This window comes from Argentina anserina, chromosome 7, assembly GCF_933775445.1.
Source record: "Argentina anserina chromosome 7, drPotAnse1.1, whole genome shotgun sequence".
Classification (NCBI taxonomy): Eukaryota; Viridiplantae; Streptophyta; class Magnoliopsida; order Rosales; family Rosaceae; genus Argentina; species Argentina anserina.
This window is the reverse complement of record NC_065878.1, coordinates 4,338,323-4,404,210: the sequence shown is the minus strand read 5'-3', so window position 1 is coordinate 4,404,210 and position 65,888 is coordinate 4,338,323. Positions and strand designations below refer to the sequence as shown.

The 65,888-nt window shown below is 37.1% G+C and overlaps 6 protein-coding genes and 1 pseudogene across 6 annotated transcripts; 5 read left to right on the top strand and 2 right to left on the bottom strand.

Moving 5' to 3' along the window:
- Nucleotides 1–5,227: 5,227 nt before the first annotated feature.
- Nucleotides 5,228–8,027, top strand: LOC126802387 (histone-lysine N-methyltransferase ASHH3-like; annotated as a pseudogene).
- Nucleotides 7,962–9,338, top strand: LOC126803437 (DUF724 domain-containing protein 7-like). The gene is made up of 4 exons (XM_050531247.1): nucleotides 7,962–8,006; nucleotides 8,261–8,408; nucleotides 8,486–8,581; nucleotides 8,698–9,338. The coding sequence occupies exons 1-4, from the start codon at nucleotides 7,962–7,964 to the stop codon at nucleotides 9,336–9,338; spliced, it is 930 nt and encodes a 309-aa protein (XP_050387204.1).
- A 515-nt stretch (nucleotides 9,339–9,853) lies between these two features.
- LOC126802271 (diaminopimelate decarboxylase 1, chloroplastic-like) lies at nucleotides 9,854–13,543 on the top strand. Its single transcript, XM_050529877.1, has 8 exons — nucleotides 9,854–10,374; nucleotides 10,469–10,643; nucleotides 10,939–11,088; nucleotides 11,344–11,505; nucleotides 12,023–12,208; nucleotides 12,757–12,879; nucleotides 13,037–13,126; nucleotides 13,245–13,543. Exons 1-8 carry the CDS (start codon nucleotides 9,887–9,889, stop codon nucleotides 13,323–13,325), a joined length of 1,455 nt encoding a protein of 484 aa, XP_050385834.1. The 5' UTR covers nucleotides 9,854–9,886; the 3' UTR covers nucleotides 13,326–13,543.
- Nucleotides 13,544–14,535: 992 nt separating this feature from the next.
- On the bottom strand, nucleotides 14,536–18,622 carry LOC126803436 (methionine aminopeptidase 2B). The gene is made up of 11 exons (XM_050531246.1): nucleotides 18,583–18,622; nucleotides 18,468–18,504; nucleotides 18,175–18,363; nucleotides 17,947–18,046; nucleotides 17,711–17,856; nucleotides 17,529–17,620; nucleotides 17,325–17,419; nucleotides 16,618–16,714; nucleotides 16,033–16,176; nucleotides 15,703–15,920; nucleotides 14,536–14,770 (listed from the first exon to the last, which is right to left on the bottom strand). Exons 1-11 carry the CDS (start codon nucleotides 18,620–18,622, stop codon nucleotides 14,660–14,662), a joined length of 1,269 nt encoding a protein of 422 aa, XP_050387203.1. The 3' UTR covers nucleotides 14,536–14,659.
- A 111-nt stretch (nucleotides 18,623–18,733) lies between these two features.
- On the bottom strand, nucleotides 18,734–33,780 carry LOC126803435 (valine--tRNA ligase, chloroplastic/mitochondrial 2). The gene is made up of 25 exons (XM_050531245.1): nucleotides 33,615–33,780; nucleotides 33,435–33,525; nucleotides 33,225–33,351; nucleotides 31,301–31,384; nucleotides 30,652–30,746; nucleotides 29,366–29,457; nucleotides 28,702–28,755; nucleotides 28,462–28,514; nucleotides 28,303–28,370; nucleotides 27,697–27,772; nucleotides 26,818–26,901; nucleotides 26,300–26,448; nucleotides 26,065–26,182; nucleotides 25,825–25,941; nucleotides 25,192–25,412; nucleotides 24,438–24,527; nucleotides 22,896–23,007; nucleotides 21,978–22,088; nucleotides 21,709–21,846; nucleotides 20,942–20,992; nucleotides 20,745–20,857; nucleotides 19,978–20,125; nucleotides 19,438–19,542; nucleotides 19,195–19,296; nucleotides 18,734–18,808 (listed from the first exon to the last, which is right to left on the bottom strand). Exons 1-25 carry the CDS (start codon nucleotides 33,721–33,723, stop codon nucleotides 18,734–18,736), a joined length of 2,583 nt encoding a protein of 860 aa, XP_050387202.1. The 5' UTR covers nucleotides 33,724–33,780.
- Nucleotides 33,781–49,649: 15,869 nt separating this feature from the next.
- On the top strand, nucleotides 49,650–53,174 carry LOC126801650 (ATP-dependent Clp protease proteolytic subunit 3, chloroplastic). The gene is made up of 5 exons (XM_050529071.1): nucleotides 49,650–50,038; nucleotides 50,118–50,232; nucleotides 50,553–50,728; nucleotides 52,645–52,740; nucleotides 52,827–53,174. The coding sequence occupies exons 1-5, from the start codon at nucleotides 49,721–49,723 to the stop codon at nucleotides 53,070–53,072; spliced, it is 951 nt and encodes a 316-aa protein (XP_050385028.1). The 5' UTR covers nucleotides 49,650–49,720; the 3' UTR covers nucleotides 53,073–53,174.
- Nucleotides 53,175–53,716: 542 nt separating this feature from the next.
- LOC126803434 (18S rRNA (guanine-N(7))-methyltransferase RID2-like) lies at nucleotides 53,717–55,514 on the top strand. Its single transcript, XM_050531244.1, has 8 exons — nucleotides 53,717–53,731; nucleotides 53,884–53,974; nucleotides 54,067–54,150; nucleotides 54,267–54,322; nucleotides 54,480–54,536; nucleotides 54,732–54,781; nucleotides 54,944–55,033; nucleotides 55,397–55,514. Exons 1-8 carry the CDS (start codon nucleotides 53,717–53,719, stop codon nucleotides 55,404–55,406), a joined length of 453 nt encoding a protein of 150 aa, XP_050387201.1. The 3' UTR covers nucleotides 55,407–55,514.
- The last annotated feature ends 10,374 nt before the right edge of the window (nucleotides 55,515–65,888 follow it).

Below are 65,888 nucleotides of genomic sequence, written 5' to 3'. Positions count from 1 at the left end.
GATAAAAGATCTCAAAATTCTATGGGACACACTTAACAATGATTCAATAAACGTCTATGACGTTGTTTTACCAGAGTTGACCTTAATGCATGCTCCACATCCCAAGAAACACATGTCATTTTTGGCATCTGTACTTATATCTATTGAGGGAACTTTAAAGATGGAAACGTAACATTCTTCAATTCTCAAGTAAGCAAATTTTTTGAGCCTCAGGCTAAGGCGCCACCCGATCCGATATGCAAGATTTAGTTGCTACGGACTTTTGATTAGTCAATCTATTTGGACTATGTTTTCTGCTTACTATTTTTCAAGTATGACGTTGGCATTGCCATGTTTCTTACTCGAATTTAGCTTGTTTGTATTGTATTAAAAGTTGTCATATTCAATAAAATTTCTCGATTCCTTGTTTACAAGATGATCTCGCGAGAATTGTATTTGCCTTAAACCTAGTATGAATGGTCAACGTATGCAACTACACGTGGTTCTTAAACTGGCCGCTTTTGGGTTACATGAGACCCAAATAATACTACATTGTAAATATGACACTTAACATTTGGAAAACGAACCTTGGAATGTCAAAATTTGACATCGTTATGATCTTTGGCGTTTTCGATACGTTTCCAAAACGTTTTGTCGACGTTTCTGGCCATTTGGCCACCTTTCGGCCTTTTTCCGACGTTTCTGGTATTTTTTACCCTTTTCTCGTTGTTTTTCCGGCATATTTCCAACATTTTTTGTTGAAGCGTTTTCCAGCCAAAGTTTCATTCGGTTTTGAGTTATTTGGATATGGTTTTCCGGTTTTCTCCAAGTCGTTTCATAGCTCAAACGATTTTAAAATTATTGGTGACCACCCGCACCAATTAGATGGTTTTTACCACCCCAATTGTTTGGTATTCAACTGCTCCAATACCATGTTTTTCTAACTCTTAAGTTGAAGAATGTAGTCATATTTCCATGTGATACACTTGATGAGATTGTCATTTTATTTTGATCCTCGTTTTGCAATATCCTACTGCATATTGTTTAGAAACGTTATGACGTTGACTCTCTTAAATTTATTATGGGAGAGTCTCCTGGAAATGTCAAGTGTCTTGTGAATTGCGTAACCACCCACCTTGTCGTACGGCATATGTAGTTGTTTTATGGATCTCGTGGAGATTGTGTTTTATATCTTCGTGCCTTGCTAAGTTTTAAAAGGCCATACATGCCAATAATAAATTTTCATCTTAATGCTTGTGTTGAGAATGAAGAGGAATATCTTTGTGTTAACTCTGCAAAAAGCAGGCTAGCACCATATCTTAGAGAAGATGAAGAGTCTCGGGAATGGTTTGTATTTTACTTCCATTCGAATTTTTGAATCATATGCGGTTGAACGACACTTTTGTGATTTGGACTCTTATATGCGTTGGCATGCCTGTCTCGGACATCCTGGACGTGATATGATGATTAGAATTCTTAAGAATTGACATGGTTATCCATTTTTCAAGTCTCCGAAGCGATTGGAGGACCACCTCACCCGTGCTACACACGTTGAGGCCGTGCCTATCTGTACCCTTCACAGTGAGGCCAAACCTGCCCCTCTCGCAGCTCCATGACATTCAGGCCATCGGTGGTGGCATCCTCTCCTTTATAGGAGCTTGTGATGCCTCCCATGTTTTCTAATGCCTCCATGGCAATCTCTGATGCACATCGCTCATTTTGCAAAGCTTGTTCTCTTGCTAAATTTTAAAGAAGTCTTTCATTTGCTAAGGCTTCAACCGAAAACACTCCATTCTTACAATGTATTTAAGGTGACATTAATGGACCCTATCCAACTGAATGCGGACATTTTTCGATTTTTTATGATATAGGTTAAGAGCATAGACGCGTTGGTCACACGTCGCTTTGCTACCCACAAAGAATGTTGCATTACCTAAGTTTTTAGCTGTGATCATCATACTACGGGCTCACCACCCTTTTCATCTTCTCCAATCTTTTTCGATTAGATACTGTTGGAGACTTCACCTCCAAGACATTTGAAAATTTTGTTTTGCATGTCTACTGGGATCGTCATTGAACATATAATTCTTCATGTTCATTTACAGTACGATCCATCAAAGCTCGGACTTGGTTATGGGTACTAACCTGCCACTAACCTGCCGGTCTTTGCATGGAGATATGTAATGTTGCATGCATCGAGACTTATTCAGACCCACAACTAACCAAGCGTTTATGTGCCTCTATTTTCGTATCTCAATGGGTCTACATGAAACGATTAAGTATTTTGGTTGATTATGAATCACCAACACTTGTCCGATATTTCCAATCTACAACCGTGAATCTCTATCATGCGATATCCGCAGATGGTCACTTTGATGAGACATACTTCTCGTCGTTAAGGGGAGATATGGAATGCTCCTATTCCGGTTTTAATGCTAGGAATTAACGTGGTGTGGCACTATGTCTCATTAAGATCTCGCATTGCTCTGAGTAACCAAGAAGTCCAAGGCATTATCGACCTCTAGAAAGTCAAAGATTCGATGCTCAATCACTTTACCAATATTGCAAAAGTGACGAGATCACACATAAATGTTGTGATGTGTCGGTAAAATTGGGACTCTCAGAATATGGGAGAATTTCATATGACCTGGTCCTAACACCGTTGGCACCATTCCAAACAGTGGGAAGGAAGCCGGCAATGGCACCATCATACGCTGTGGTGTTGTCGGCGCCCGTGGTATTGCACTACAAAACAAGGGCGGCAAACGCAAAGATAGACTAGTAAGGGTCATAGCTTCGGTCTTGGCTCCTACCTAGATGAGAGGGAGACCATTACTCTCTGGAATCAAAACCAGAAAGAAGCGAGGTGCGTAGGCACAAGTATTTGACCTATCATCAAGAGATATTCTCTGAACATGTCTATCAACTAAGTTTATGTCGGACGCTACAGACTCCTTTTGTTGATATCAGTGAACAAAAAAATCTCTCAATTAATCATATAAGCGCGCGTATGTTTAAATGGATTGATCTCCATGATTGATGATGTATTCGCTTATGCTCTTATTCCATTGTAAAGTATCAACAATGAGCAACGTGACCGAAGTGGAAAAAATCAATACAGACAAAACTAGACTTGTTAAGTTAGTCTTTGTTCGTAAGTATAATGATGAAGTCATACAATATTTGCAGAACTTATGGCGCAAAGATTGTCTCATTATCCTAGTATTGGCTACGATAAGTTATATTATCTTGTTATGGACATAATTGCTTTCTGCTACTTGATCAGTAGTAGTGTCCATGAAAACTGATTTGCAGCATATGATAGTGGTCATAACATATTTGTAAAGGGATCTTGACGCAGATATGAAAGTGCCCGAGGGACCTTAAATGCCTCCAGACCACGGAGAGCTTATGTAATCAGATTGTGATGTTCGAGAGAACGTAATACAATCGGTTGCAAGAACTCATACACATACGTGTTCATATGAAAGCCCATTTTGGACTCTCTATTCCGTCTAAGTTAAGATGATGAAGATGTTCAATGAGTTATAGATTTATACATGTAAGTGTTGTTAGGACACTATTGCTTTCATTATGATGTGATCAACTATGCGCTTATGCATTTTCATTGGACTTGCATTGCTCCTTTGACATGAGTTTTAGTTCTACACTTAGTGAACCAACACAAATCATATCCACACCAACGCCGCCAGCAGTTCCAGCAACATCAACGTACGCCTTGATGTAGCAGTCGACACTGGAAGCATAGAGGATGCATACGGTTTCGTCTCGGACCAAAATCAGTCATTCATTGGTCCATTCCCACATTCCTTTGTGAAAGACACATTGAATGTGACAAATCAGAATATGTCCAGTTTCGTATGTCAACTTCAACGAGACCTACAAGACAGCTCACTCAATGAAAATGGTGAGTTTGGTACCGTTGGAAAGGTCTATGTGTCTACTTTCCAGGGACACCAACCATTTGTTCATAGCTATCGTATTGCGTGAGTTATGGCCGTTGTAGCAAAGTAGGACAGTTCTGTCTGAGAATTTGCAAGTCAGTCAACTTCGACAGAGTACTGTGAACTTCTCCGATCAAATTAGGTTGTGAATATGTCACTGGAAAGCCACAGGTGTCTACTTTCCAGAACATTTTATGGTTCACTGATACCTATTGTACGAAGAAGTTATGGCCGTTTAAGTGAGTGAAGGGTCATTCTACCCGAGAATCTGAATTTCATTGCAAACTCTTGTTTTAAGTTGTTATGCAATCATGTTTCCTAAGATCTAAGTTTGGCTAAGTAAAGCATATATGATCTAAGGATGTATAGGTAGATTAATGATTAATCATTAGTCCAAGACTACTTTTGAGAAACATGTAATGAACGTTGTATACGTTGTTCTTTGTACTCCATGATTATGACACTAATTAGAGGGAGTTGTTTCGTAGACTTAGGGGGAGTCTTCCTCACATGATGCTATCAAATGTAGACGGTGCGTTGTGCTCTTTTTCTCTTTCGATCAAACTTTTATTTTTCACTTAAGAAGTTTTTATTTTGCTTGACAAGGTTTTTACCGAGGCAACGTTATGTGCACCATGCAACCTACACATGTGACACAAGTGGAAGTGTTATGAGAGAATTATTATTATATCCTTGTGTGTCTTAGCCTATTTAAGTTTCCTTATTGGAGAAGATTATGCTTTATGTAATCGATATGAATCCATGATTCATCAGGATACTTCGTATGTAATATTTATACATAAGTTTCATTATCAATCAATAAAGAGTTACGTTTTGTTCTATTCTCGTTTCGTTCCTACTCGAACAATCTACTATTTTTCTGTAAAATAATGTCTTTCTAATATCATGAAGACAAGAAACAAAAACAAAAAATGGCACAGTAAAATCCATGTGAGGTACGCCGTCCACATGAAACATGTAAAACTACTTCCGCACAGTTTGTGTGAATGCTATGAGAATGTTGAAATCGTTTTGTCCTCTTAAAAAAATCACAAAGCCGGTAAGTAAAGATCTACTGGGGGTTGTAGGGGTCTATTGAGGGGCAATAGGGTCTATCCGGGGACAAGAAGGGGTTTTAGTAGTATCACTAGTTCAACGGTCAACAATTGCCGGAATCCGGTCACTGGCCGCCAACGGGTAAAGTCTTGCCTCGACAAAGGTTCACTGTGGGTTTATTAAATTAAATTGACTGAGGGTACAATAGTTTTTTCTCAGATTTTGAGAAAAAGGGTAAATAGTGAAAAACTGAAAATCAAGTTCCTCCGAAATAAGGGATTAACTGAACAGTGGCGGAGTGGGTTCTTGGCGCAATGCCGGCTATGAAGAGGAAGGTCCTATTTCAATTCTTTCTTGTTCTTGCTTTTCTTTTGAAACCACACTCGATAGATTTTCCAATTTTATCTTGATCTGTGAATCGAGCAGCTGCCTTAATTATGCCTTCTGGGTCTTTCCATGGCAGATTTCTTCTTTGTTCTTGTAATGATTTTCTTGTATGCATGCTTATGACATTAATTTTGTGTGTTTTTGTGCTTATCAGCGTACTGAGCCCAGTGGCGTTGGTCTTGTATTCAACAAGTTGCAGAAGCAGATTCCAAGTCCTGTTGATTTTGAACTCCCTGATCGGAGGAAATCCAAGGAGTACACTTTTATAAAGCGCAGTATCCTTTTTATGTTTGCAAGTTACAATCTTTACTCAACAGAACTCAACTCATAACTTCAATGTCTGTGAAACACTCCATCTGCATTTTCATTTAATACTAAAATCTCCACTTTTTATTTTCCTTGACATAATTAAGATATATATCTCACTAAGAAGAATAAAAGACGGCATGAGGATGATGGAATATTCTGCTCATGCAGCCCAGGGTCTCCTAGTGTTTGTGGTATAGATTGTCACTGTGGGTAAGGATAACATAATCCCTCTACCTTATGACAGGTTTATGAACTCTCATTTTGACATAAAGTTTGCTTACATGTAGTAACTTCTCCTTATCTTTAGTCTTGGTCCACTCTAATTAGTGGTGTTGTTGCCCACCAAGGTAGTATAGCTATTAGGCAACGTTGAGTGTTTTCTTATTGAGAAATGCACAAATATAGATTAATAGAACGATGCATCTTGTGTGTCTCTTATTCTTATTCATATGTTCATATTTGTGTGTGGAAGTAATTGATGAGGTCAGCATATGATACCTGTCTATTTTTTAGTCTTAGGCACATTGGTAGATCTAGCAAGGGTCCTCAGTTTTCAATGTGATACGATAGTTGACAACTTGTAATCCATGCTGAAATAAGTTGATCCTATATTTCCTGCAGGATGCTCAAGTCTAGTTGTTCCTCAGACTGTAAATGTGGAAGTTCATGTCTGAACAAACCCTTCCAACACCAGCCTGTGAAGAAGATGAGGCTAATGGAGGTATTTGTCTTACGTTGAAGTGGTTAAAATGTAATACATTTTCTGAAAAGGGAATAGTTCAAATGGAGAAAGATCTCGTAGAAGCTACTCCGGTTTTAAACATACAAACTAACAGTTATTGAAGGATAAAACGTCTTTGTCTAATCGGTTATTCCTCTCTTATATTAGTGGACCTTTATTAAAAGATTTAAAACCTTGGGAAACTATTTAGGTGCTATGTTACCACCTTTTGACTATTTGAACAATATTCACCGAGAATTTTCTGTGATAAACTTTTGTATATGAGGTAATCAATTATGGGGCAACCTGTTGCCACAAAAGGGGTCGACTTGGATATTTATGGATGGATATTTTGTTTTATAAGTCCTTATTTTTGTTAGTCACTTTTCATACACTGAGTTGAAGTAACATATTTATTGTAGACTGAAAAATGTGGTTCTGGAATTGTGGCGGATGAAGATATCAAGCAAGGAGAATTTGTGATAGAATACGTTGGAGAAGGTAAATATTTTCAAGTCATGTTTGTTTTTGTTTGAGTAAACGTAGCTTGTTTTTAAATTGAAAGCTGATAAGCATTGCTGTTTCTTTCTTACAGTAATTGATGACAAAACATGTGAAAAAAGGCTTTGGATTATGAAACACCGTGGAGAAACAAATTTTTACTTGCTATTAACAAATCAATCGAGATATGATTATTGACGCCACGTACAAGGGAAACAAATCAAGATATATAAACCATAGCTGTTGTCCCAATACTGAGATGCAAAAATGGTCTTCTACTGGGCCTTCACACTAATTTCATGTTGGAATAGTAATATATAATATCTCATATGACTTTTTTGCTTTTTTTTTTGTGAAGGATAATCGATGGTGAATCAAGAATAGGCATATTTGCAACTTGCGACATAAAAAAGGGCGATCACCTCACCTATGATTATCAGTATGAACACCTTTATAAACTTTAGTTGAGTACTTTGAATAACTGTTGGCATCTTTGCTTGAGAAGCATGTGGTTTTTGAAATATCAGCTTGATGGATTTCCGTTGCCATATGACGCTACTAGCTGTTAATTTTATGTCACAGTCCAGTTTAATAGATTCAGCAGGTTTGTTCAATTTGGTGCAGATCAAGATTGCCATTGCGGTGTTGTTGGTTGTCGTGAAAAACTTGGTGTCCGATCTGCCAAACCAAAGATGTCATCAGTTGCTGCTTCCACATGCCAGGTGGTTGTGTCCTCTCCCAAAGTAAAAAAAAATACTCTCTGCAAAAGATGTGATTGTTGGTTTGCCATTAGCATTCTTCCAAGTATTTAGTTTCAATCATTTACGGTTTCGTGTAATTATTGGCTGTATCCTCTTCAAGAGAGGTCTTGCTAATGAGGTATCTCATTATATTGATACTGTGGATCCGGATGCTGTTATGTCCCTGAAATTGGATACGAGCAAAGCTTTTGATTGCATGGATTGATGTTTACCATGTTGATTCCACTGGGTCACTGCTTGGAGAACTAGGTACTGAAGCAGCGAGTACTGTCAAAAAAGGTGATGGAAAAAGTAAATTACAACTTGATGGGAGCAGTTCATTTTCAGGTTCTGAAGATCTAACCACAGGTGGGGGGGGGGGGGGGGGGGCGCGAATGCAGATATTGCTGCAATCAAAATTCAAGAAAATGGGGTAGAAAAGACTACAGAAGTCTCAAGTAAGCTACTCGGGAAACTGTAATTGGACTAAATTGGCTGTCTATCTTGTTCTCTTTTGCTTTTGTGATACATTCTTATCCTCCTTTACTTATACAAGTATATATTTCATTGCAGTTTTAAAATTAAGTCCTCCCAAATTTCAGGTTTTGAAGAACCAGCAGATGATACATGCTGAAGCTACTGCAATGGAAGTAGAGTTGGCTGGGGCAGGAATATCCTCAAAGACACCTCTTCATGATCGACCTTTATTATTGTGTGGTGTGGGCTCTGAGAACACTTTGGATGGTTCAAGTAAGCTATTTTAAAAAGTTGATGGTTTCCTTTAATTCTTTGTAGTTTGTTTGATGACCATGAAGATTGTGTTCTAGGTAACCCAGGTGGGACTGCAAAATCTTCCCTACATGAGCAATATCTGACATTGAATGTAGATGAAATGCATTCTGGACATACCACGGAGGGCTTGAGTAAGATACTGTACAACTTCCATGGATTCCTTTTGCTGTGTTTTGTTTGATTATTCTCACAACACGAGTCCTCATTTCATGTTGTCTGACAAAATTGAATGGAAAATGTGCTCTAGGCAGTGGTACTGAGACAGCAAAGCAACAAAATGAAGTCACAGGGAGACAAGATGAAAGTGGAATGACCGGTCAAGAACACACTCCACATCATCCTTTTGAGAAAAAATCTCCATTTTGGAAAATTTTGGAATCCATGGATGCATTCAAAAGATTTCCACAACAGCCACATTTTCAGCCCTTACTGAAGATCAAAATGGTATGCCGTGAAGGAGTAGCCCTTGGACGTATGCTTCTCTTTTCAGCTGTGGTCGAGTACACTTCAAAGCTGTTGGTTGATGATCCTAGTGACTCCATCAACGACATTTTGGAAGCTCTAGTTGAACTAGAACAGATGAGATTTGATGTCAAGGTACTCCAGGACCGCCTGAATCGTTTGCAAGTCATGAAACTCAGGTTTGCAGAGCTTAAGAACAAGTCCAACGAAGTCAAACGCTGGGAAGTTATCTGTGGAATGGACGTCGAGATCAATGATCTGGAGGAAAAGCTCAGAGAGATACAGGCAGAAAGGGCAAAGATGGCGGCAGAGATGGCGGCGAAAGCCTCTGAAATCAGTATACTGGAAACCGAAGCAAATGCTATCAATGGAAACATTCAGAGCGTTGAGCATGATTTCCAAACTCTAGCATCAGCTGCATGGTGAATGTGGTGATTCCTAATTCCACCAATGCTTTTGGGAACCTTAAATACTTTTGGAGCAAGATGGTCAATGGGAACCTGCAATTGCCTCTATTACTGGTACAAGAGATACAAATTGTTCTAGTTTTGCACCGAGGTCTTAGGCAATTAGTTTAATCTTGTCCGGAAATTGGATGTTTTGGTATTGTTTCTATGCTCGAGGCTATTTTCAAGTTCCATTTACAAATGGTAAAAGTATCAATGCATGGTGCTTGAAGCCTACATGCATTACTCAATTTGCACGAGAACGACATATGATGTAGCGTGTCTTCTAAGTTCTAACCACTATTTTCGGCTATTCAATTTTAAGAGATCTAAAAGTCGTGGTTAAGTAGTTCAACAAACAAACAAAAAAAAAGATAGGGTCTCAAACAAAACGAGAAAAAAAAAAACATAGTGGTGAAAAAGTTGCAGTTTGATTAACCCAAAGGATTTTAACCAGGCTCTACCATTTGGTTTCTCTCGGTTTAAAAAGTCAGATTAGCACAACAGTCACTTGTTTGACTCTTGAATATGGCGGCTGCTCAGCTCACCTTCAACCTCCCGTCCTCCTCCTTCACAAAACCCCAAAACCACCCTCTGCCCCGAAACCCATTTTCCCCAAACCCCATTCTACCCTTGAGACCCTCCCTTAAACCCCTCCTCCTCAAAGCCGTCGTCTCCCAAGACCACCCTTCTCAGACTCAAACGCCGCCGCTCAAGCACTGCTTCTCCAAATCCCCAAATGGGTTCCTCTACTGTGAGGGCACCAAGGTCCAGGACGTCATGGAGTCCGTGGAGGAGAAGCGCCCTTTCTATCTCTACAGCAAGCCCCAGATCACCCGAAACGTTGAGGCCTATAAGGACGCATTGCAGGGTTTAAGCTCTGTTATTGGTTACGCTATTAAAGCCAACAACAACTTCAAGATTTTGGAGCATTTGAGGGGTTTAGGCTGCGGCGCTGTCCTCGTTAGTGGCAATGAGCTCAGGTTGGCTCTTCGAGCTGCCTTCGACCCAACTCGGTAACTAATCAACTTCGAGTTCTTAAGTTGTGTCTTATGTTATGTTACTTTGTCATAATGTTTGGTTCTGGTTTGGATGCTAATGTTTGGGCAGGTGTATATTCAATGGGAATGGGAAGTTGTTGGATGACTTGGTTTTGGCTGCCCAAGAGGGTGTCTTCATCAATGTCGATAGCGAGTTTGACTTGGAGAATATTATTAGAGCTGCAAGAATTGCTGGCAAGAGGGTTAATGTCCTTCTTCGAATCAACCCGGATGTAGACCCCCAGGTATATTTACATAACTTACATTATGAAGATCTCCCAAGATGATACGCCGAAACAATTTAGACATATTGAATGCTTAGTGTCATAACTGTCATTACTCATTACCTTTGCGATGCTCATGCAAGGCTTGATGATCACAGTTTGCCAATTTCTGTTTATGTATGATTTGTGTAATATGCCTACCTCTTACCTACCAGTTTCTTCCAGTTCAATATGCTTAGATGTTAGCTTTGATGTATTGGATTTGGCTGTTACATTGATTCATTCATATATTTGATTTCTTGTGTTATTTTCTTAGGTACATCCGTATGTTTCCACCGGAAACAAGAATTCCAAATTGGGTATAAGAAATGAGAAGCTGCAATGGTTTTTGGATGAGGTTAAGAAACATCCTGATGAACTGAAACTCGTTGGGGCCCATTGCCATCTTGGATCCACCATTACAAAGGTATGATGATGACTCGTGTTCATACTCTTACAAGTTACAACTACAGGAAAAGTTTTGGTTATTATAAAAGGTTTATTAATTCATGCTCGTGTAAGGTATTTATTGAATAGGGTAAGATTAATCTGACTTAAAATCTGCTGAGAATGGACCTCACAAAATTCAGTAGAGGACAGGATTTGCAATTCTGTTTGAATGTCGAAACTGTCTAAACTTCTTACTCATATTTTGTTGTTTTGTTTTTCTTCATATAATCAGGTGGATATATTTCGAGATGCTGCAGTTCTTATGGTCGAGTACATTGACCAAATCCGAAATCAAGGTTTTGATGTTAATTACTTAAACATCGGTGGTGGTCTCGGGATAGATTACTATCACACTGGTGCTGTTCTTCCAACACCCAAAGATCTCATTAATACTGTGAGTATCATTTATGTTTTATATCTTGGTTTACTTAAGCAATTCGTCTGTGTGTGTATGATGGAGGGGCACATTAGTTTAGTTTTAAGGAAAAGACCTTGACTGCATTTCTGTATCGTTCACATACATCACTGAATGCACCTAGCAACCTCAATCATAGAATGTTGAGCTGATGGCACTTGCTTCCACATTTATAAGAAAAATAAAAACTGTTCTGTGCAATTTCTTGACTTTTGCCTCAAAAAATCCTTTTCTTTTTATCTGAAAAATCTTATAAGGGATTAGTTGCCCAACATCTGTTTTTCTTTCATTGTTCCACACCTTAACCTTACTGGTACAACAACAGCCAGGTTTGATGTTGATCTTTTTTTACTTTTATAATTTTTTTGAATATCCTGAATTAGTTATGAGGCCTTGCTACCTCGGGGTAATTTAAAGACAACAACTAGCAAATTTCACTATCTTGATGCATATGATATATCACTGAAGCTTATCAACAGTAACGTTGACGGTGTAGGTTCGGGAGGTGGTCCTATCACGAGATCTGAATCTTATCATTGAACCTGGAAGATCACTTATTGCAAATTCTTGCTGTTTGGTCAACCGAGTAACAGGGGTGAAAACAAATGGCACCAAAAACTTTATTGTTATTGATGGCAGCATGGCTGAACTCATTCGTCCCAGTCTGTATGATGCTTATCAAGTAAGTTCCAAGTTTATTCTATTGAATTAAGGTTCCTAAGAAATGGGCACTTGATCTTCCTTAGTATCAGTAAAACAAAGTAAGCCATGTATTTGATCTTGGAGCATTTTATCTGTGTTGTGTAGTTTTCATTTAATTGTTTGATGCATTCAAAACTGTTATCAGCTTTTGCATTATTACTCTAGGTTTTTTCTGAACTGTTCTATTTCGCATAAATTATATCCCTTTGAATTATCTTTTTTCCTTTAGAATTACCTTCTTAGATCACTTGTAGCTCCAGTGGTAGTGACCATTTTTCCTGACATCCAGAGCTTGAGTGTGAACCCCTTCTATCTCCGTTTGGCACTTTGGCATCCTTTACAACACTCAACGGAATTTATGTTTTGGTGGCCTTATCTCATGCAAATTATAGTTTTTCTTATCAGCTAACTTGACTAAAAGAATATGATAACCGGACCAATAAACTATTGCACTCAGTAGTGTCTCTTTTAGACTAGCCCTTTTGTTTTTGGTTCGGATCATAATTGACTATTCACATTTGCTTGCAGCACATTGAACTAGTTTCTCCTGCCCCACATGAAGGTGAGATTTCTACTTTTGATGTGGTTGGCCCTGTCTGCGAGTCTGCAGATTTTTTAGGGAAGGAGAGAGAACTTCCAACTCCTGCAAAGGTAAATTTGTTTTTCTTTAAAAGGGAAGTCACAGTATATTTTCTCATTTTCTGTTGTATGTTTGGGTGCAGATTTTATTGATTCTCTCAGGTATTGTATTCCTGAGCTTTCTTTTTTTTTTTAGTGTTGATTTCTGAACTAGATTTTCCCATTGCAGGGAGCTGGTCTGGTTGTTCATGATGCAGGTGCTTACTGCATGAGCATGGCCTCGACTTACAATCTTAAAATGCGCCCTCCAGAGTATTGGGTAAGGATTTCGGGTTGCAACTACCACTACAAACCAATACTGCTATCTATGTTTTTCCTTAAACTTGTTTTTTTTTTGCAGCCTCTACTATTTATCTGAACTTTTACAATGTTTCCAGGTTGAAGAAGATGGATCAGTGTCGAAGATCAGGCATGCAGAGACATTCGAAGATCATATGAGATTCTTTGAGGGTCTTTGATCGCGGGAACTTGGTACTCAGGCGGCCCGGACCAGAAGTTAATTATGTTTTTTATTTCTGTAACAATGGAAATTTTGCATTTGGAGGTGAAGTTTGCAAAATGCAGCGCCTTTTTTTTATACGGTTTGTCATATGTGAATTTACCGAACCATAGTAATCTTTATATCCTTGAACAAGAAGATGAACTTTATAGCATTTCTAGTTGCAGATTCATTGTAGGGTACTGCTGTTCTTTCATAGATGTTCAAGTTGCACCAACTGCAAGTAATCACGTATTAATCATATCAGATACGCCACTAAGCAACTTTTGAGATAGATGGCCATCATCTATCCGAGTGTTATGGCATAGCATATAGGTTGATGATTTTGTTCAGTTCGCCTGCTAATGTCAAAATTGATCTTTTGTTTATTAGACGGTGCAAGTAGCTCTCAATCATAGCACGTAATCACCACCGCCACCTTATCCTTGTGTATATCTGTTTTGAATTTTTCTTCACATATTTTTCCAAGTCTTTGTAGATAAGACAAGAATACCAAATCTTAAGCGTCTGGGTGATTGCAATAGTAGTTGTGAATTGCCTCACACGTTATCGGTTTCGATGTTGGCCAGGAGGTGTGAGCAAAATCGGTGGGAGTACATGAGGCTATCACCATCTCACTGATTTGCTCACACCTTGTTTCGGACTATTGGGGGAACTTGCTCATCTGGTTTGGCAAAATTCCTTCTGGTATATATCCATCAATTGCGCATCAAGGAGGCTTCTCAGGGAACTATAGGCTCTCTGCCCTCCAAATATTTCGGTCTTAGTATGGCGATATGAATGTCACGAAAAGCGTACACTGGTGATCTTGCTGAATGCCCTCCACACTTTGGTCTTGTGTTTGGCCGAAGGATCATGGCGTAAAGCATCAACTGGATTTGATCTTGCTGTGCTCGAGGATAGTGTCATTTTATTTTTTTTGCTTTTTGGGAAGAGGATAGAGAAAAATTTCACGAGTTCTGGAAATTTTAATCACGTAATCTAACTTGAGAAAAAATAGTGTAGGGAAAAACATCACCGTGTCTCAGAGCGACCAGTACATGTAAGTGCCAGTTGCTATGAGTTTCGGTTGCCCAATTGGTAAAAAAAAAAAAAAAACAAGAAAAAGGTTTTTAAGCGGCTTTGAAAGTGATTTGTTATAGTGAACCAAGTCACTAACAAAGAAGATAAAAGAGCAAAATATTCAATTCATTAGAATTCTGAATTGAGAAACAAAAATAGATTAAGAAATGGGGGATGAAGAAACACGGTACAGCCCCCATACAGATATGCATGACAAATAGATCTTCATGATCAGTAATCATCACCTCTTGATACGACCTCTTTGCAGGTTGGCCGGAGTAAAATTGTATGCTCAAACTGAGATACATAGCTCCCCTTTATATCACAGAGAGGAGGATAGGGCTGCAAGAAGAAAACAAACCATTACATCACTTTCAATTGAGCAAAATGGTAGACATAGACGATAGCCAGAATCATGTTGTATTATAAATTTCAGATGATCCCTCAAGTACAGTAAATCCCTTCCCAAAAAGAACATAAAGAGATATTTAACGAATATAATTTGATAAAGCAAAAGTTTATGTTTCCAAGAGGCCTCTTTTAAATTTTAAGCAGACTTTCATATAAGAGCATTCATTTCTATACAGTTTGTATTTCTTATCACTAATAGTCTGATTCTAACCTTTTTTTTTATTTTTTTGACTGTCAGTTCCAGCAAATGCTCTAACCTATCCATTGTCATTCAATGCAAGCACTCCTTAATTCAGGGCTCCCAGTACAAAGATATGCATATTTGTACCATTAAGCTGAAAGCAATGTCCACTTTTTATATATGATTTTAGTAGTCGCAAATCCTTGTGTATCAACAGAACAAACGGTACTCAAGTGCAGGTAATTGTGCTTCACTTCTCAGACAATCAGACTGAGTCTTCTGGATTCTATATTTCTAATATGACATTACAGCTCACAGCTAACTTATATATATTTTTATGTAAACCATTTCCTGAGGACTTAGGCATATCAGAGCATCAACAAAAATTCATGCAAGGGATGTGGATCGTGGACCTAACACAAATTCTTCATTTGTGACAGGTATAGCTTGGTGATATGAACTGAAAAATGTACATTACTATATAAGTTATAATACTGGATGATTGTTCCATAATAACAAAAGTCAAACTGAAGGCATGATTCACAATACAAATTAAGTAATTAGAGATTGAGAAATGTAAATTTATGGGTACTGACATGAACAATTTACTTCTTTTTTAGAACATCCAATATGAGCAGTTAACATATAGATATTTGGATAATTGCTGATGGGTGAAACATACCTGGACAATGCCAGCATCACACAAATTCTTAAGCGCCATAAGATACTTGGTCTCCCCTAGGCGGTCTAAATATCGCCTGCAGAAGGCCAATGTGGAGAAGTTCTTGTTAATTGTTGCCAACAATTGCTTTGCCCTAGGCAGCCTAAGTGGGATATGGCCGGCATCAAAATTTTTCATGTAGTGGCTGCATTCTAGATCTTCTCTGACATATCCCTTACCTGTATATAAGTTAGATAACAAGCGACAATTAGCACAGCAAACCACATGTTAACTACCATCCATTTCACACCAGAAATATAATTCCTGACAGATACAAAATCTTTGTTTTACCTGTTGATCCAAAAGTCTCAATTGCATAAAATTCACCCTCTTCCATTTTTGTCTGCTCCCCTCCTTTCACAATGGGAACTGATTTTCCAGCATGGATTTGGTAAGGTCCAATGCTATGTCCATTCAAGTTCCGGATACTTTTAACTGCAGAATATCCATAATTAATGATTTGACAAGATAAAACACCAAATATCTGCTTCTATGTGCAACAAAGATATGCAATATCTACATAATCTCAACCTACTTTATTTCCCATGACAAAGGCATACAGTCATCTGCCACGTCACATGATAACCAACATTTTGAAAAACCCTTGGTGCCTCTACTATTGCTAAATCATAATAGACATTATTCATTATGTTTTGCAGATATTTTCAGGCTTAGGCACAAGAACATGGTTCTTCAGAAAACATTTAATGGCCAACTTCAACAAAAAGATAAGGCCTCTTATGAAATATTGTAATGGCTACATGCATAACATGTTTTCCCCTTCCCAGCAGCCCCATTAGAAGAGTAGGAAATAAGAAAGCCGGAAGTAACAAAGCAATACATCATACCATCTTTTTACATCAGAAGGAGAATTACCTTGAAACACCTTCCCCTTGATTTCAACCTCATATGATTCCATGACTTCTTGGATTGCAGCACCAACATCACAAAGACGCACATCAATTCCAGACTCCTACAAGAACACAAGATCAAGAATAACTGTGTAAGACGCTGTTTTATCAAGTAAGACTAAATCTCGTAAAACTCCACGCCGTAAATAAGTAATGATGATCAATCACAGGATAGTAATACTTAGAGAACAGAATACAATTTACAACCCTGAGGACACACCTGTAAGGAGCCTGAAGTAGGAATTATAGATAGCAACAACCAAATAAGAAACCAAAGCAAGGAAAAAAAATTGTTGTGGTACATGAACCGAAGAGATGCAAGTTGGCTAAAATCCCATATATGCATTTGACAGAACCAGTAGACTTGATTGCCACATAACTAATTACTTGGGTTCATTAACACTTAAACAGTGTAAAAACGATGACCGGAAATATGACTTGCTTGCACATATGTTTAGAAAAGTAAGTTTCTATGACGCAAACTTTGACAAATGAATATAATAAACTTTTTTGTGATGGATATCTATCCATTTTGGATTTTGATAATTTGAGTCATTTTATAGTTACTCATCATATCAATTATTCACTCAAACATCTATCCTTATGCTCACAACAATAAACAAGTAGTTTACAAGAATTTTCATGGACTTCAGCCACAAAGTTCACAGATACCTTGATACCAGCATTTGTTGCTTCACGTGAGGCTTCAAGTAGTGGATTAAACATAGGATTGAATGCTACTGTAAATGCACAGTCAACTATATGACCTGTATAGTCAACAATAACACGGGTGATGCCTTGCCCTAAAGCGTAAGATAGTTCACCACCAAGAGGTGACTTCTAAAAAATAAATTCAAGCAGTTCAAATTAAATTACCATCAACATGAGTTCCAAAATCTAACTTCATCACGTCATCATACTGAAGCACAGTCTTGTCCCCTGTATTTGGGGTCCAATGAGCAGCAACCCTGATAGTACGGAGCACAGAATATAAAAACAACAATATGAAGGACAATAGATGAAATTATATTCATGGCTAACATATTAATAAAGATTACCAATTCAAAGAGCATCCTGTGGGGAATGCAATGCCGGCTTCTAGACCATTCTCGGATATTAACTTACGGACAGTGTTCTCCAAAGTCTCGCACAAATCAGTCATCAACATTCCAGGCTTTAAAATCCTTCTCATGTATTTCCGTACCTATTTAATGTTATCAAAGCAAACCAGTTGGTTTCTTTTCCAGGATAAAATAATTAAAAAAACATTATATTAACATGAATGAAATTGCACCTGGCGATGAACTTCTGCAGCTCGACGAACTGAATTATATAAAGGTTTTTCAAGGCGCTCTACCTCCCTCTTCTCTTCGGAAGTAGTCCTCCACAAGTTGCTGAAAACAAGAAAATAATTTGAAGAAATTAAAGGAAATAAAAATGGACAACAGATTAAAAATAATATGTCTAAGTAAGAGCATATTCCATTACTGATTTGAAATACGCAAGATTAGCATACACTCACTCGTCTCTGTATTGTTGAATTTCACCCTCAGGATACTCCCCATGAGGAAACAGATCAATAAGTGGAATGGATGGTGGATCAGTTTGCCTACTTTTTGATTGTGTAATAGTTGTCCCACTTTTAGATTGGGGATCAGATTTCCCACTTGTAGTTTGAGTATCAGTTTGCTCTGTCTGTGCTTTCTTTTTCCTGGCATAAGCAAAGACATTATAAGCCTTCTATTATAATTGTCCAAAAGAAAAAAAAATCTTATATTTCTAATGTGTAGATTCTCGATCAGATATGTTCCTTACTTGCTCTTATTTTTCTTCTTCTTTTTCTTTGAAACATCTGCACAGTGCAAGTATTAGGACACATCAACAGATTGGAGGATAAAACATTAAAGCTATCCAGTAAAAGTAGAACTACACATCCTCTTTAAGAAGTTCACAGTACTAAGAACTACCATTTCTACTAAGGCTTAATGGAACTCTAAACCCCCAAAAAGATTACCCACTTGCGAATCTACTTAGGTACAAAACCAGTGACAAGGTGGAACTTGTGATCAGTCAAGCAAACCTTATGATTTAAAGTATATTAGAGCAGAATCTCCTGGTTTTGCATGGAAAATTCCAAAATTAACTGTTAGTATCACCTGGTTGGGAAATTAATTGGAAAAGTATGAACAGTCAAGGGTTGGACAAAACTTAAATGTAACTCAAACACAACCATTAGAATGGAATAGATTGACACAAAGATTATCTGGAACTTATTTATCTTTAATTTTTCATTGTTATTTTTAGCAATCAGAACTTCCACACATGAACATTGAAGAATGACTGCCAACTTATTTTCTTCGGGGGGGGGGGGGGGGGGGGGGGGGGGGGGGGCTGCTTGTGGGTGGGGGGATGGACAGCTCTATATGATATCATTTCTGATGATTGCAAGAGAGCTGAAAATAATATCCCCGAGCTCAGCCACAAACATACTTAAAATGAGCACCTCAGGTACTCTTATATTGTGAGCATCCTAGATACTTACCATTATGTACTCAGTAACTTCTACATTTGCAACTATTGATGCTGATATACGCTTTACTGGCTCAACAGAATATTCTGCTCGTGCATTCCGAATGGCTCTAGTCTACGAATCACAAAGTAACATCTTCAGTAAATTAATTTATCACGTCGAATGTGAGAAATATGCACAGGAGAAAAAATAAATTAAATTTCATTTGATATGGATACAATAAGCCAGAAAACAAGAAATAACATGCATCCTCACCAAAGCCTGTAAATTTTCAAACTTCTTTATCGAAGTGATTTCCCTTGGAAGTGAAGTCAGTGGCCATGGAGATGCTATGAGAGCTTCTTTCCTATTGGGGAGTGCCTGTATTGTTCATAAATATTTACAGAATCGATAAAAATTACAGATCAAAGAAATGAATAGCCCAATCACCCAAAATTCCAAGATTGTCTATATGTATAAAGTGGAATTAGTGATACCAACTACCAAGAGAAAACTGAAAAAGAATAACCAAATAATTCCATCCCACAAGAAAACCACGTCCTGCTATATCTACTCTAATGAATGATTCTGTCCATAAAATTGTATTATTTCTCAAATTAAAATGATACAACACCAACTATATAGGTTAAAGTCAAACTTCGATGGTTAAAGTAATCATGCATCTATATTTCTTTTGGGGTGATAAATGGAGTAAACATCCCCAGAAACTTAATTAACTAGGCAGATAATATCTTCTTAGTAACTGAAAGTATTTAATACAAGTGTTGGTTTATACAGTATCCTTATACCATTTACCTGCCAGAGTTCCTCAGTTACAAACGGCATGAAGGGGTGTAGCAATTTAAGTATGTTTTCAAAAGCATACAATAGAACTGCCTGAGCAACAGAAGCCTCAGAGATACTACCAGATTGGGAAAGACGAGCTTTGCTGGCCTCAATATACCTGGAGAAGTGCCAGTTAAGTAATAGTTTGCACAGCAGTAATTCAGCACATCCTATGAATAATAAGAAAGTAATAGCATAATTATACACTTTCTTTTACATAAACCTTTTCCAGTTACAACTCTATCCACTAAAGTCTCACAGATCCTCCTGTTTTTACTTTTTTCTTTATTTTCCTCCATTTTGTTCTCTAGTGATCTTTCATTTTAGACAACCACTAGAGCCCAGCAGTTAAAGGGAATAAACTTGGCACCGCATTTTCACACCTGTATTCTAACTATCTGTGGGGAGTACAAGTGGTGTAATATATTAAATGTGGAGTGATTTGCACGCCACATATCAGCTAAGAACCTCTATCATGCACAATTTTGAAGCTGTACAGATTCTATGCCTCTTGGTTTGAGTTCTGTACGACGAATACCATACTCTATGAACTGAAGTCATCGACAGTTTCTATGGTGTTTCAGCACTTGAGGGAATAACTCATGATGCTTGATGATACACACACACACACACACATTTTGTGTCGATGATTTCTGAGATAAAATTATCCTATGATAACCATCGCAAGTTAAATATCTATCTCATGCGAAATATGTTAAATTAAATTCTGGACATACCAATCAGCAAAATCACCCCAAAAAAAATTGTAAGTGTCTCTTCCTACATCTCCAAAGAAAAACTTGTCATAGCTTGCTGTCACAGAGTCGATAAGCAAATGGAGTTTTGAGATCTGAAAAGGTGGAAGCCTCCTTCTAGTTAGTGTATGAAGTAAAATGAACTCAAGATGCAGAAACACCTTCTGAATATATCTTACCACCCAACGTTCTGGTAAAGGTAGAATGTCTAGAAGCTCAAGTTGGTCAAACTGAAAGAGCATTAAAAGGATTTGATTAGCAAACAAGCAGTGGTCATCCTCCACTAATGTGATGTCACAGCCACTGAGGAAAAAAATGACAATTTTCATGAGTTTAATAGAAAATAAAAAATTGGTGGGGCTGCTAGCCTGCTACCACCCTATAACCTATGATGCACGGACACGTCTGAAGTTCCGTGTCGGCATGTCCAACATGCCCAGACACGCGGATATGATGTGGCACATGCATACACGGTGTCAGACATGACACGTCAAGATTTTTCAATGTTACCTAAAAAGAACAAAAACCTAAAAGGCTATAACAGACGCACCAGGGAGTAGAGAACTTTTTCTTGACAAGGTCTGGGATTAAAAGGTCTAGGATGAAGTTTTGGAATCAAATAAATCAATTATATTATTTAATCATAATCTATATAGCAAAAAAAAATCATTTTGATTTAAGTAAAAACATTGTATCGTTGAAAATCTAATAAATATGTATTAAAAAAATATTACATTATAATTTTTTTTGCTGTGTCTAAAAGCCGTGTCGAATCTTAGGTTTTCAAGATTTTCCATGTCGGTGTGTTGCGCCATGTCGTGGCGCCAAGTCAGTTCCGTCCAACAGGACTTGCTTATCCATTAAAGGCAGCAGTATTTGACTAGTAAGTGTGGTCACCGTCAAAAGCAAAATACTTTAACAACAAAAACGCAGAGGAGAAACAAACCTTATACGCAAGTACATTTTCCCAAGCTGAGGCATCACTCTCACTGGGCAAATTCTGCAACACAAACTTTCCAGCATTCCATAGTTTATTAGTGAAGGCCTTATTAGATGTCAGCCTCTCAGTGGATAAATTAAGGTCCTGCAAGAACAGTAAAATCAAATCAGCAAGTACAACACTACAATGCAAAGAATAAACTGCATACATATTATTCATGTCAAAACATTTTGACATCCAACACTAATGCAATAACGAAGACATGGAAAACAAACCTGACCAGCAGTCCCTAGAGCCAGTGTAAATCGCAATGCATCTGTTCCATATTCCTTGATTGTATCTAAAGGATCTATTACATTCCCCAAGGTTTTTGACATCTTTCGCCCCTAAAAGATTTATTACAAAAAGGATAAGAAAATAAACTCCACATGCCTTACATGATAGATACCACCCTTAACCAATAAACAAGGTTGTCACAGCTGAGGCATTGACCATCCACATACCTATTCTTTGATAACTAATATTTCATTGAGAGATGTGAAATTGACTTTAACAACAAGACGAAACACACTTAAGACTACAGACACAAAATAAGCAATTAGACGCTAATGTAGTCATCCTACACAAGCAAGTCACAAAACATTTGCCCAAATAGTAATCACTGCAGAGCTCTGCTATATCTATCCACAAATGACCACGAGATCAAAGGAAGAGATTACACCTCTAATTTAATTTGATAGCTGTCTCAAATAATTGCATGTATAAATTTCATTTGAATACGAACCAATTGACAAAGGGCTGGTGCGAAAATGGAGTCAACAACTTTCTCTCATCTTAAGTGCAACAAAAAGGTGGTTGATCAATTCTTTGGTTTTGCAAATCTTACACCGAACTACATATTTAGACATCCACATTGAGAAAAGTTATTAATTTTATTTAAATTTAAGCTGGAAAATTAAAATGTAGGGAAAGAAAGAAAACTCATTGGCAGTCCAGAGGATATATACAGGCATGAGGTCATTAAACCACGAAGTAGTGAGATTCGAGTCAAAGGATTTGGTTACCAAGTTTGAGACACTCACAAGGACACATGAGAGAGGATGGGAATAAATTATTACAAAGGGTGAAAAAAAGAACCTACGAAGTAAATTTAAAATATAGTATCAACTATCAACACTGCATTTTCTACTTACTTCTGGATCTCTGATGAGACCATGTAGATAAATGTGTGAAAAAGGAACTGTCCCTGTGAACTCAATTCCCATCATGACCATCCTCGCGACCCAAAAGAATAATATGTCATGCCTGTTCAACATGCAGAAAACATGAACTTCTACAACTTTTAACAACAGCAAACTCCATAACAAGTATTAACTAAAGTTACCAAAAAGCCTTTAAGAATGGTAGAATTGTGCCACATAATGATATTTATGGACCACTGAAAATAAAATGACCTGCGCGTTGTATTTTTATTCAGCTATTTTTATTTTTATTTTACTGATGAAACAAACTATATTGATCACAATGAATTATACAATAAAAGTGGACAAGAGGTTCAATAGAAACAAACATCCAAGAGAGAATAAAAGACACTGAAAGCTACATTAACCCAATTAGCGAGCAGCATACAGAGCTTCACAATATTCAGATAGCAACTGCCCTTTTTTAGTCAGGCAATATATTACAAAGACTGATGTATCACAATTCTACCAAAATGCACCACATAAAGCTGACAACAAGTTGGGCATGCATTAGCATCATTTTTAAAACTTAGACCTCCTTTCATTACTATAGAAGGAATAAAGGGTTTACCAAACTAGCAGCAGGAACACAGTTTGATTGACTACAATATTTACCAAAAATCTTTGGTAGTTAATCCATTAACTCTTCTAGATTAACTATCACAACACTTGCACTTTCTAACCAAGATCATGTATATATCAGCTCTCTCCCTGCACTCGCCCTTCATGCACCATTAACTGGCACAACTCTTACACTAGAAGTCACTGGAGACTTATCATTTTCATCAACAATGGAACTTTTAACTTCCGCTTCTTTTCAGTTGAAGATAAAAAAAAAGATTTTTTGAACCACCTTTCAGGCCACGAAGTCTCAAATATACTTTGCCCCACACCAAACTAAACCTCCCAGCCTCTGACCACTTTGCTATTGCTATTTGATTGCACAAATTCTCAAAGAAATGAATCAGCTGTTGTTCAGTTGCCACTTCATCCATTAACGTGCTCTTTCCTTTTCCAAATTCTCAATCTAATTCCTCTTCAAACACTGGTGGCTTTCAGATTTGTTATCCCTACCCGTTGACAACTTCCCACTTAGTAGCCGAATTTTCCAACTAAGCCAAAGAAACATCTCCCAACACTCTTTGAAACATTATCAAGCTCTCTCTCACCCCCCCCCCCCCCCCCCTCTTCCTTAACTTGGTCTTTTCACATGGATCCGCTCATTGTTACAAGAGATTATTAAACTGATACTGAGAGAAAACTAACTAGCATTATTTAATCTGGAACAGATAGCTGAACACTTCCATGGGATATACCATCTGAAAAGCAAACCCTTATCGCACCAATCCATTGGGGGAAGATCAAAACATATAGTCGTCAATATATATAGTCACTTTAGCGAGACTGTACTTATCCAGGAATAAATTTCAGCTTCCGGTAGACTGACAGATATATGAAAAAAAACATGGAAATAACTTATGAGGTCGTACATACCCAGTTTCCAGCATTGATGTAGGATAGAAGCGTCTAAAATCCTCTGTTGACTCATCCGGCCAACCAAGAGTACTGAAAGGCCAAAGTGCACTGAGAAGTGAAAAGTATAATTTTCAGTCAGCAAATTACATGGCATCTATAAGATTACTGCATTTATAGAAAAACTTGTATAACGTACAATACAAGTAAATTCACAATTACAGACGAGTATTGTATCAAGTATCAACACACATTCCCTTTAAACATCTGAACTGAAAATTGGTTATCTTTGTATAAACATTCTAGCTTACTAAATTTTCTTTTCTGCTGTTCATCTAGTTATCTTCCTTAATATGTCTGAGCATGGATCTAAAATAACATACTTTGTTGCCTCTTGAATTAAGGAAATGTAAAATATATACCAGCCTTTACCTCGGCTTATTATTATGGCTTAGAACTTATTGAAACTCATTATATCGACCAACACATGAATCCTTATTAGTATCTCACCTTCAATTTCAGTTCACTTAAAGAGTATAAGATTAGAATCCAAAACCAGCTATAAAAATAATTTTGGAACAAAGTTTAATGAAATAAACATATTCTAATTGTGACTACATAGCTCCACCACATTTTCTGATACGGTAGTAATGAAAGATATGGATACCTAATAACTAATTAGATAGGTTTCCCAATTGTGAGAAGTGAAGCGGTACCATAATAGAAGCATTTACAGGAAAAGAGTTTAGATAGTGCCTTCCCACAAACAACAAACCTTGAAAACCAAGTATCAAGAACATCTGGATCCTGAAATATTTTTGCATCTCTTCCATACTTTCCTTGAGCTTTACCAAGAGCTTCTTCATAACTCCTTGCAACTATGTATTCCTCTTCACAATCTTTACCCACAATGTACCACACTGGAATGCGGTGTCCCCACCATAGTTGTCTGCTTATGCACCAATCCTTGATATTCGATAGCCAGTGATTATAAATCTGTTATTCAATAGCGGGCGTTAGTGTAAGTGAAAAATTAGTTATTAAGATGATAATTCATTCCATTAGTCGAGTCAAGCACTGAAATAGTAATAAACCAACACATACTGCATCTGCGTACAACATGGCACGAATAAAATATGACCGTCTATGGTGCACGTTCTAGGACTAAACCCAAAGCAGTTGAAAATAATAAGGATAGATAATAAGTAATAGTTATAGAAAACAAGGGACCAACTTGAAAAGCTTATTTTGTAAAAAAACAAATCCGGTACAAAAGTCTACTAAAAGAAAATAAAAGATAAATGAAAAGTTTTACAAAATGTTTTTATTATTATAGTGACTTTTAAAGTGTAATGTCTATCAAGTCCTGCTGAAGTTAATATGAGGCCATATACACAAATTTGCATACCTTGTCAAATCTCTCAGGTATAATTTTCAGATCTCCTTTTTCAACTGCTTGTAGGGCTTTCTCAGCTAAGGGCTCCATTGTTACAAACCACTGCTTGCTTACTAGTGGCTCTATCACCTGATCCGGAAAAACACATTCAAACAAAGGAAAGGAAATATAGTATAAAATTGAAGGTAAAGCAAATGTTTTACGATTTTTTAATTGAAAATCGACACACAAAAAGCAAAAACAATCACTCACTTCTCCACCACGCTGAGACCTTGGAACTCGTAATGTATGTGGTTCTTTTTTTACAGCCAATCCTGTCTCCTCCAGATCTGCCCAAAGTTTCTTCCGGGCCTCAAACCGATCGAGGCCACTGCAGGACAAACAATATTATGTCACATATAACTAGCCAAAATAAAACTAAAAATTTAGAAATATATATAACCTTCTCCACATCTTCAAAGACTTGACAGAAGTGATGCAACATTACCAGTATAGTCCTGCAACCTTGTTAAGTGTGCCATCCTTGTTCATAACATTTAGTATTGGAAGACCAAGCTTTTTTGCGAGGTTGTAATCATTGTGATCATGTCCGGGGCTTATCTTTAACACACCAGTGCCAAACTCTTTCTCAACAAGCTGTCAGATTAGAAAATTATTAATGGTCTGCATATCAATTTGTTTACCTGGAATTATATGCGATGAGATTAAAGGATAGTGGTTAACAAATAGTATACCGCCATTTTCAATTGAGACTACAAAAATGTATAGTCCTGAAACATTATACATTATCAATGGTTTAGGCTACTTCATACATTACAATGAAGATTTTGAGTGTTCGGCCAATCATTTGATCCCTACATTAACTATGTGCTTCTAATTACAACCCCACACTCTAAACACTGCCCAAGACATTACAATTAAAAAGTGCTATTTAGTCCAGGTTACATTAATAGTAAATGACCCCAAAATATACAATGACAACTACAGAAGTACTATAAGGTGTACCTTGTCAGCAATGATAGGGACATGACGGCCATATGTCATAGGAACTATAGCCATTCTATTGATGTATTTAGAATATCGATCATCCTGCATGACAGAAATATGAATTGGACAGATAATAAGTAAACAATTTCCAGATTCTGTATTGACATGACAATATATCCACTAAGATGGAGAACACTAATTAAACTTTAGCCATACAAGCTTCGTGGCATAACAAATTTAGAATATAAAAGGGGAGCTGAAATTTACACTCCCAAACACACTCCCTAGTTCCTTATTTGGTTACAGTTATTGTAAAAAGACAAAAGTTAAGGACAAAACTCAAGTAACTTAAAAATGAAATATGGAGTGTAACTTTCAGCTTCCTAAAGGTATCTATGTACTGAATCTCAAGCTTGTGTTTAAAGAAACATTATTTGCAAGATTATATATGTGTGTTCAGTGAAGGTATACGCAACACACTGCTAAACTATTAGTCAACAACTTCTCCAAACTAGTAGCTATGACCATCACCAGTTTAGAATGTAAAGTTTACCTTGTACTAAAGCTATAGCTTAAGCTTGAAGCAACATGTGTTGCAAGATTTACCATATATGAGCGCAAAAAGCAAAGGAAAAAAAAAACATAAATGTACAATGTTGACCAATATAGCTATTAAATACTAGATGAAGCTACCTACGGGTTTTATGATAAATTAGTTGACTAAGTCTTCCTAACAGATCAGAGATGCAATAAAAAAAAATCATGTCCTCAGAAAAATAAATTGTCTAACCATTGGTGCAAGTTTCATGAAAATTACCATATATAATTGTCAGAAATTGTGTAATCCACCACTTAAGTATTAAAGCAAGCCAAGGAATGCATGTAAAGTTACCATACCTCAGGATGCACAGCAATAGCTACATCACCAAATAACGTCTCTGGGCGAGTTGTTGCTATTGTCAGAAAGTCACTCCTACAAAAATATGAGGTATCAATCAACATGCATGCACAATGACCCTCATAAAAATGTTATAGCACCTCAGCTATTACTGACACTCATCACATACAAGCAGACATCAAATGAGATGTAAACATCATGTAAAGGTGTTCAGGAGAAAGAAATATTGCATGAACTAAATTAAGTTGGTTACTCATAGCATCAGTGCAGACAATAAATCAATTCATTGTTGATTCAAATAAACCATGGTTGATTTTGGACCAAACAATTCACACAGTCGTAAACATTATTTGTCACTGCAATATGCTTTTTCAGGAAATCATGATATTCACAAATGACATATAAGCAATTCATTAGGCTTCTCACAAAAAAATTCATTATGCATCAAAAAAGAAAACTAACGGTTGGCAGATAAACCCAGTAACGCATAACTATTGTAGTAATGTAGCAGTCACCTAAAACATCATGAATTATATTACTGTGCTGGCACAATTAAAAGACAATAAAAAATCATAATAAGTCACAAGTGGTTCGACTGGAATTACTTTGAGCCTCCAGCAACACGATACTTAATATAATAAAGACTACCGGATTCTTCTTGATATTCTACTTCCTGGTCACAAATATTAAGGGCTCATGTTAAATATTGTGATGCAAAAGAAATGCTCCATAAGATAATGTACATGAGACAAGATGTAACTCACCAAGTCAGAAACAGCAGTCTGTAGACTAGGAGACCAGTTCACCATGTAAGAACCTTGAAGGGAAACATAACATAACATAAGATATCAATACTCTACTCTAAATTTAAGTTCTGCTGCAGTCAAATCTTTCATATTTGCACAAATAAATATAACTTGTCCAAGCTAGTCTGCCTTCTATACATATCACCTTGCTTTTCAGAAAACAGGTAGAGAAATTTCAAATGGTACTTAGGGTTATACCTTGATAGATTAAGCCTTTCTCATGAAGTCTAACAAAGGCCTCAACAACAGCTCCTGCAATGAGTAAAAGAACATCAGTCTTGAGAGATTATGTATTATCTTAATACCTATAATAGTCTCTTTTAAAAAGAAAAAAGAAAAATCATAAAGGATGGCAGAGGAGCTACTACAAAGTCCTCTCTTAGGCTAAAAGGATACCAGCCAACTGGTTTGCTCAATGCTAAGCCAGCATATTCTCCTGGATGATACATTTTTCCACTTCAGTAATTCATGTTGGATTGGATGATGCACGAGACACATATAGCCGCTGTGTTGTTAATATCAAGCTTGATTTAACCTATGTTATCACTCACAAGATTTTTCTAACACTGTCTTTCATAAAAACATAGGAACCTTTGACTGCTTTAATTGACAGTCCCTATAAAAATCTGATAACTTTAGCATACATCTACGTATGTCTCATTAGTTACCCTTGACTATTAAGGCTCATTGGGAGTGATAAAAGACTGTTAACACTGACTCAATTGCAGGTACTTCCTTAGGCATCAATAAACCCTCTGTTTAACATCACATGCCCCTCTCACCACAACAAGTAGTGTTGTCAACTATCCCATAGTTACTTTTTTGACAAACTGGAATTCTACCAGATAGAAAAATGCCTTACGACTTAGCTGTTCATCAAGGGTGAAATGCTCCCTCTTCCAATCACAAGAAGCGCCCAGCCTTTTGATCTGATTTGTGATAGTTCCACCATACCTGAGATAATCAACACGTATAGCTTATCAAGAACTAACAAGTATAAATTAGAGAATAACAAATTAATGAGGTTTAATAAAATATAAATTGTTTTGGGTGTAGAGCTTTGGATGTGCTATTATTGCTGTTTGGCTTGTGATTTAGCATGCATGCATTATGATGTACAATCCATATATATCACAAGTTCTTCATTAAGTTGCTCCTTTCATCTTCTCTTTACGCAAGTAACTTTAAGCAAATAATTGGAAGTTTATATCTCCCAGCAGAATGAAAACAGAAATGAAGAATTTATCTTTTGTTTTTTTTTTCTGTTTTTTGAAGTTAGGATTTCCCAATCTTACAGCAGAAAGAAAAGTAGAAATCTCAATAAAAAACATAATATATATATATATACTGTACAGTCATTAACTTTTTTTTTAGAAATATTTTTTTTGAAGTTAGGAGCCCCAATCTTAAGTTTCTAATATTATGCCTTTTATACACATACCTTTTATCAAATAAAACAAAAGCAAGTGCAGAAACTCCGAATAGGAATCAAGGCCTGTTTGAGATGCGGAAAAACAAAGGGAGACCTAGAGGTAAGCTTTGGGCCGGAAGGAGTTGAAGACAAGGTGGATCCTTTTATTTTCATTTCTTTACTCGTGGTTGGTTGTTTGAAGCAAGATGATACAGTTATAAGATTTCAGAATAATTGAAGGTCTAATCATTTGGAAGAAGAATTTGCATTTAGCTTTTTTTTTAAACAAATAAATGGAGTGGCCCACTGTCAGGATACTGAAGTTTAGAAATAAAGTTCAACTTGATTTATTTAGACTTTAGAGAGAGGATTCCAAAAAATAGATTGACATGTTTAGGAGATATCAGGACCAAATTATATCTTTCTCAGTCTATATTTTACACCAACTATGTCCTATATAACAGGATTGCATGATAAAATATATCACCTAATATCTACGCAATAGTCTTTCTTTCTCTCTCTTTCTTTGTAGCTTAACAACAAATATATTATGTGAGAACACATGAGATCTTTTGTGTGTGTGTGTGTTTGAGAGAGAGACAGAGAGAGAGAGAGAGAGAGAGAGAGAGAGAGAGAGAAGGAAGGTCCTGATGTAAGAAAATGAGCTTATGCAGAAATTGACTTGGAACAAATATGGCCAAAATGACAAACTCCGAAACATAGATAAGCATGTATACTTCTCTTTCCACTCCCAAACTCTTTTCACAAACTCATCTCGACCCAAGTCAACCCTTTTAATTCCTTCTGATGCAAGCATTCTTTCCACAACCAACTGGCACAAAAGAGTAATAGTATGAGCAACAAGTTTCAAAACAATACAACTTTTAATTACCATGAAGTTAGTAAAATAGTATACAGATTGGAGTCAACAAATTTGTGACATAAAAAATGAAAAAGAAAAATATATCAGAAAGTATACATCAAGTAATTCTCAAATATAATATCATTCTAAAAATTACCACATTTTATTTTTACGAACAAGGACTAAGGATAGATTACAAAGCAGTAACAAGAAAACCACATGAAAGAAGACAAGAAAAACATCGAGGCTAAAACCTAACTCAAAACATATTGTGACAACAATGAAACAGCCTCAAACAAGAAACACAAATATTCTAGACCAAGTACCAAGCTTTCAACATTCCAGTCTGAATCATAATATTCAAGTCCAAACAGAGAAATTAGATGAAGTTCAAGGAAGGTGCAACATTGGAACTAGCGGTTGAATTGTGATATTAGAAATGAAAGTGGTGTTTCATATTGGAAAAGAGATAAGAGATGCAAAATCAGTTAAAAACTTTGTAGGGGTATAATACAGAGACATACCTGTGTGGCTATACCAGCATGATCAGTCCCAGGAATCCAAAGTGTTGGTCTTCCCTTCATACGATGGTATCTAACCATAATGTCCTTGGCCATAACGTAAGAAAAATATTAGCAAAAAGGAAAGAATACTACTTAAGGAGCTCTTGTAGTGTCTAGAATTCAGAGTACCATATCTCACTGGTATAGAAATATAATTATATATCTGCCAGTCACAAATTGTACACACAGAAGATAGTACAACTAACATTGTGTTGAGAAATAGGATGATTGTTTTATGCAACTGATATAGGTTATATAAGCATAGCTGAATGTCATTGACATCTTTTATCTCAACACCAGGTACAAAAAAAAAAATCAAAAGCAACTTATGTCAACACATTTTAGATTACAACAGTCCATGATATACACATTATTTGAACATCAATGCCACTGCAAATATGAATATAATAACTAAAACTGTGTTGTGAACATGGGTAAATACTAAATATTTGTTAAACCCTGAGACTTCTATTAAGTCAAAGTTAATGACTTCTACATTTTAAATCTAAAAAATTACTGCACAGTTTTTCAGGGTCACTGTCTGATTTTCCAAAACAGATGCCAAGGTCCCTCTCCAAAATAGACAGGGTGAGTCGTGCATTGGGGCAAGGCTTCCGTGTTCTTCTCTCCCCTGCAGGACATCATCAAACAAAAGCAGAACAGAGATTGAAGCCTCCATACACTGCTGCATCCATATCCAAGATTAGTGCTGACAACAAATGATGCCTAAATTCAACAGTCATTGAGGCTCAAAGTGCAGGACACAAACAGCCTCAGCCCAAACTTCATCAACACCCACCCTCAATAGTCCTAAAAAATCTTTCTATTTTGTTACATCTGTATAACCGACAATTATACACACCCTTCCCCAAAGAAATTTTGCTTTCTACCTCTTTCCCAACCTTTGATTAGCAATTCAGCATGCTCCAAAATATGGAACACCTTCTTGGTATCACCGTCACCAGACCAAACTAAGCTTCATTAATCAATTTCCACCTACTCTAATGTTAAAGGGCAGTGAACAAATACATGAACAGCACCTTCTTTGCATTATGTGTGAGACCAAAGACAAGAGCCATGCAAGAACTTGGAACTATCTTTGTCTTCCAAATCTGACTATAGCATTGAAAATATGGGATATCATATCAGCCAGATTAATGGCTTCTATAAAACTTGGATTAATATATATTCCTGGAACTTTGAATCTGTGCCCCTAAAGCCCTAGAGGACTTGGACAATTTTCAGCACATAGAAACATAATGGGGTCCATATGGCTCACATCAATATACACAGAACTCTTTTATTAAAGGTTGGCTTTAGCTGGTTTACATAATAAATACTGACAAAGATGAAAAAAGAAACCAGTTGATCAATCGCCCAGAAGAAAGGTACGTAGAAATGGAAAATTAGTTAAGAGGGCACCCCTAGTATGAAGCTTCAATATAATCCGCACAGTTAGAGTTTGATCACTGACGAAGCCAGAACCAACCAGTGGCCTCCACTGTTGAATTCTGATCTTTGCTTTTACTCTCAAATACATGTTCATGAATATGTTCCCTGAGCTCAAGGGTTGAACCAAAAAAGACTGATCACAAATCAAGCATCGCCAATTAGCGCGAGAAGTCCCGAGAACCCTTTTTCTTTCAACTTTCCACAGCTCTAGTTGCAATTTCCAAACCCTCGAATCTCCCTTCTTTGCAATTCACTAACAAGAGCCGGTCATTTACTTAGCTAATTATATTCTCTAAAGCATCACACCACTATGTGAAATCACCAAACAAGGACGATACCAAGCAGACATGCCATGACAAGTCAATACAAATAACTAGCTACCTAGAGCTTCGAAAAAGATCAATGTAATTGGACACAACAAGAAGAAAAGTACCTCAAGCGTGACGAACATGGCGTGGCCCATGTGCAGGGAGCCAGTAACATTCGGAGGCGGCATTGAAATCACAAAAGGATCACTTCCGCGGTCAAAATTTGGCCTGAAGTAACCCTGAGACTCCCACCTTAACAATCACACACAGCTACGCATCAAAATCACAATCCAAGTATCTAGCATTGTGAAAAAGTAGGGCAGAATTGGACTTACCAACTGTAAATTCTTTCTTCGTTGGTAAAATCGAAGGACTTGGAAGTCTGCGGAGAAGTAAAGACGCCATTCTCGGCGGCGGAGGCGGCAACTGAAAATGCGAAGAGCAGAGCGGTGAAGACGAAGAAGAAAGTGAAGCTCAGAAATGGAATAAGGAGAGAGAAAATGAGATGAGTTTACCTGAGAAACGGCGTCGTTTCGAGAGGAGAAGAGGACGGAGACTGAGCGCGCGGTAGGAAGAGCAGGAGGAGAAGAGTGAAGGGGCGGAGAAGGTGGTGTGGAGAATCATCGGGGGAAGGTGGTGTGGATAAGGTTAAACCCTAAACCTCTCTGTAATTATAGTGAGGAAGAAGAAGAAGAAGAAGAAGAAGTGGATTAGGGAGGGAGAATATCTAGTGGCTGGGCTACTCCTACAGTCCTGCTCTTCACTTGATTGCCATCCGTTTGGGCCCACGTTTGCAGGTAAGGTAAAAGAAAGAGCGTTGTTATTTGGTATACCCATATTTTCTTATTTTCCAGCTTTACCCCTGAAAAACTGAATTTCCTTCTCTGTTTGGTCCTCAACTCGATCAGATGCCTTTCCGGCATTATAATTCAAAGAGAATTGTTTGGATGCTTTCCCTTTATCTCTAGATATATGTGTCAATTGTGATAGCTCGACCAAGGAGGTCTAAATAGAATCGCTGTGAGGCATAGGCTGCAAAGCGAACTAATATATATCATTAATTTGATCAGTAGATTGAAGACCTTCTGAGATATGTTTGGGTCACGCACAGGAATTCAAATCAATACTCCATTTCTAAAGGATTTTGATCCAATGTTTAATTGTGACTTAATCTTGCATCAAGACACCTCAACGTCCAGAGTAACAGTAGTCATAATATTAGAATTGATTATGTAGTTATATACGATCAACTATACATATGATAGGGAAGATTATTAAGATGATGGCATGATGCCTTACTAATATTAGATGCAAATCTGAGTTTGAACCTTCGAAGAAACTTTGGCTTTGGGTTTGATTAAAATGGTATTATTGGAAATGCGATGGATTACTGGGTCTACATAGACATTTGTTGGGTATATTTAGAAACACCCAAAAAAATTTGTCGAGACTATTAAAGTTAAAAGTTGTAAAACAAGATTTTTTTTTTTGTGGATTTTTGCGACTACTTGAATGCCACTCTAAGTTAGGCCTAGTTTGACATAGCTTTGTTTTAAAAATAATCAGTTTTTACATTCGTTTTTAAATTACATTGTGTTTCGTAAATCAAGTTAAAGCAGTTTTTCACAAAAATTATAGGTCACTGAAAGCTGTTTGATAGGAGCACTTTGTACTACGTTCTTAATATGTTTTTACCTCCATTTGTACTTTGCTTAACCCTTATTGTTGTAATATCGAGTCATTGAGTCACAATAGGAGTCTATGACGGTTATGGATGTGTATTTGTGCTTAAACGAGTTAAAAACGAAGAATTGGTCTAGAGTCCTAGTTTGAGTAGGAATCCTTATAGGACTAGGAAACCTAGTTGGATTAGGAGTCTTCATCTTTCTACATTTTGGTCGCATTGGCGATATCTTGAGAGTCGTGTTTGCATTGGGAATCCTTGTTAGACTAGGAAACGTACCATTTTGGAAAGTCCTACTTGAACTCAAACTCTTATTACGAAACTTTCCTAAATGAACTTTCTTGTTCTAGTAACTTACTTATTCTAATAAGTTTTCTTTTTGCAAATTAGAAACTTTCCTAATCTAGTTGAGCTCATCTATTACATGTGTCTTTTTAAGACAACAAATGTCTAGATTAAGACATAAGTTTCGAAATGGATTATCTCTTCTTATTAATTTCAGTTTTTATTTTCAGATTTGAAGAGATAATTCAAGAGAGAAATAAAATGGAGTTTCAGCCGTGCATATTGAAGCCAAAGGAAGTCCAAGCCGTGTGGAACTCTTGAGAGAAAATAGGAGAGGAGGTCATGCTATCCAAATCAGCAAAATATAAGGAGCCTTGCGTGTGAAGTTTTAGAGAGTACCTAGGAGTCTTGCCGTGCTATCCAATTCAGCCAAGGAGAAGGAGAGTCCAGCCCATGTCGTGTAACCCTAGAGAAAAAAGGAGAGAATAGCTTGTTCTACAAGGAAAAGAAGGGCAGCCATTCGATCCATTCAAGCAAAATAATCACAGCCGTGCATCCTTGATGGATAAGCCCATCAAAACCCTAGCAGCCTCTCCTCTCCTCCTTCCTCTATAAAAGGCACGGCCTCCCTTCATATTTGGCATCTCCATTCTCTCACAAAGTTAGCCGAATTGCTGCCCAAACACATCTAGAAAATTCAAGCCACAAATCTTCATCCATCACTACCTTTGCCGTGCCATCCTCTTGCCTCTTCCACCATCGAATTCATCTTCCTTCATCCTTCAAGGTTTCTAATGTGTGATTCATCCATGGCTTGTAAATTTTCTTTTGGTTTTCTGCAAATTTCGAATTCATTGTATGAATCATTGGATGTTGTTTTCAGTTTCATATATGAATAACATAAATTCAAACTTCTTTGGTTTTATGTTTTGATTGCATGAACTCATGAAATATGTGTGTATGCCGTGTGTAGCATCTATGGGCAGTAGGTTTTCGATTTCTTTTTAGGTTTTATTTCAATTTTATTCCTTGAATTTGTACATCTAAATCAATGCTTGAGGAAGCCAATGCCATGGTTCTCCTAAGGTTGCGATTTGATTCACCAAAGTGTTCTTTGATTGAATATGCGCTTCGTGTTTCAATTATTGATACTTGTTTAGGGTTGTGATAGTTCTAGGAATTTGCATGTTTAATCAAGATGAGTGACGCCATGCTTGTGTAACATGTTTCCAATTCGACTTATTGTGCTTATGTGCTACTTTATTGTTTAACTAGTACGCTTCGTTATGTTAAACTCTTTTTAGCATATGTTTAGGATTGAACGCTTCGTTGATTCTAAATAACTAAGAAGTCTTAACAATTAGATGAACCGCTTCGGACTCTAATTAGAATTGGAATTGAAATGGACTTAAGAAGAATCGAAATAATTCGCTGCCTATATGTTGTTCTATACGTGTCATACATGTTACTTGAGTAGAATTCGTGTTTTGGTTATGTGATGAATGGTTGATCAATTGTATATAAGTAATTTAGGATTTATTTTAAGTTGTAGTTTTAGAATCCAAATTAAATCCCCCATTAACATGATAAGTTTTGAGGCCCTTTTGATTCCCCGAACTGAACGATCCCTGCTTATTCTATACTAACGATGATGTTTTTCAGGGTATTTTATAGACATTCTAACGAACGCTCTATCACTGTTGCCAAAAGAACACTGAAAAAATAATAATTATGGCATGACAACAACTTTTAAAAGTAAATGTTTACCAAACAAGAAAACACGAAACTGTTTTATATTAGGGAATTGAAATTTGCATTGCATGTCTTTTGGTAAGATCAGTTTTTTCTTTAGTAACATATGTTTTTGTCTCTCTGTATAAGTTTAAACCAAAAAAGGAAATGAAGTGTAGATTGTAAAACTAAGAGTGGAAATTTCACTTTCTTATTTTACAGCTGATTCAATTCACAGCATATCAGCAGGAGATTTTTTTTTTGAAATCACAACAACACCAAATTAGCCATTAGTTAATGCAACTTTCCCTCCTCATGTTGCTAACAAAATTATCTATATACCTCTAAATCGAAGAGTAGCTACAGATCAACTTATATGGGGACCAGAAAAGAAAGGTTTTTACTCAGTTTAATCTTTTATTGGATTGGTAGCCAACAAGTTCTTGTTAATGTGGTATACTTCTACTTCACACGGTGATACCTATTGTAGCGACCCTAAATTCTGGACAGTAAAATTTCAAAATTTAGAACGCTAACACTCTAAAATAATCTCAATATAATTGAAATTAGGCATAAATGCCAATTTGCACCCCAAACTTGGCTGAAATTGTCAACTTGCACCCCGAACTTGCATTTGAGTCAATTTACCTCCTAAACTTGGTAAAAATTGCTGATTTACACCCCGAACTTGTATTTAGTCAATTTACCTCCTAAACTTGGTAAAAATTGCCGATTTGCACCCCATCCGTTAAATTTAACTGTTTCTATCCAATTTTGCGTCACATGTCATGCATTTAAGGGGTAGTATTGTCATTATATATTTATTCATATTGAATAATGAAATAAATTAATAAAATTACTTAAGAGGAACACTTGCTACAATGTTTGTTTTTTCGAAACATGTTATTGATTTATATATTTATTATTTTATGTGATATGGTATGTTAAAAGATATTAGAAAAAATATAAATAAATAAATACATTGAAAATTAAAAATAAATGTGTGTTCCGAGAGAATTACTATTCTACCATTGTGTGTATTAGGTTTTCTGTTAGAGATAGATTCGAATCTCTGTAATAGATTAGGACTCCGAATCCTACGAGATTGTGGTTATGTAATGCCTATATATTGGATTCATTATCAATCAATAAACGGTTACGTTCTGTTCTATTACGTCATTATTATTCTTGTTTTGTTCATCCTCCAACAATGTGTACATATAAAAATATATTTATACACAACACGCTATATTTGAATGGGTAGGTATATTGAATATATAATTCAAAGTAGGGTTAAGTAGGTAGAAAAAAGATGTAAATAAATAATTTGATTAACAAAATAATCCTCATTTTAAAGAATATTTTTATTTGTTTTTAAGAAAAATATAAATATATAATGACAATACTACCCCTTAAATGCATGACATGTGACGCAAAATTGGATAGAAACAGTTAAATTTAACGGATGGGGTGCAAATCGGCAATTTTTACCAAGTTTAGGAGGTAAATTGACTCAAATACAAGTTCGGGGTGTAAATCGGCAATTTTTACCAAGTTTAGGAGGTAAATTGACTCAAATGCAAGTTCGGGGTGCAAATTGACAATTTCAGCCAAGTTTGGGGTGTAAATCGGCATTTATGCCTTGAAATTACAATACAGCTGATGAATATTGATTCTGAGTTCAAACAAACAACTCAGCTACAACTTGAATCCAAATCACTATTTACACTTGAGTAAATATATATAGTTGTAGGATTTCACTCGAGCCTCATTAAAACTAAAAGAACTGAAATAAAAACAGCAAACTGCTAACAGTTGCTCGACTCTCCAACTGCAACTACGTACTACTTGCAACACTATCCCCTGAACAATTGGTTGGTACACCGGGATTACAAACACAAACCCGATCAGCTTCGCAGCTCGTATGAGTAAACTAATATGGCTACTCAACAACATAGCATGTTTAGCACTATGTAAAACCTCAACATTTATCTCACTACCACAACACTAACTCCTCAAACGACACTCACTCCACGACACCAACAACACCATCCTAGATGACGCTCAACAACCATTGAGTCATTCATTAGTTCAGCATTTTGCCTCATGAATGATGCTCCACACAAACAAACTGATCATGAGTTCAACATTTTGTACCATGAATAGTAGACACTGCCTATCGCCACTCCGCCAATTAGGCACAACAACAAACGACACGACATCACGCCACTTCACAATACGACAACATGCAACTTGATAAAACACACTCACACAAGAAGAACAATGAAGAAAACAAATAGTGAATCCTGCATGAAAGCGTATTTTAGGAATTCACAAAAACACACATAAATATAAGATGTATAATCCCTGCATGAATTTTAGTTTAGGAGATTACACATAAAAAGAAGCACAAAGTAAAGTTTAGTAATTCCTGCATAAAGCTTAGTTCTAGAAAATCACGAAAACACACATACAAGACTATATAATAAGAAACCGCAACATCAATTATCAATTACAAATAAACTAAACACTCATTTAACATAGTCTCATATCCAACAACCCATTTTTTAACTATTTTATTAAAATTCCATTTTTACATTCAGATGGACCGTTGACGATCAAGTCCATGTATTTTTTTCAAAACAGTTATATTTTTGGAACGATTTAAAAGTTATTGGATCAAATACTATGTTAACAATCACCACAACCTTAACATCATGAAATCCCACAACAATATGACAACATACCACTCAAGCAAATAACGACATCAACACACGCACAACCATACCAACCAACTCACTCACACTTTTCCTTTGCCAACATGCCAGCCAAAAAAGCAAAACAATTTGGACTCACTGCACACCACTCCAGATTCATAACTTTTAAACAACTTCTTTTGCCAAAATGGCCGACACCAAGGCAAACAACACTCTCACAATCATACAATAACAATCATACCGGAATGTACATTTTATTCCCTTCTGGTCAAACACACATACACTTCAACAATACAGTTATCTTTCACAAACCTCCAATTACCGAGAGGAACATTTTCTTCCCTCTTGGTCCCATCCTCCACACAATATCTCAAAAATAATTAAATAAACATAACGAGTAAAAATTGCAACGTTATATAATCAATGTCAATATTTGTACATTATATTTACCATTTAAATGTATATATATAACACCAATTATATCACAATCTCACTATATTTAAAGCAAGTATTTTAATTAAATAAACAAGTTAAGAGTAGATAAAATTTAGTTATCGCCAAGGGTAACTTGAATAAAAAAGAGGTTTACTCACCTTTTCGCTTCCGTTAGCAAACTTACAACTTCAAGTTTAACTCACCCACTCGCTCCGCCAGATACCTAAGTGGCATAAAAATCACTTAGTAAAGGAGAACAACCCAAGGAGGCTTGACAAGCCAACTCCCTCACTTAACACACTTAACTTCTAAAAACCACAAGAATGCTAATTTTACTAAGGACACCCAATAAATAAACAAAACAGTGGCTTAACCACTTAAAACTCCATTAACCACAATCTCATGTCAAAAGAACTTGACCAAGAGATTTCTCACTCAAAACATAATCAACCAAACTTAACGAAACTAAGTCACACAAGAGTAAGACAACAACTCTACTCTAACCACAACCTTCCCAATCTCATTCTCACTCAAGAACTCAATCTTCTATCCACTAGAGCTACTAATCACCAATTTCTTCACACCTCACCATCCTAACCCCACGGTCTCACTCCAAACTTAACTAATTTAAGTTCAATAAAAAATTAGGAAAAACAACTCCCTTAACCTTACATAACTCTCACAAAAACTAACTTCATATCCTAACTTAAAATCTTCTTCTCTAAACACCAAAACAGTGGGCTAACCACTTCCACTATAACAAATCTCTCACATGAATTCCCACGTTCTTACTCATTAAACTTGGAATTGAATAAACATGGAATTCCAAAACAGGTAAAATAAATGATGGGGTATTGTGTTCTGTTAGAAGTGTTCTAGAAATGTCTGTGATCGAATAAACAGCTGCACTACTCCTAGGAATCAACACACGAAAACTTTGTTCTATTTCGAGTAAGTGTTTACATAATCTTCTTCTGTCCGAAGAAATAATTCCTTAGTACCGAAATGAGATCTTTACAAGAAATAATTACTTCTACTAAGGGTTCATAACGAATATCCAACCGATTAATTAATTCTTTATAACCTATTCTATTTTTTCTTTGACAAATAAGATAGTAGGCGCTGGCGAACTATTATATGTCCAAGGTCCAATATTGAAATAATTTCGGAATAAATCTATGGGTTAAGAGGTTGAAGTAACCCCCAAATTGATTAAGTTTAAGCATAAATGTTCAATTTTTGAACTAGCATATTAAAGTGCTAATGACAAGTGTATCAAACAAAATATTTATATCAATGTCATACAATATTGGCTATACAAACTAACTACTCACTCATAACCAAATACACAAGCTTCAACATGTTTATGAACATCAAAGTAAAAAGAGAGGTGACTAGTGAATCTCAAATTGAGGATGATGTGGATGAACTCATGGAGGTCTTCACATGGTGGTGATGGAGATCCTCTAATGATGCTAGACTCATCTTCTTCCTCCTTGCTTGATGATGGTGTATGAAAAATAGTGGATAATGAGATGATGAAACTTGATGTTTTTAGAATGAGATGGGTGGATGAAAATGTTCTCTTCTCTCCTCTCCTTCTTTTTCTCCCCTTGGTGGTGATGGTAATTGAGGTTTTTGTAAAAGAGAATGGTGGTGGAAAAAATAGAGAAAAGTGAGAGATAATGGTGTAGTGAGTGGGGTGGTTGGTTATGGAAGAAGTTCGTGATAAATGAGGAAGTGGGTGATAAATGAGGAAGTAGGTGGTCATGGAAGAAGTGGGTGATAAAGGAGGAAGTAGGTGGTCATGAAAGAAAGAAATGATAAAGGAGGAAGTAAGTGGTCATGAAAGAAATAAGTGATAAAGGAGGAAGTGTGTGGATGACTAGATAATGATGGACCTAGAGGTGATGATTATACCTAAAATCAAATCAGATTTTTGCATAATATAAGTGTTGATTTTTAGACAATGAGAAGCCATGATTTTGTGAGAAAAAGAGAAAAGTAGTGTAGTCATTCAAATTTGAGAGGCATTCAAATTTGCTTGCAACTAGGGAAAAGTTTACTACTAAAGGCTATCAAGGTGAGATGCATTGCCTTATATGTCACCATCACACTGAAAGTAACATGCATTTACTATATACATGTTCTTATGCTCAAGAAGTTCTTGCTCTCTATGGGTTCTATCTTTCAACCAAGATGGTATGTTATTCAAAGATTGGTTGCTCCAAGCTGCTTAACAACTAAAGAATGATGCCCTTACAAAGTTTCTTGTGTTGCTTTGGAGTATATGGAGGCATCGAAATAATATGTTGTGGCATAACGAATCTCAATGTGCTCATGACATTGTTTTGCGAGCAGTCTCTTGGTTAGAGGAATACAAGCAAGCAAATAAGTCAACTTAGGTAAAGTCCAAATCTGTTCATTATACCTTCAAAATGAATGTGGATGTTGCGTTCTTACCACATCAAACAAGAAGAGGTGTAGGGGTGTTATTCGTAATGCTCAAGGTCAATTTGTTATTGCCTTTGCGAAGCCAATAAACTATATTGCCTCTGCAAAACAATGTGAGTTAATTGTTATTCATACTGGTATGGATCTCTTGCAGACCCTCAATTTGCATAACGTCATGATTGAAATTGACTCTTTGGAAGCAATTGTTGAAGCTAAGACAACGAATTATGACTTGTTGGCTAATAGAGAAATCATTAGTGATATTCAAGAAACTTGGACTCATCTTCACCAAGTGGATTTGTAGTACTGCCCAAGAAGTTGTAACTAGTAGCTCATAGACTTGATGTCGTTGGTTTCGATTTAGTGTATGCCGCGTACAATATGGCGTGATCAGGCACCAAGTATTATTCTTGATGTGCTAAACGTACACTATGATTCATACTCTTTTTTAATTTTCTTAATGAATTTTCTATCTTTTCAACAACAAAAAATGTGGTGAGCCTCTAATACACCCTACACCAAAATTATCATATCTATTAGCATTATAAACCGAAGTGAAATTGGAAGTTTAACTAGTTATGCTTTGATGGTGATATATATATATATATATATATATATATATATATATATATCTGAGAAACTGCATCTACTACAAAATTTGTCTCACCAGATATGAATAAATGAGATATCTTCAAAAGAAACTGTTAGACGTTTGATGTTTGAGACCAGTGACTTAATTCTCCGAGTAGAGCACTTATTGTTGATGGAGTCAATTAAAATATTTGAATCACCTTCAACTTTTAAACACGCATGACTATCAATAGCAGCAGTTGAGAGTCCAACTCTAAGAGCAAAAGCTCATGCAGAGATGATGTTTACTTTTCCTAGATGTTTTGAAGATGAAGAATAGGATCTCCATTTGAATTTCGTAAAATAAACCCACATGGAGCTAGATCGTTAAGAATCACATAGCCATCAAAATGCAATTTAACTGTGGTTTTAGGGGGACACTTCCAAGTAGGCCTCATCATCTAGCCCGCGGACCCGAAAAGCCCGCGGAGGCCCGCAAGCCCGACGGGCTTTTACCCGGCCCGGCCCGCGAGAAAGCCCGCTTCCGTTGGTAGAGGGTCGGGCTTAAATTAGAGGTGTGAAGGGTGTTATTTGAGATTTTACAAAAAAAAAAAATTGAGTTTTGAGTGAAAGTAACTTCTAAAAACAATCGGAATTGCTTCTAAAACTGGTGTGAGTGACCTACAAATTCTATATAAAAACTGATTTTCTTAAAGCTATCAAACTCTATAAAATATAAAAGTCAACGCAAAATTTGTTTTTTTTTTTGTTTTTAAAGCGAAATTATACCAAACTAGCCCTTAAAGAGTTTTTCAACAACATAGCTATTAAACATATAGGCAGCAAAATAAGATTGCTCGGAAGCATTATGTTTACAATTTCTAAAGACGACATCAATTCTTGCATTCCAAATATGATATAAAAGAATTAAACTTTCAGAGAGAAACCGCATCTGATGATAACCACACAAGAATCAATTGGACATTTTAAATATATATTTAGTAGTATGTAGGATTAGGCCAAATATTTTTGAAGAACGAACAATGTAAGAAAATATGATCTAATCTTTCGGGGCTCAAATTGTAGAAAGAGCAGTTTCCATCAATTAAAGTGTTTGTAAAAAATCATACCTCTAGGAAGTTGTCATGCAAGAATTAAATTCATTTTATCGAGCCATATATATACGTGTATATATACATATAATTTTAAAATTAATTATGGTAGAGAAATATCCTACTCTTCGTTCTCTAGCTTTTTCAATTTTGTCAATTTATACTGATCAAGAACTTTTACAAGCCAAAATATGTCATATCTGCATTTCTTTTTACGTTTGATATCCAATTGCTTAAGTATATTTTTCTCATCGAACTTCTCATAATTGTTAGGAAAGTAGGGCATTTTCATGTCGGACCAATTATCATGTTGAATAACCTGAATAATAAGTAATTCACCGATAAAAAGTAACTGAATTCTAACTTTGAACAATACAAAATTCATAATTTCATTAAAAAAAAACCCAAAGCACCAAAATGAACTCCAAATTAAATTACACAATCCATGATTGCATCTTCAAGTTTGTAGTTCATACCTCATAAAATACATAAATTCATAGCTTAAATTAAATTAAGTTCACAAAATAGACATCAAATTTCTCATAAAAATAAGTCCCATCGCCACAAGCCCTCATTGCTCAATCCGCAAGCCCTTAAAAGTGGTGTTTTGTGGCAAAATTTCATTCCAAGCATTCCCCGCCACACTTGAATAAGACTCATTGTGTAATTATACATACAACATTAATAAGAGAAACATAAAACATTACAAAACATAAAAATATGAAATATTTACTTTATAAATACATAAACTTTAAAATCTCATAAATGAAATTACCTTCAATAACTTCATGACATATTTTTACCTCCTCCATGGTGAGTTCAAGAGTTATATGACAACATTGTCATTCCTAATCCAATGTTGAACACACTAATGCCTCCACCATTTTAGGATTCAATGAAGCATAATATGGATCAATCACCATCTCATTAGTGCTAAAGCAAGACTCAGAAGCTATAGTGGACACATAATAACTAGTACATCCATAACAATATGTGCCAATGTAGGATACTTATGATCGTGCTCCATTTATTTTCCACCAATCCAACAAATGAAATTTCTCATGATCACTTTCAATAGCATCTTCAAGATACCTATCAACATTGTTGTTGATGATTTTGGTTTTCTTTGATATTCTCGTTTATTCTTTCTCCTTCAACATCTTATCAAACTCTGTTAAACCCTTTCTTGAAGTTGAAAAGATTTCCATTGGTTCGCCTCATTAACCACTTGAGAACCATGCACCAACACTTTTTCCTCCTTCTTCCTCATAAATGTCATACAAGAGGTCCTTCACCATCTTTGAGTTCACATTTACCATCTCATCCATCTCTCCAAATAAAATATCTAAAATAATCAACCACATTGTCAAGCTTATAGCGAGGATCAAGTACAATAGCAATAAAAGATATATTGATTCAACTTATCCAAATAAAAATTTAATCCCAACCTAACTTGGATTATTTGTGCATTTAAAAGACATTTAATTCGAAGCAAATCACAAAATGTATCATCGATTGAAAGATAATAAGAACACTATACCTTCAAGGTAACATCATAAAAAGGCTTCAAAAACTCCATAAAACCTTGTGTTTTTTTTTCCAATCAAACATACCTGGAATGGACAAGCAGAGAGGTGTAATCAAAAAATGAAAGAGCACTAGGATCATCACTCCACATTGTACATAGGACATTTTTGGAACTTCATGGCGGATTTCAACATCAAATAAGTCGAGTTCCACCTAGTTGGCACATCCATAAACACACTCCTACTTGCCCTCAATTTTCACCATATATTGGAATCATTGATGTAGTATGCAGAGTTACAGGTTGAAATCTTGAATGAAATGAACAAGAACTTTGGGTTGAATTTCCAATCTATTTCTTGATGATATTACAAAGGCTATCACACAACCTTTTATATATGAAAGCTAGAAAAGTCAAATACAATTACTCTAATCACACCACTATACTATCTACTGTGTAAAAGGCAATAACTAAATCTAATCACTGTACACAAACGTGATTTGAGTGGTGGAAATCAAAATGCTTTAGGAGAAAGCAAGATGAATTCATGGAGGGAGGTCTACAACACGATCTGCATTTAATGAGCAAATATGGATTCTAGACGACACTCCAGAGCAAAAATGACCACCATATGTTCAAACTGCAAACGACATAAAAAGTACAAAACGACCATGCATCACTACATGTACAACCCTGCAGTGCTTGCCATGCAGCTCTGCCTACTACATCAATGATTCCAATACTCACCCTCAAGCTAGATCAAAAGGATTCATTGAGCCAAGCTTGCCCAAAATGCGATGAAAATTGGCTGTGGACAGAGACTTGGTGAAAATATCAGCTAATTGATCATGATTCCGAGTGTAATGAGTTATAATCAGCTTGGACTGAACTTGAGAATGAATATAGTGACAATCAACCTCAATATGTTTGAACCTCTCATGAAAGACCAGATTAGAAGCAATATGCATGGTAGCTTGATTATCACAATAAAGAGGTATTGGTTGACGAGTTGAGGATCCAAATCAGACAGCAATCCCTTAAGCCAAATAAGCTCACATGTAGTGGAAGCCATAACCCGATATTCAGCTTCAACACTAGAACGAGGCACAACTGTTTGCTTCTTGCTTCTCCATGTTACTAAGTTGTTACCTACAAAGGTTCAAAAACCTGTAGTTGACTTACGATCAAGAGAATTACCCGCACAGTGGACATCCTTGTGACCCATCATGTCTGTGTTGCCATTAGGTTTCATCAGAATACCTCTACCAATAGAGCCCTTTAAGTAGCGAAGAAGACGCTTGACAATATGAACATGAGTCATGGTAGGAGCATGCATGAATTGACTAACTATGCTTACGACATAAGCAATATCAGGGCGAGTAATACTAAGATCAATAAGTTTACCCACCAACCTTTGATATGAACTAACATCCAAGAAATGTTCACTGGAAGCATCAAGTAGAAATTTACTTTCCAGGGGAGTGATAGCCGGTTTTCTATCCCACATATCTGCATCCTTCAACAAATCAAGAACATACTTTTTTTTATTTAAGAAAAGGCCTTTGTGAGATGTAGCAACTTCTATGCCAAGAAAGTACTTGAGAGGTCCCAAATCTTTAATGGCTTACTTGTTGCGTAGAGATTGTTTTAGAACATTAATCTCTTCAAGGTTATCACTCGTCACAATGAGATCATCAACATAAATAAGCACTACAAGCTTACTAATTGCACCAATTCGAACAAACCATTCGGAATCTGGGTTCCTTCTCTTAAAACCAACTGTCTCAAGCACTGAACTAAGTTTAGCATACCAAGCCCGAGGAGATTGCTTCAAGCCATATATAGCTTTGTGTAGTTTTTAGACCATATTAGGATTAGAGGATTGAGGATGACTTGGGGGCAACTTTATGTATACCTCCTCTTCGAGTTCACTATGTAGAAAGACATTTTTTTACGTCCATTTGAAATAGAGGCCAAGCTTGATTTATTGCAACCAAAAGAAGAACCCTCACAGTAATTATCTTAGCAACCGGGCAAATGTTTCTTTGTAATCAACTCTATAGGTTTGAGTGAAACCACGAGCTACCAATCGAGCCTTGTGCCTTTCCACAGTACCATCTGAGTTAAACTTGGTCTTATACACCCATCTACTGCCCACTGCTTTCTTTCCTTGAGGAATTGGAACAATACTCCAAGTCTTATTATCATTAGGAGCTTGAAGTTCATCTACTACAGGTTCCTTCCATGCTCCATACTTATTTGCTTCATCAAAACATTGAGGTTCATGAACATCATCAAGAGAGCTAAAAAAAACAGTATGAGAAGTAGAAAATTTCTCGTGAGAGATATAAGCAGTCATGGGATACCTTGATGTGTATGTCTTATAGTCTCTAAACTTTATTGGAGGCTCCCTTTGTCGCGGAGGACTTCTGCGAGGTAAGACATGAGGTGAAGGTGGCCTAACATTAGGTTGTATAGCAACATTCAGTGGATCCAGGGGTACTGCTTGAACTTCTGAGGCTGGAGCAGTAAGAGTGGAAGGCTTAATACAATCCTCACCATCATGATGGCTAGAACTTGGAACTGCGGTAGTGGGATTGAAAGATTGGCTGCAATCCTCATCTATAGTAACATTGGGGGTTGGAAATAAATCAAATAAAGGCTCCCCTTGAGTGAAACCAACTGATTTTCCAGTGAAATAAGAGCCAGCCTTATCAAATCTCACATCCCTGGAAACAATTATCTTTCGAGTAGAAGGATTGTAACATTTGTAACCTTTTTGAGTGGAAGAATAGCCAAGAAACACACACTTGATAGCCCTATGATCTCAAGTTTCCCTCTTTGATGAGCTTGTATGTGAACAAAGCAAACACAGCCAAAAACCTTCAAGTGAGAAATATCAATTTTTCTTCCTTTCAACACTTCAAGAGGAGATTTTCCACCAAGCACTCGAGTAGGCAAACGACTAATCAGATATGTTGCAGTAAGAACACTTTGACTCCAAAATGTCTTTGGAATATTCATTTGGAATATGAGTGCTCTTATTTTCTCAAGAAGATCTCGATTCAGTAGATAAGGATTTTAGAATACCTAAAGCTTCTTCAGAATGGGTTTCACTCCCAAGTTTATGCATTTCCACTATTTAACTGCTTCTTGATGAGGAAAACAGCAACCTTGTGCCATAAACTTGTAAAATTACCAAGGTGTTTCATAAAAGACTCCCTTCCTGATTTAGTCACCTTTACAGGGTTAGAAAGCTGATTTGGATTCATTCCAAGATCGGAAAAAAGTTGAGTGAACAAAGAACCTCTCAATAGATTTATCATTCATGGGAAGATAGAGAAATCAAAAATTTAATCAAGAAGAAATACAGAGTTAGGACATGAATTCTTGCTCTGATACCATGTTGAAATCTTGAATGAAATGAACAAGAACTTTTGGGTTGAATTTCCAATCTATTTCTTGATGATATTACAGAGGCTATCACACAGCCTTTTATATATGAAAGCTAGAAAAGTCAAAGATAATTACTCTAACCACACCACCATACTATCTACTGTGTAAAAAGGAATAACTAAATCTAATTACCGTACACAAACGTCATTTGAGTGGTGGAAATTAGAATACTTTGGGAGAAAGCAAGATGAATTCATGGAGGGAGGTCTGCAGCACGATCTGCATTTAATGAGCATATATGAATTCCAGACGACACAAACGACTACCATATGTTCAATTGCAAACGACATAAAAAGTACAAAACGACCACATCCAGTAGCTCTTCCCTGTAGCCACGCATCACTGCTTTGCACAACCCTGCAGTCCTTGCCCTATTTCAGTATCATCTCTTTCCACATATTGATACCATTACGAATAACTTTAATACAAGAATTCATCACACGCCCCTCATTACTGAAGTTTTTGATATTTCTCCAACTGTCGTCTAGTGTTTCGCAAAACGTGGCCGGGTTGCCTTCGTCCCAAAACGACGTCGTTTATCATTCTTCCGCAATTTGCAAAAACAACGCCGATTTCTTCTTCCTTCCATCCTTGCCCAATTTCGACAGAATTTCAAAACGCAGATAAAAAAGGGCAAATAGGGAGCAACACGATGATGACGTACGCAGCCTCAGCCTCAAGGCCTCTGAGCTTCAACACCCAACCGGCAACTGCTCTTCACCACGGCCTTCTCAGCGCCACTACTACTAGTACCATCGATTGTAGCAGAAGCACGAGGAGGAGGAGGCTCGTCGGTCTGGTCAAAGCGGCGTCGTCGTCTCCGCACACAAGACCCACCTTGTCCACCAATTGGGATTTTCAATTCGCAGATGCTGCTGCTACTGCATCTCCGCCACGCGTCCCCAGATTGGAAGAGCTCGACACCACCAACATGCTTCTCCGCCAGAGAATCATCTTCTTGGGCTCTCAGGTTTCTCTCTCTCTCTTCTCATTTTCAATTGTTTTTGTTTGATTGGATTATAATTATGAGTCGAATTGTGAATGGGCAGGTGGATGACATGACGGCGGATTTGATAATAAGCCAGCTGCTGTTTCTTGATGCCGAGGACCCCAAAAAGGACATTACTTTGTTTATCAACTCGCCCGGTGGCTCCGTAACTGCTGGTATGTTTGTTTTTTTCATGGTCCTTCAAGTGAGTAATGTACCAGTTGGCTTGGTATATTACTCACTTGAAGGAAAAGCAAAGCAAATGCTTTTTAGTGGGCAATAAGGAAAAGGAGAAGTGTTAGTGTTGATTTCATTCTTTAATGTCGGGCAAGGCCTCTAGGCTAAATATCTTTAATGATTTGGCATAACTCAGATGTGATTTAGCCTTCAGCCCAGCCACCAAATATGGATGTAACTTTCTGCTGGATCCTGTTTTTTCTTCTATAATGTCTTGGGGCCTTCTTTTGTTTTTCATTACCATCTTTGGAATGTGTAGGAATGGGAATATATGATGCAATGAAAATGTGCAAGGCAGATGTTTCAACTGTTTGCTTTGGGCTTGCTGCTTCTATGGGTGCATTTCTCCTTGCTTCTGGCTCTAAAGGAAAGAGGTATTGCATGCCCAATGCAAGAGTGATGATCCATCAACCTCTTGGAACTGCTGGAGGGAAAGTAAGTGCATCCCTCAACCTCTGCTTATATTGCAGATTTTTTATCTTTATATTTGGGGGATATAAATTCTTATTACATGTAAATATTTTATGGAGTTTGCCTACTCAAATGCATTTCGATTAGTATAAAAGTACGCTTCATTCAATTTTAATGGTATCAAGTAGTTTGCTGTTATTTTGTGTTTTAATAAATCTGCTTTTCCATTTATCGAGTTTTTTTGTATCCATGGTTCTATTTGATGATAATATTATTGCTGTTTCTTTGGTTATGGTGCTGAGATGTAGCTGTATTTCAATCATATGGGATGAATTTACAATGGAAGCCCATGTGTGACATGGTACCTTGTAGCTATTTCTAGAGCTCCTTCTCAAGATTGTAGGGTTTGGTAGTTGGGTTCAGTTTAAACGTATCCTACCTGGGACTTGAATCCTGAGTTCCAACATCGTTTCCCGATTGAGCAGTTTGACTTAAAGTGAGAATGCGGTTCCTGTCCGAAGTTCTAATCAATTCTTAATTTGAGTCCTTTTAGTGCAAGTACAATTTCTCTAACTTCCCAAGGGTAGCTTGTTATTTGATGAGGTTGATGCATTTGAAGCCTACGATTAAGGCTGTCTCATATACACAATACACATGCTAAGATCCCAATGTTGCCATAACAGAAAACCCTTAAAAATCCTTGACTGACCAGCAATCTGAAAATAGAATCCATTACCTCATTCTGTATGACTACACACAATTGTGGGGTTTTTTTTTTTACTAATTTCGTAGAACGTTTAGTTATACATCATTGACTTAGCAAATACTCTTACTTCTGTTACATAATAAGACTACAGGAAGTCAACAATCTCTGTTAGCAGGTGTTAGAACAAAATAGCCACTCAGTGATGGGTCTTGAGTTCCGATTTGGAAGGCCAAATGCGCTGTCATTTTTAACGAACTCTATAAAACCCCGAAACTCTTCTTTGCAGGTGTCTCCCCCAGTCTGTTCCATCTTTATACCATTCCATCCACATATTTGCTTTTCTCATGTGGTTGATCAGTTATGCCATATATGTATGACAGAGGACAAATTAATTGTTGGTGTCACTGTAATGGTGGCATCTTTGAAATTGTAAGACATAGTTTAGGAGAAAGAAGGTTTGTAGCTGCTATAGTCAGAGAACTGTGGGAAATAGCAAATAAAAGGAGGAAAAGAAAGCCTCCCTTTCTATTGAGTGAAAATTTCTCCCTTGCTATAGTTCAGGTGATGCCTCTATCATTTTGAGCTTCACTTTTAATCCCAAGCCAGAGCAATTGTTAGAGGCTTCCAATCTGTCCCATTAGCTCTACTTGGGACAATTTACTCTAGACACTTGACACCTTTTGTGACACGTCAGTCTCGATTATTCCATTAACATGCTTGAATGTATAAAGACGGATATATTCACATCATAATAATTTGGAAGTTGTCTTATGTAGCAGACCATGACTGCTTGGGGTGTGTGCGTGCTCGTGGACTCATTTTTTACTGAACTGTTCTAAACTTTAATCGGTTGACTAGAAACCCAGAAATGGTTGTTGGACCTGAACTCTTGTTTCCTTTTTACCTTTCGGAGGCTTTGTAACTTTGTTTGACAAAATTTACTTGAACCACCGTTCATCAAGTCATACAAGGCAAAACTTTCTAGAAAATGATTGTCGAATCTTATACTTTATATTCGTTTGTTGTTGGTAGTCAAGTTTTCCCTTGTATTCAATTTCAAATTAATTAATACGAGCATCATTGTCACTTGGGAATTTGGTCATCTGCTTTTCTTCCCTGTTTAATTTTTTTTCTCCCTAAGAATATATATATGTTGGTTACAAGAAGTCAAGAAGTATACATTTTTGTTTGTATGGTCTATATATTGATTTGTGGTTGTTACATCTGAATTCAGGCAACAGAAATGGGCATACGAATTAGAGAGATGGCGTACCACAAGATTAAATTGAACAAAATATTGTCAAGAATCACAAGGAAGCCTTTTGAGCAGGTAAGGATCAGATATGATTTCTGTCATTGTAAATATTTTAGTGTGAGAGAGTTGTGAGCTCTTTATCTAGTTTCTTGTCGTTGCAGGTTGAAGAGGACACAGACCGTGATAATTTCATGAATCCCTGGGAAGCCAAGGATTATGGGTTGATTGATGATGTTATTGATGATGGAAAGCCAGGGTTAGTTGCACCAATTGGAGATTCCACACCCCCACCCAGAACAAAAGTCTGGGATATGTGGAAAGTAGAAGGTACGAAGAAATCCAGAAAAAAATTACCGTCGGAGGACAGAATTTTAGAGAAAGGGTCGGAAGCACCTACTGCAACATAGGACCTGAGACAAGACTACTGTTTCATTTGAATTTTTGATCATGTTTATTGTTTTTTATCGATGTCATAATGCTTACCTTTTAATGTAGCCGTCTTTTGTACATCCATTATCCAAAATAGTGATCATATATCATAGATTATTAAAAATGATTTAGATGATTAAATTTATACATTTTATCAGTGGGGAGGGCTATAAACTCTGGTTCTCAGAATTTGCCTTTGGATCTTATCAAAGCGGTGTCATGGTGGAAAGAACTTGGTTGAATGTTTTGTGGAGCTAGTGTTTAAGTAGTCTAGTATAAAGGCCCGTGGAAGGAGATACAACAGTGGAATGTGATCTGAAACCCTTGGCTTTTCGGTCTCATGTTAACCGCTGAGTGAGCTAGTTAGGACTTGGAAGGACAGAAATGCAAGTCCCTGGTTCAGTTGTTTGTAGCCAAGGTGACAGATCGATCATCCCCTCGCGACATTGGAAGACGAATCTGTCTACCTTATTCGTTGCCGGAGTTCTAAAACCCTTAGACACAAAGTACTGAATGTAAGGTCGAAGTGGCTGCAGTTCTTAAACCCTTTGCACACAAACCTAGTGAAAGTAGGTTTGACTGTTTGAGGTGGCTGAATCCGTCAAGGGCATATGAGTAATTTATGGTGTTAATCAAGGTGGGCAAATTTGTTTTCTTTTGAACTGCCAAGGATTTAGAAAGAAGAGAAACCAAAAGATGTCTCGGCCGGAGCTACAATGACGACGAAGCCCGCAAGTACACTCGCAACTCCCGCATCATGGAGATTCAGTCTGAGCTCTCCGACTCGAGCTTCTCGCTCTGCGACTCGAGCTTCTCGCTCTGCGACTCGAGCTTCTCGCTCTGCCCCAAGATGACGTCCCCAGGTTGCTACTCGACATCGGTGCGTTTCTCCTTAAACCCTAAACCCCTAAAAATCTCATCTGTCAGTGTCATTATGTAAAGCTCATTGCTTTTTTAGTTTTTCGGGTGAAGGTTGTGGCTCTGGGCTTAGTGGAGAGACCTTGTCTGATAGTGGGCATCATTGGATTGGTTCAGATATTTCCCAATCCATGCTTGGTATGTGATTGTTTTTTCTTTTTTTGGGTTCTTTAAACTTTGTGAATTTTGATTATAATTGGGGCATATATATATATATTTTTTTAATTTTTCAAATTTTGGTTCAATAATTGCAGATGTTGTACTGGAAAATGAGGTTAAGGGTGACCTTTTTCTCGGGGACATGGGCCAGGTGACATTGGTGCAAAACTGAAAATGAAGTTATTTTGACATTGGAGCTTGTTTGGCTGATAATTATGCTTCTTTTGGGTTGATTGTGTGCGAATTTGTAAAGAAAAGTGAAGGCATTGTATTCAGTTTGGAATTAATGTGTTTGGATTTTGTTTCAGGGATTAGGACTTCGTTCTGGAGTTATTGATGGAGCCATTAGTATCTCAGATATCCAGGTTATTTTTTATCCCAATTTCCAGTATCTATAGCCGTTAGGAGTGCATGTTACTTGTGATGTTTTTCTATCGGATGTCTGCTCTTTTATCATGTTTCCCTTGTCAGGAATTTAGAGAATTTTCTTTATCATTGTATTGATTACTGATAACTTCATGCAACTAGGTCAATTTTGATTTTATGTTTTGGCAATGCAGTGGTTGTGCAATGCCGACAAGTCCTCACATAATCCGCGATTAAGATTGAAGTATGTTGCGGTTGCTTTTGGTTTCGTTTTTATCATTTATTTGTGTTCTTGGGATGTAATTAATTACTTTCCAGGACCCTCTTTGTTCTTTTACCAAATTAAGCACAGGCTGAACTTCTAATTTATGGCGTGGCTTGAATTTTGGCTTTAAAATATTTGCAGGGCTTTCTCTGGGTCATTGTATAGATGTTTAGCTAGGGGAGCAAAAGCTGCATTTCACATGTATCCAGAAAATCTAGACCAGCGGGAATTGTGAGTTCTGCAATGTGTGCTTTTGCTCTGCCACAAGCTCTAATTGATTCGTTGCATATCGGTTGGGATAATCAACAATGATACATAAATAAATTTATCGTCCACCCATACCACGCTCACTCCATAAAAATGCCAAGTACCATTTTTTAACAAATTTATAACTATGGTTATTATAAAAAACACTTGTAATTTATTTGTGAAGTGGGCATGGGGTGGACAACAAATCAATTAGAGCTTGTGTGAAGAGGAGCTCCATAGACATTGTTGATATTAAATTGCTCTTGTTACTTGTAACTATGTATGCACGATCCCATTTATGACCAACAAAAGCCTTTTCACTGCTTGATTATGGACCTGATGCAGGAGACAATAGTACTGAAAGAAACATAGGGTTTAGAAGAAAACTTGAATTAAGGAAGGTTAGCGAAGAGAAACCAAGGCACAACCTTCAAATAAACTAAGCTACACGGAATCGGGTGCGGTGCAGGTGCGTAGAAGTGAAACGTTTAGAAACGTGAAAGCTTTAAAAAAAACAAATGGAAGCATGTGCGCTTTAGAAGCGTTGGAATAAAATAATGTATACATATATATATATATATTTCATGATATATCTCACATATATCATCTTAAATCTGACTTATGAAATTCTTTGGTGTAATTTTATTTCAAACATAGAAATCATTATTAGATATAAGTCATTGTAAAAGAAATTATTATATAAGTCAAATTATTATTTAGATAATTACGAATAATGATAGCTACGTGCATACCAATAAAAAAGAAAAAGAAAAATAATTAGGGCATAAATAATTATAGATAATTTATGAATGAATTGATAATTAAATTAAAGTGGTGAACTTTGACCGAACTACATAATATAATAGCAAAAACAATGGGTTGGAACAGACCTAATGGCCTCAAAAGCTTACACATCTCTATCATCTCTTTGTTTTTTATCTGAACTATCACTCTTTATCTCTAATATGTTATCTTCTTCCTCTTCTCACCTAATCCTTTTGAATTCTTTTTCTTTCCTCTTCTTCCTCAGTGTCTTTCTTTTGATTGTTCTCCTCTTCAGCAGTTTGTACCACCGCTTGGATACACAACCTGCCGCTCTCTCATTTTAAAACCCAGTAGATCTCCAACCACCAAAGCCACAACCACTGCAATGAGGTTTCAAATGAAACCCAGGCAAAGATGAATGTGACTGCTTTAGATCAATTCACAAATTAAAGTCGAATTTTGATTCGAGTCTCTCTCTCTCTCTCTCTCTCTCTCTCTCTCTCTCTCTCTCTCTCTCTCTCTCTCTCTCTCAATTTTGGTATTAACTTCATTTACACGCTTCTTAATCGGAATCACACGATTCCAACACGCACCCGAACACACTTTTCTCGGAATTGCGATTCCGGACGATTCCTATGGCTTCCTAAGCGCTCCCGATTCGCTTCCACTTCTGAAGCGTGAATCGTAGGTTGATTGGCGATTCCGTGCTATGTAGGCTACAACTCTAACAGGTGTGGCTGCCACCCTTGTTGGAGGGTACCGCTGGGTGCTCTGCCTCTTCCATGCTCCTTCTCCATGACCTGTTGTACCACTACTCGTAGCAACAACCTTCCATTTTCCTTGAACATTTCTCGATACCACCTCACTCTCATGGAGCTTGTTCACTTGCTTCAGATTCAGTGCACTCTCGTAAATCAACTCCTTGGTATTAAAGTAGAGTGCAGCTATGATGTTCTTGTACTCAGGTCTAAGTCCCCGTAGAAACTTCTGAGCTAAGAAAGTCGCATCCACCAGTCTCACAAACCGAAACAACTGGTCAAAACGAGCTTCATACTCCCTGACCGTAATGTTCCCCTAGTTGAGTGTCAGGAACTGAAGCTCAAGCTCCTCGTTTATAGTAGATGGGAAATACTTGTCCCGAAAGAGATCCATAAACTTCTCACATGTCAAAGTGGATACATCTCTCATCCTCTTCGTACTCTTCCACCAATCCAGGGCATCATCCTTCAAAAAGAAGGTAGCTATCATCCTCTTCTCCACCTCAGAGCACACTTCAAGATCAAGGTAGGTCTCCATGTTCTCGATCCAATAGTCAGCTACTATATGATCGAGAGCCCCATGAAGGGTCGGTGCAGCCAATCTATTAATGTCCTTGATCAGCTTGAGGACTCGTCCCTCATCATGGACGCCAATCCCAGGATTAGGCTGCTCTACATGAAGTTCCTCCTCATGGTGAACTCGGCCTCCGCCTCTTGCCCTATATCGACCTCTAGTCTTGCGTCCCAGTGAATCCATCACCTATAACGTTTTAACACTTAGTCAATATATGTATTAAAACTTAGACCCAAGTGTAAGTTATGTACCACATGTATTAACCAAGACACGTAGGAGAGATTATAAAAGGATTATACAATTTTATTACATAACTGACTCAGAGTACCGAACCCTAAGGTAAGGCTCCTAACACTCCCGCATACCCAATGACATATCAATACCGAAAAACATATGATGGGGATCCACTGCAAGTTGGGCCATCGCTCTGGGATGATATTGATAAAATCATCAAATATGCAACCTACGCTCCCAATTGTAACATCCCTAAATTCTGAACAGTAAAATTTCAAATTTAAGGATGCTAACACTCTGATATAACTTCAATAAATGAAATTATGTTACAACAGTTGAATATCTTTACCAAGTTTGTCAAATCATTTGGATTACAAACTGTAAACATAAACATAATTACAAAAATGTAAAGATGTACTATTTTCATCTCTCACAAGGCTCACCAAAAATAGGAAAAATGAACAGAAGGCAAAAACAACACTCTGCTATCACGCTGCTCAATCCCTCCATCTCAACTACTATGTAGTACCTGCTATACTACCCCCTGCACCAATAATGGTACACCAGGGTTGTAAACACAAACCTGGTCAGCTTCACAACTGGTATGAGTAAACTTAATATAAATATTCAACCTAATAACATCAACGCAACAAATGCCTCAACAATTAAAACAACTCGCAACGCATGTATAAACCACCATAACCACGCAATACATGCAGAACAACATAACTCACAACAACAACACAACACATGCATGACATTTTTGGGTTAAAGCGACTCTCGAATCACACCCAAGATGTGGATCTGACACTGCTTATGTCACTAAGGCCACCACAAAGGCAAAACACATATAATCACTTTTCTTTCGCCAAATTGGCTGCCACTAGGGCAGAACAATGCACACAAAGTCTTTTTCCAAAAGGCCGCCATAAAGCAAAACAACACCCCACAAGGCCAAACAACAACAATTATTCCGGAATGTACATTTTTTTTTCTCCCGGCTACAACACAATCATCAATAATCACAATAATGCCGGAAGGTACATTTTCTTCATTTTCGACCACACAACATGTATACACTTCAACAATGCATCTAATCCATCCACAAACCTCCATTTTACCGAGAGGTACATTTTATTCCCTCTCGGTCCCGTCCGCCACACAATATAAACCTTGCACAATATATAACTCAATTTAAATGTAACATTATATATATATATGTATATATTCAACGATAATATATGCACATTCCATACCATTTAGAAGTACATATACCTATCATCAATTATATATATATATATATATATATATATATTTAGCAATCACACTGCAATACAAATAACGAAATGTATAATTAAATACGCATAGTTATCGCCAAGGGTAACTAGCATTAAATTTGAGGTTTACTCACATTTTCGCTCTCGCTTGCAACTTTGCAACCTCAAGTAAGATTCACTTACTTGATTCCACAAACACCTAAGTGATAAGAAAGAATCACTTAGTAAATAATTGAGTTCAAAAGGCTAAATAACTCAAAACTCACAACTAGACTAAAAACACTTCCAACACAACAACCTAGAGCCGCCGGCCACAACTGACTCACTCTACCCCTCTAAAACAAAACTCAACAGTTAAGCAAGTTAAGTAAAAGTCTACTTACCCAAAACTACAACAAATTAGCAGCAAATTGTTTGCCTCACTACCCGGCAGTAACCCCGCACCACAACACTTCTAACCGGCCAAAGACTCTCTTCCACTACCCAACTAATAACACACTTAACCGAAAACTTCCTCTTTTACTATCACAGCCCTGCTGCCGATCACCTTTTTCCCAACTACCCTTTCACTTATAAAAGTTCTTACCCTCAAAAACTAAAATCACAAAAACATGACACAATAACAATCACAACCACTCTTTCCTCACATAAACTCTACTCTCACACCAAGTACAAACCAAAATAATAAGAACTACAAGAATCAACCAAGGAATTCAAATTTACCAAGAATTAAGCTTCTCAAGTCACTGCCCCAAAAACCCAACTGCAAGACCCAACCACTTGTGAAAACCACAAGCAGCTCCACAACCACTTAAAGATCCAAGCCGCTGAAATCACAAACCCAGGCAGCAGTGGAACTGTAGCAGACACTCCCATGTGCTACTGCCGCTTCTAGGTGTCGAAGGATGGTGTGCCACCACCACCGAACTGAAGAGAACGTCCTTGTGGTTCTAAGGGCACTAGTGGAAAAGAAATTGATGGCCGGAGGAGCTAGATCAAAGAAGAATAAAATTAGGAAGGAATAAGGAGGAAATGGGGTCGGTGGGAGAAGAAGAAAGAAGCTGAAGATGAAGAAAGGAGAAGTGAGTTTTGGGAATGGAGAGAGGAAAGAGATAAGGGGGAAAGAAAATATGTGATTTTAATTCAATTTTTCTTCCCCTTTTTACCCTTCCAAAATCGAAACTAAATTCCAATTATAGAAACTATCTTATACGACTTCCGAAAAATACGTGTCGCGTGTCTACAAACTCGTTTTGACGAGTTCTACAACTTTCATGAATAAAATTTTCTAAAAAGAGCGACATATTAAAAGTCAACCATTGGTCAAATGAACTAAATCAAATAACAACTTATTAGTTCTTCAACTAATTTCTACGTTGAACAAGGCTATTTAAAAGATGTAGAATAAGATTATAACTAAAATATCATTTCATTAATCTCTAAAATTACAAGCCAAGTTCATATTTCTATTCAAGACACAAACCGATATGTATAGAATAATGATAGAAGCACTAAGTGTGACGTTCTTAATGCGTTTATGCCATATTCGTACTCTTTGTTATCTCTTATTTAGTATGTTTTTGTTTCTTTTGTATGAATGAGTGTCTAGGTAGAGCTTATATCGATTATGAGTGAATTGATGATGAAATCGTGCTAAGTGTTAAGAATCCTTGTTGAGATATGATTCGTTGTTCGAGTAGGATTCATCCTTTCCTATTTCTTTGTTTCTAACGTACATATTCTTATTAGGAAATACAAATCCATGTTGGAGAAGGAAAACAATCCTAGTTGCGCAAGGAAAGAGAAGAGACTGAAAATCAGTTTCCTATTAGGATAAGGAGAGGCCGTGCGACATTGATGGTTTCCTATTGAGTGTTGGATTTCAAAACCAAGTTGGAGATGAATTTTCAAGGTGTATATGAAGATATTTTCGTGCATATAAATCAGAATTATTAAGGAGAATAAGATATGCACTTAGAAGCCCAATCCCTGCAAGAATCAAAGAGCTGTCATGATTCGTAGTCCCACTTTGACGGGCTCTCCTGGACGGCTCAGATCGAATTAGAAGATGTTCTTTATATGGATGGAAAGCTATACGAGTCTATTTTCTGTAGGATTTGGAATCAGATCAGTATCTTATTCATACAAGGAGATATGATCGAGTTATTACTCCGAGGTCCAGTGAGCTCGGCAGAAATATCTCAGTCATTGATTTGTTTATGATCTAAGGGCTGTGAGGGAAAGTTGGGGTCTTGTTTCTCCTATATATAGAGGCACGAATCTATATCTGAATCACCATAAATTCTTGCACAAAAAAAAGGTCAAAGAAGTCATGCAATAAATAAATGAGAAGAGGTAAGAAAGTCAAAGAAGTCATGCAACAAATAAATGAGAAGTGGTAAGAAAATCAAACATGCCTGCAACAAACAAGATTCTTGCTGCCTTCCTAATTCAAAAGAGGAAATTCGTGCAAAACAAATCAGCATTAAAAGAGGAAGAAAATATGCAATTAATGTCAAATCCTTATCAGAATCAGAATTTTGCCAGTGTAGGTCATCCAACTTTGACGGGTTCTCCTGGACAGCTCACAACGATTCAGAGAATGTATGATATATGGATGAAAAGCTACGAAAGTCTATTTTCAAATGCAATTGGAATCAGTTTAATAGCTATTTTCTAGCGAAAGTTATGGTGACAACAAGACACAAATGTCAGCTCTGCCGAAATGAGAAAATCTAGAAGACCTAAACCAATTTGGTTTCAACTTTGTGGACTTTGTGGCCGACCTCCCTTTGGTTTTTCCTCTATATATATCACCTCATTTTCACAGAAAAGATCATCAACCTTGCTCACAAGACTAGCCAAACCTCTGCCTTAAACACTACTCATTATCCTCAAAGCCATTCATGTAAACACCATCTTCCTTTCATTCCATTCGATCCAAAGCGCTACGCCTAGGATTGCCACTCAAGTTGAAGCCGTGCTGCCATGTTTTGATACCGCTAAGGAGATTTACAAAATGTAACTCGTTACTTCTTCAATTATGTTTTCGTTTTAGATTCTTTGTGTGATGTTGTGTTTTTATTTTGGTTAGTTCCGAATTTGTGGAATACTCTTATGTAGTTTACGATTTTGCAAGCTGTTATAAAGTAGTTCTGATTTTGTTTTCTATGATTTCTATGTAGATGCTGTGAGTTTATAATTCAATGGTTTAATGATTCTCTTTCTTGTGTGTTAACTATATGTGATTCAAGGCGCTAAGTTAGTTTTGCATATAGGATTCTTAAGTGTTTTTGTTAACTTGCTAAAGTAAGTGACATGCTTGACTTGTTAGTAATCAGGAGGAATTAACCATGATCCATTTGTTATCTAAGATGCGCTAAGTAATTAGATAAAAGATGAATAAATGAAGTGGTAAGATTGAGAATGCCATGTTACCTTGTAATTTCTAAGCGCTAAGATAGGATTACCAGGCCATGTTTCGAGTTAGGGTGTGCTAAGTAACCTAGTTCGGCATTAGGTTTTTGTTTGTTCACTCAATACTTGTCCGCTAAGGCTCGGTGTTTGCATAGGATGCGGTTATGATTTCGAAGCTACTTATAACGTTTTGTTTGGTGATGTTTGTGTGTTAGTTGATTGATCACATGCATATATTAGTTTAAGTTTTATTTTCTATTTTTATACTTATAATCCATAACTATCAAATTCTTTTATCTCTTATGAATTCGTTGTTAAATATTTATGATTTTTTACCCTGGTGGATCCTCGGTTTGTGAACGATACCCTCTTGCTTTATACTACTAACAATCCTTAAAAGGTTATGTTGATGTCGAGTAATCGAACTGATCAAATGCCGCCATTGCCGGAGATCCTTCATTATGGATCCCAATCTTTTAATTTCGAATTCACTGTTCATATTTTAAATTTGTATATGCTTTTCTTGCTTTGTTTTAACATATAGTAATTATTTCTTAAGATGTTGTTTTGATGGTTGAATGAATGATTGTTGTAGGTTGTAAATCGAACGGAATATGTGAAGTCTTTTTTTTATTAATAATAGCCTTAACTCCTCATGTTTTGTTCCAAATTTTTTTCATGAGGTTGAGGGCGGCTTTTATTAACACTTGGAGATTTGCCGAACACCCAAGTTTGAGTCAAGCTGAGTAAGAGACACGCTCTTTTATTACCCTGGTGCATGAGACCTAAATTGGATCTCCGATAACTATAAATTGACATACATCTCGGTGATGGAGTCGATAGGGAGTTCGCTCTCCGTAGTTCAACAAATGAGTCATACCATGTTCACTATCTCTAATTGAGCTATACGGCATTCTGAAACAAGGACTTGATCTTGTGTCTAGACATCCATACTTAGGCCGCACGTCCACCTCGGTTTACAACTTAGAATCAATCGATCATTCAATCATTGAAACGACAAAATGAACTTGTAAATTGTATGAACTTTGTAAACGTAAAGAACAAACTTTTGTAAACATGACAACATAGTTACCGTGCCTCTTCTATAAGTGTGCAGTGTATATGACCTAAGGAAGAGCATGTTTCTTGTTTCATTTTTGTATTCTTCAATGCTAACTCACTAACTTTCGTGTTACAGGAACTATGCATGTCCGCTATTTCTAAGAAAACACAAGAGTTCAAAGATTGAATTCAAGCACTTAAAGACTTACAAGGCTCTAGCTCGAGTGGACTCTTAGATTTCGAAACTTCTCCAAGCAATGCAATCCTAAACTCTTCACCTAGATCAGAAGAAGAGGAGGATTTTTTCTTCCCCTTCATCTTTGACTCGGAGACAGACACAATTGCAGACCGTACTCTAATTCTTACTGGTGCTCAAATGTCACTGAAAAATGCTTTCATCCCCACCACCCCTGAATCACCTTCATGCATTGCTTTCACTCCACCTAATGAAGCCAACTTCTCCATTCCGGTTCAATTACTTGGGCAACTGCCTAAGCACTCTGGTTCCTCAATGGAAGACCCTAATATTCACCTTAGGGATTTCTTGGACATTTGCAAGCTCCAATCAATTTATCATCTTTCTCAAGAAGGCTTGAGGTTGCTTTTGTTTCCATTTACTCTTAAGGACGATGCTAAGCATTGGTTGTACTCTCTGCCAGCGGGAATCATCACCACATGGGACGAAATGACTAGAAGGTTCTTGAAGCAATTCTTCCCTGCTCAACTCCCGAAAAGACTAAGGAGGGAGATTCAGAACTATTAACGTAGTGAATTGCACTGATGAAATACGCTACGCTCTTTGTTGATGCGATACGCTATGTTCCTTGTTCCTTTGCTGTCACAAGTAGCACAAATCGTCAAAGTGGAGACCACGGTGGCGTGGTCTCCACTTTGACCACGGTGGCGTGGTCTTCAACTTTCCGATGCTCAAGTCAGATTGGTAATAATTTATGCAGAGTAACAGTGTAGTTAAGTGCACTTACCTTATGAGGTCAAGAGTTTGACCTTTTATTGTTGAGTTGAGGTAGATCATTTACTCATCTTCCGGTGTGGGACAAAGTCTGATTAAGGTGTTCTCTGGAGTCTTCTTTGGGATGCGCGTGAGGGCGCATCCGTAGTTGGTTTAGGCCGCGGGGCAGCCCATTGCACATCTAGTGCGGCTGGCTCACTGCTGGTATTGCGAGACTGAGCTATTTATTAGCCTTAGTGCGCTGATAGTTGTGCTGATTATGGCGGGCATAAGGATGGTGATTCACTGCACGAGGCATGGGAGGAATTTATTAGACTTAGTGCGCTGATAGTTGTGATAGCTGGGATATTCACTCAAAAGGATGGTGATTCACTCTACGAGGCATGGGAGGAATTTCAGGAACTATAAAGGAAGTGCCATCACCATGGTACAATTATTCTATGAAGGACTTGACACCACTAACAAGAGTATGGTGGATTCGGCATGTGGTTGCACATTCATGAACAAGACCAGTCAAGAAGCTTACACCTTGATTGATGACTTGGCCGACAACAATCGCCAATATAGTTCCAAGGAGAAAAGAGGAAGTAAGAGCCGTGGGGTGTGTGATGTTGATACCAGGAATTAAATGGCTACTTTATAAAGGAAGTTTGACGTTCTAGAAAGGAAGTTTGACGTTCTAGTCAAGACATTCAATGGTTCGACCAAGGTAATTTCGACCAAAACAAGTTCTCACACTACTCTTCAAGTAAAAGTCGAATTCCTAACTTCACCGGAAGTCTCAGTCTAATGTCACCCACATGGCAAGCTCACTTACATGTATTCCGACAATTTCCAAAACAAGTGAACTCAATGTCACTTTAAAAATACTTCATCTGGTAAAACAGAGTTTAATTGTATTTCTACCTAATCAGAGCAACTGACAGAACCTAAACAATAGTTATAACCTCACTACTCCATGGCCAAAATCTTTCAAAGATAATTGTACTGCTGCCGGCCAAACACTACCTCCAATCACACCTCACCCTTAAATTCTTATCCTAACTTCCTTAAACAATCATAACCAGCAATAATAACAAAAACAAACCTTGAGGTTGAAATTTACCTAACAAATGGTGTTTCCCGAGCTGATCTAACCCGAACAGGAATTTCTACCCAAATTCCTTCTTGGCTTCAAACATATTCGAGCTACTTGTTTGGGTTGTCACACTACTCCAACAGTGACCCAACACTCCTGCTACAAACTCTGAAACGACTGGAGAAAGGGAGTGACTCTTACTACAAATGAGGCAAGGTTGTGCAGCAGCTCAAATCGAGCCTCTCCACTGGTGGAATTATGCCTAGAATGGGGAGAGAAGACCAACAACAGTGGCCTTGAGTCCTAGACTCGCCGGCGGCAGAGGAGCAACATCACTGAAAGTTGCAGAACCTTTGGAGCATTGTTGCAGCTGTTCGGCGTCAAAAAGTCTTGTGCCACCATTCCGAGCTTAAAGCAACCGGCCGCGCGGTTCTAACGAGACCGGCAACGGCTTAATCGGCATCCGGATGAGGAAGATCAGAGAAGAAAGGGTAGGAGGTGATTTTGGGAGAGATGAGATGAACATTCGCGTTTCGTGTGGCTGTTGAAATGAGATTTCTGATTTTTAGGTTTTCCAAAATTGCCCTTTTATATACTTGCCAAAATCAAAAACTAAACTTCCATTACTAACAACTTCCGCATATGATACCCGATTTAAACTTGCGGCATGTCTACGAACTCGTATCAGCGAGCTCTACGACT

Bases quoted from the DNA above. Each gene is read 5' to 3' on its own strand.
- LOC126803437 (XM_050531247.1), top strand. From the start codon at position 7,962: ATGGAAAAAGTAAATTACAACTTGATGGGAGCAGTTCATTTTCAG. The intron at 8,007-8,260 runs GTTCTGAAGATC...CCCAAATTTCAG, and splicing joins TGGGAGCAGTTCATTTTCAG to GTTTTGAAGAACCAGCAGAT. The intron at 8,582-8,697 runs GTAAGATACTGT...AATGTGCTCTAG, and splicing joins ACATACCACGGAGGGCTTGA to GCAGTGGTACTGAGACAGCA.
- LOC126802271 (XM_050529877.1), top strand. From the start codon at position 9,887: ATGGCGGCTGCTCAGCTCACCTTCAACCTCCCGTCCTCCTCCTTCACA. The intron at 10,375-10,468 runs GTAACTAATCAA...ATGTTTGGGCAG, and splicing joins GCTGCCTTCGACCCAACTCG to GTGTATATTCAATGGGAATG. The intron at 12,880-13,036 runs GTAAATTTGTTT...TTCCCATTGCAG, and splicing joins AACTTCCAACTCCTGCAAAG to GGAGCTGGTCTGGTTGTTCA.
- LOC126803436 (XM_050531246.1), bottom strand. From the start codon at position 18,622: ATGGTAGTTCTTAGTACTGTGAACTTCTTAAAGAGGATGT. The intron at 18,364-18,467 runs GTAAGGAACATA...TGCTTATGCCAG, and splicing joins AAGAAGAAAAATAAGAGCAA to GAAAAAGAAAGCACAGACAG. The intron at 16,177-16,617 runs GTAATTCTCCTT...GATATTCTGCAG, and splicing joins CAAGGGGAAGGTGTTTCAAG to TTAAAAGTATCCGGAACTTG.
- LOC126803435 (XM_050531245.1), bottom strand. From the start codon at position 33,723: ATGATTCTCCACACCACCTTCTCCGCCCCTTCACTCTTCTCCTCCTGC. The intron at 33,352-33,434 runs GTAAGTCCAATT...GTGATTGTTAAG, and splicing joins GAAGAAAGAATTTACAGTTG to GTGGGAGTCTCAGGGTTACT. The intron at 19,543-19,977 runs GTAAATGGTATA...TGAACAATACAG, and splicing joins TAACTGAGGAACTCTGGCAG to GCACTCCCCAATAGGAAAGA.
- LOC126801650 (XM_050529071.1), top strand. From the start codon at position 49,721: ATGATGACGTACGCAGCCTCAGCCTCAAGGCCTCTGAGCTTCAACACC. The intron at 50,039-50,117 runs GTTTCTCTCTCT...GTGAATGGGCAG, and splicing joins TCATCTTCTTGGGCTCTCAG to GTGGATGACATGACGGCGGA. The intron at 50,233-50,552 runs GTATGTTTGTTT...TGGAATGTGTAG, and splicing joins CGGTGGCTCCGTAACTGCTG to GAATGGGAATATATGATGCA.
- LOC126803434 (XM_050531244.1), top strand. The intron at 53,975-54,066 runs GTGCGTTTCTCC...TTTCGGGTGAAG, and splicing joins CAGGTTGCTACTCGACATCG to GTTGTGGCTCTGGGCTTAGT. The intron at 54,323-54,479 runs GTGACATTGGTG...ATTTTGTTTCAG, and splicing joins TTCTCGGGGACATGGGCCAG to GGATTAGGACTTCGTTCTGG.